This window comes from Lampetra planeri, chromosome 41 (genome assembly GCF_965212315.1).
Source record: "Lampetra planeri chromosome 41, kcLamPlan1.2.h2, whole genome shotgun sequence".
Classification (NCBI taxonomy): Eukaryota; Metazoa; Chordata; class Hyperoartia; order Petromyzontiformes; family Petromyzontidae; genus Lampetra; species Lampetra planeri.
In genome coordinates, this window is record NC_136147.1 from 3,784,763 (window position 1) to 3,845,710 (window position 60,948).

The following is a 60,948-nucleotide window of genomic DNA, read 5'->3' on the forward strand; positions in this document are numbered from 1 at the left end:
CTGTGAATCAGGGCATTGAGTCTCCGGCATGTATTGTCCACGGTTCTGTTCGAAGTGATCACAGTCACCGCACACTGTCGTGGTAGCGAGATGTTAACTACCTCGCCTGGTATACAGGAGGTCGTGGGTTCGATCCCGACCTTGACACCTGTTGTATATTTGGAGTTTGCATGTGCTCCCCATGGTCGCGTGGATTTTTCTCCGGGTCCTCCGGTAATTTTTTTCCACTTCACATTTAGAAACACGCGGTTAGAGAGAATTTAGTTTCGAAACATTTCCACGCGATAAGCCACTTCGTTGGGCGATTATTTGCAGCCAGGTCGCTTCTGAAAATTCGCTATATAGCTCAGTGGGCCTTACCTGCTTAAATAAAAAAAGTTTAGTTTTAGTTTATTGGAATTTACCATGTGTGCATCATCGTAATCACAATCAAGTGTTCCGTATCGTCTGTTGCTGCCATGGTTTGCGAAGTAGATGCGATTCAGCGTTGTGGCCCAAAAGCTTCACGGAAGATCGATAATGTTAAATACTAACGAGACATCACCACACCAACGTACACCCCTCCACCCCTCTGCCATGCCAGCCTGTAACCACGCCAACCTTCGCCATACCATTCAGGCTGTTCCGGCTAGAAATATGAAATCGGCCTAAAAAAAATTCGAGGAAGACTTGCGGAAAAGCAGCCGTCCGAACAAAATGACAATCCTGGAAAAACCGGAACGGGTGGCAACCCTCCAATGACCGGGTCAGACCGTGCCTGTTAGGCTCACAATGTGTCACCCACAGAGTGTGCCACGCCAGCGCCACCTTGCCATGGGCAAATCATCGTAGGCCCTGCCAAACGAAATCTAAAAATAAAAGCTCACAGGGCAGGTGGCGTTTGAGAGTCTGACCAATGTTTAACCAGGCTGAGGGAGTGCCTGTGTGAGTGGATGAGTGTGTCCACTCACGGGGAGCGGTTGAGTAGCGGTCAGCGCACTGCGCTACGAACCCGGCGGTCCGGGTTCGATTCCCGCTCACGGGCCAACACCGGTGACGATTATCTGAACCGCTCCTGGGACTCGCCTAGGTCGACTCAGTCTCAAATGAGTACCTGGTGTGGTGTGTAAACATCACCACTGGGGAGACAAAGGCGGCCGGGCGTGTGTTTCTGGCTATCCACCACATTCGTGTACCGTGCTGGTCTTCGTTAGGTGCTTGCTAACAGCACTTGCCCCAGCAGTCTGTTAAGGCTATGCGGGGGATCTTTGTCTTTGTGAATGTGGTGAGTCTGAAAATGCCATCGCAGTTGCACCATCATTATTGTCGTGTAAGAATGAGCAGTATGTACTCTGCGTGTGTATTACATTCTTGCCATTCCATGAACACAATTCAATGTCTGTGTGTGTGGAGGAATTTATGTGGGGGAGAGGTAGTGGAGTGGTCTTCTTTCGTACGGATTAATGACAGCAGATTCAAGATGTTATTTTAGATAATGGAGTTGTTCGCGCACAGCACTACCATCTCGACCGCCCAAGTTTCAGTCTTCGCCACAGCTAACGTCGATGTCAAATAGCTGAAATGGTAATGTTTCCCCAAGGCTAATGTTTACACACTGCACCAGGTCCTCGTTTGAGGCTGAGTCGACCTAGGGGAGGCCCAGGTGCAATGCAGATAATCGTCGCCGGTGTTGACCGTGAGCGGGAATCGAACTTAGGTGGCCGGGTTCGTAAGACTCATTCCATCATCCGGAAGCTCAGAACTGGATAAAATACAGGGTGCTTCAAAAAAATGTTAACACTTCCGTGAATTTGCAACAATACCACGAAAAATGTGCCTCTGAGCTCTGGAGACCACCTGGAGACGATTCCAGGCGTGTGGTGACAATGATGGCGAACACGCGGAGACTCTTTGACTTTTTGAAGTTATTAACCTACATTTGTAAGCATATTATCCGTTTTTTTTCCATTGAAAACGATAGGCCCATATATGTGTTAACATTTTTTTGAAGCAACTCGTATACGTTAGCCACGGCATGGAATCGAACTCGGGACGCCGGTGTTCGTGCTACAACCACTACGATCGACAACAGCACGCGTTGTTGATTCATCCACGCGTTGAGCGAAAAAGGACGGCCTCGTTAGGAGTCTCAGGGCTTCCGCGCAAGAGCGTCCTGCTTGCATCGTTTGGCCGGAGTTCGATGAATGTTGATTAATTATAATTAACTCATCTTCTTGGTTCTTTCGGTAAAGTCACGTAGAAGGGAAATAATAAAATAATACAAATAAAACATAATAAAATAATTCTCACGACGTTTCGGCCACAACGCAAGCAGCCGTCCGCAGGTGAAGACCAGGTCTGTCGGAAAGACAGCGTCTAATTAACTTGTCTTTTGCCCGTCCAAGGACGGGTGTGATACAGTAAATCTGAAACTTGCAAGCGAAAAGCCGACCGCGACGTGATATATTCATTGCATCCATTCGCGTGCAATTTGTAAGGGCGCGGTGACACGCACTTATTTCATTTAAAGGTAATGATCCCTTGTTCATCACGACGTCCTTTTTACTTCGATGTCTCAACAGCGTCACGGAGATCACGTGACGTGAGGGTTCTGCCTTTGTAGTGAGGGTTGTAAGTTGACGCCGAGGAGGGGGGAGGAGGCGCCTCGCCCCCCCATCTAGAGTGACGTCACCCGCTAATTATCATTAATGAGGGGGGGTGTCAATTTGGAGGACGTCACCTTATAATGATTATTAATGAGGGGCGCTGTTCGATGTTGAGTGACGTCACTCGCTCATGATTATTAATGAGGGGGGCGGGTGCTACATGTGGAGTGACGTCACCCGCTCATGATTATTATTAATGAGGGGGGCTGGTCGACGTGGATTGACGTCACGCGCGGGACACACAGACATTATCGGCTCATTATAGTCGTAAATTATAATTAATAATTAATTCACGATTACAATTATCGTTGGAGATTGCCCCCTGGTGGTTATGAGGGAGGTAGGAATAAGTCGATACTGGTACGCGTGCATGTCTATCTGTGTGATATCGTGTGTTGTGTGTCTATGTGTATGTCTATGTGTATGTGTCTGTCTATGTGTTTGTCTATGTGTCTATCTCTGTGACACCCTGCGTGTTTGTATGTGTGTGTCCATTTGTTTGTCTATCCAACACCACTGACGATTATCTGAACTGGTCATGAGCGTCCCCTAGGTCGACTCAGCAGCAGATGAGAACCTGATGCGATACGTAAACATCGACACACGGGAGACAAAGGCGTCCGGGCGTGATGCTGGCCACCTACCACCTTGTGTGTCGTTCCAGCCTCGGTAGGTGCTACTCGCTAACAGCCCTTGACCCAACAGTTTATTAAAGGCTAATCGGGGCATCATGTGAAAGCATAGAAGCACAGAAGAACAATGTAATTGTTGTTGCACTGCCCAATCACGTAGCCATGTGGCACCCTACGTGACTTTACCCAAAGAACCAAAGAGTATGGATTCCTGCCGTCACGACAGCTTCAAAACAAGAATGTGGCACCCTGTTTGAACGTGGTGGTCATCCGTCCATCCAGGCAATATCTCAACTCAACACCTGCTCAGCTTCCGAGACCTGGCGGGTTGGGGCGCATCCCGGATGAGTCGGTCATACTTTGGCTTTCCTGGATACATTAAATGCATTGTTGTAATGGTATGATTACATATATATAGATTATTGTTATTATTGTGATCTTAGTCAACGTGAAAATCCCTCTCGTGTCCCATTAAATCCGGCGTGAGTCACGGCTGGACACGCGACATCGCAGCCTGCCACCATTCACCGATTGTGTCGTAGGCGACGATTCTCGACCGTCGTCGAGTTGAGCACGCGGTCATTAAGCCGCACCGTTCTTACCGGGGCCCACTTCAAAGCCTCTGTGACTCGTCGCATCCACTCGGTCTCGCCGTCGCTTATTCACGCTTCAGGAATCCGATTGTTGGAGCCTCGCGTTCGGTCTCACGCTCAGAGCCGTTTCACGGTCCGGGTTTCTTTGAACGATGCCGCAGTAAAGGGGAGCGGTGCGAGAGAGAGAGTCAGAGGCGGTCGTCATCCAGCGACAACGGAAAGCCAAAGGAGCGACGCTCACAACAATCAGCGGAGCGCCGGGCGGATAAAACGCAGCGAGGTGGCTCAGTGGGGAGCCAGTCATCTCAGTCAGTCAACCCATGGTACCGGGGTCTGCTCCGTCACTTCCTGCCAGCAGCGAGCCTTCGACACTTCACGTGGTCTCAAGGATCACCTAGCCTGCCACAAGCGTCTAGCATGGCACAACATTTAAACAGGCGACGTTTCAGCCAACGGCCCTTATTCAAAATCGCTGGTTCTCTTTGAAGCGAGACGACGCGATGACGAAGCTAAACATCGAGCGGTGTAACATTTCGGACATCGAACACGCAACCTGGAGCAGGCACGCAGGCACGGGCGCTTGGTGCACAAACCATGGACAGTCCCCGACAGAACCGCGTGGCGAGTTGGCTCACGCGACCAATGCTATCCGTAAGAGAGGATGTTTTGGGGTTAGATGACGCAAAATATAAATGTGTCGTTAAAATCCGCCACCACGCGACACAGACAATTAGTAAGGTTTGTCGCGTAAACAAAACGTGGCAATTCGTTGCTAGTATCTGTGAATCTAAAATAATCGAATCTCACACGCACGATTCAATGCACGTGTATTCGGGTGAAATTATCGATTTTTAATTGATCAATCGATTGTTCTTGCGATTATGAGACGCACTGTTTCACCTGCCCACTGAAATATTGGGGGGTGCGTCTTACACTCCGGTGTATGCGGATCTTTGTGTCCGTGACAAAATGTTTGGTGGGAGCGGTGATAATGGTGGCGAGCTCGCTGCGTGCCGACCCCGTCCACTTGCGTTCGATTCCCACCCACGGTCAACACCAGCGACTTTTTATCGGAATCAGCCCTGGCCCTCCCCTAGGTCGACTCGGCCTTAAGATAATCCCCGGGGAGACAAAGGCGGCCTAACTGTAACATGTTCTAGATTTGAAGTTTTCGTGACTGCAAGGATCCATACTCTTTGGTTCTTTCGGTAAAGTCACGTAGGTGATTTTTTTTTTAATAACTAAATTAAATCACGACGTTTCGGAGGCAACACAAGCTTCCGTCATCAGGTGGAACAGCCACTACAGTAATTTTGCTATAATTTTGCCGTGGCTGTTCCACCTGATGACGGAAGCTTGTGTTGCCTCCGAAACGTCGTGATTTAATTGAGTTATTTAAAAAAAAATTCATCGACGTGACTTTACCGAAAGAACCAAAGAGTATGGAACATGTTCGTACATCGCTTCATTTGCATGTAAGGCATTCAACAGATGTGTATGTAAATGTTTTCACCGGGTGTCTGCCGTTCCCTCCCGCATATGAAGCTTAAAACGTGCTTTTATTGTGCCAGTTAAGGGCCGCTGAGTTATACAGTTTCCCTTTCCAGAAGCGAGCTGGCTATCACAGATGACAGCACGGCGGAAGTGGCTTCTCATCGCGTGAACGATTTACAACAGCCACATGCTCGAAAAGCGTCACGTTGATTCTAAGGGGGCCGTCCATAAATGACGTCACGCACCTATGGTGGGGGGGGGGGGTCGTTGTGTGCACAAACCTTACTAATTGGCTGTGTCGGGTGGTGACGGTTTAACGACACATTTATATATTTACGCGATCTTACCCAAAAAAAAACCCCAGTATTATGGATTATATTATTCGCGAAAGCCGACGTGTTCAACAAACTCTGATAATATACGCATGGTATTTTGAAACTGATTGGCCTACATCAGAGACAGAAGTCTTCCTTATCGCGTCGTCTCACCAGTCTCAGACCAGAGAACGGCGACCAGTGCAAAGACAATGCACGGATCGGAGCATGTTTTGCTCGGCGTGAGCAGCTATAGGGCCGTCCATAAATGACGTCACGCCCCTAGTGTGGAGGGGGTCAGACATTTGTGACGATGTGTGACGAGGGGGGGGGTGAGAAATGTGACGTCACATCAAAATGCGCAACTTTAAATAAATATAGACAACACGTTCTACTTAATTAAATAGACTTTTTAATAAACATCAGAGTGCAGCGCCACCTTAAATACGCACTACAATGACAATAGTTTAAAGCGATTTGAAGTATGTTTTATTTTGGGGGGAAGGGGGGGGGGTCAAAAATCGTTCAAAATCGCGTGACGTCATTTATGGACGGCCCCTAAACGTGCAGGGGGAAACAACACCCGGAGGACACTGAGAAAATTCCGCGCGACCACGGCAAGAGAGACACCGCAGCCGGTAACACCTGAATATACAGAGGATCGCAGAGCTTGCGGGCAGGGGAATTTGACACCGCGTGGCTCCTGCTGCTGCCTCCTCCTCGCCCCCTTCTGAGTCGCCCTCTCGCTCCGTCTCTACCCTCGAGAGGAGTTCGCTTTCCGCCGGCAGTGTCGCCAGCAAAAGCAATTGCAGTGCTGCGCCTGTACCGCATTGGGCGTTCCCACAGTAGGAGGAGGATGAGGAGCGAGGGGGGGGGGGTACGGACTGAATGGCCACGCTGTTTAGCTGCCCCCGCGCGGTTTCGCAACGCACCGCGCGTCTTCTTTCCGTGCCACTGGCGGAAGCTCCACTTATGGGCACACCTGGGCGAGTGACGAGGGGGTGGGGGGGGGAAGGTGAACGGGTAAATAATGAATGGAATCGCATCCCGGCGGGGGAGGTCGTTGTTATTGTTGTTGTTATTGTTGTTGTTGTTATTGTTGTGCTGACTGGACGTGTGCAGGAGAACGTTGTGTGGTTTGCAGGGAGCGGGAGTGTGGTCGCCGGTTAGCGCGCTGCCCGAGTTCGACTCCCGGTTCACAGCCGCCAACGACAAGTGCCGTCAAGCTTAATCGGTTTCCTGCTCCTCCCCCTCGACGTGTGCAAACATCGCAAACGCGGGAGACAAAGGCGGTTGGGAGTGGTGCCGGCAAACACACCCACTCGTGTTGCCGTTGCGGCCTTAGTGGGTCACTAACAGCAATCGCCCCAAAACTATGTAAAGGCTATGCGCGCAGGTGTGGTTGGATGAGTGGGTGGGTTTGGGGATGGTGAGTGGCGCTGTCTCCTTATCGTTTACGAGTGGCAGTCTCTGAAGGGCGAGCCACCCACATGACGAGTTGAGTGGCTCACGCGGCCTCTGCGGGTGAAGCCAGTTCACAGGACGAAGTGTCCGCAATCGTGAAAGCGAGCGAGTCGCGCGGTGTTGATCCGTGCGCGCGTTGTGAATACGCGACGCGTACCTTGTGAAGGTATTGCGATCGTGTCCGTGCGGTGTCGTGTGTGTGCCTACGGGAGTAGGTACGGGATGTGAGAGTACTCGATGCGATGCGGGTGAGTATGGTGAGGGTGTGTCATGCGGGGAGGGGGGGGACGGTGGCGATCCGAGGTCCATTCCCGCTCACTGACAATGAGTGGCGGAAATTTGAACCGGTCCAGGGCCTCCCCTAGGTCGACTCGGCCTCAAATGAGTACCCATCCAGAGTTCTATTCCCGATCATTGCCAATAACAGTGACGAATATTTGAACTTGTCCTGGGCCTCCCCTAGGTCGACTCAGCCACAAATGAGTACCCATCTCGAGTTCGATTCCCGCTCATTGCCAATAACAGTAACGAATATTTCAACTTGTCCAGGGCCTCCCCTAGGTCGACTCGGCCTCAAATGAGTACCCATCCCGAGTTCGATTCCCGCTCATTTCCAATAACAGTGACAAATATTTGAACTTGTCCTGGGCCTCCCCTAGGTCGACTCGGCCTCAAATGAGTACCCATCCCGAGTTCGATTCCCGCTCATTGCCAATAACAGTGATGCATATTTGAACATGTCCTGGGCCTCCACTAGGTCGACTCCGCCTCAAATTAGTACCTGGTGCTGGCTACCGACCACCTCGTGCTCCGTGCTGCACTTCGTAGACGCTCGCTTACAGCACTTGCCCAACAGCCTGTTAAAGGCTATCCTGGGTATTCTTTGAATTATTTTGAGTGTGTCGTCTGCGTGTTGTTCAAATGCGACGCGTGTTATGACAGTGGTGTCTTCTCCGTACGTCCGGTGTGTTATCGGAGTGCGGTGTGTAAGAGTGCAGCATCTGACGTGCATGACGAGAGTGTGCCGCGTTTGTTACGAGCGTCGTGCGTTCTGAGAGCACGGTGGAAGTTCGTGATGAGGAGTTCAGCGTTGATTTGGAATAATTCACACCCGATGAGCGTGGTCACCTGAGTTCGATTCCCGGCCAACGTCTATGAGTAACAAAGGCGTGGGGGTGGCCTTCATCCAGCAGTGGATATTCCTTCACTCCTGGTTTGTTGATATCGTTACCCCTGGTGTAGCATTTGACACTGCCTCGCTACCACAGCCGCGCCTTCGGTTGTTGTCCCGTTAAAATCCAGGGGTGGGGAACCTTTTTCTGCCAAGGGCCATTTGGATATTTAAAACATCATTCGCGGGCCATACAAAATTATCAACTTCAAAATGTGCCCGTTATATTTGGTCGAACATTTTATTAACTCACCCCTAACGCGATGGCTGGAACTGCTTCTCTTTGGCGAGGCGTGTGATGTTAGCTGGTTTTGATGATGTTGCTACTCGCAACTGCTTTTCCAGGTTTGCTCCTAGATTTATTGAATTTCGAGTCCCGCCTGCGGTTGCCTTGGCAGGGCCAGACCAAATTATTTCGCGGGCCTTATACGGCCCGCGGGCCGGGCGTTCCCCACCCCTGCGTTAAACACATGCACGAATTGAATGGCGTGCAATTCCCACCCGCTCTACCGTCGCCTCGTCCAAAAGCGCACGCTCGCTCTGCCTGTGCCCCAGTCGCTCAATAGCAATCACGTTACGACTCGCAGATGACAGTGAGGCGGCGCTTGCTGCTAAGCACGGGTGTGCCCAAGCGGTCAGCAACGACCAGCATAATCGAAGTGGCAATCGATAGGGGCGTGACACGTTTCTTGCATTTAGATGATGAAAAAAGAGACGATGATGATGATGATGGCGGCAGGAGAGGGAATTCCAAAGAGAAGGTTAATGTCCCCGATCTCCAGGTTAGATGGTGCCGAGATGCTAACTCCCTCGCTTGGTATTCAGGAAGTCGTGGGTTCGATCCCGACCCTGACGCCTGCTGTACATTTGGAGTGTGCGGTGTCTCTCTCTCCCCGTGGTCGCGGTTGATTTTTCTCCGGGTCCTCCGGTCTTTCCCTCCACATTTAGAAACACGCGTTTAGAGTTATTTGGCTGCGATGAAATTCCACACGCTGATCAGCCACTTCGTTGAGCTATCATTTGTGGCCAGGTCGCTTCTAAAAAGAAAGCGCTAATGTAGGTCAGTGGGCCTTACCTGGTAAAAAAAATAATAATATGATAATTGGTTTTTTACCCTTTAATTTGGCAACAAAACTGACACATTTTTTACGAGGAGTCATGTTTGCATAGACCACAATACCTGCAGTCATAATGCAAACAAAAAACATAACTCTGATAATGTATGCACTGTCCTTGAAGTTGATTAGTCCACACCCGAGACAGCTTTCCTTAGAGCCTAGTCTCACATGGTGTTGGACCAGATGACGCCAAAAGGCGCACAACTCAAAGACAATGTACTACCAGAGTATGAGAGCTCGGGGTAAGCATTTACACCATTGGTACCTCATTTGCCAATTACTAAAAAGGGTAAAAAAGCAATTATCATGTTTTTTTACTGGCAAATGAGGTACCAATGGTGTAAAATAATAATAGTTGACAGTTGTATAGATTACTCCCTGCCAGAAACAAAAACGAGAATGTCCGTGCTGATGTGCTACACCTCATTCCCGCAAATCGCTGGTCCTAATGTTCACTCCGACAGGCACCTCGATGTCTGCAGACGCGGCAAGGCGCCGCGCGCACGCAACCCCAGTGAATCAGTGGTGGCGATGACCGTGCAATGAGTAACGGGAAGCAAAGACGGACACACGCGTTGAAGATACATCGATATTGGCGAGAGTGTGATGTTGATGTTGATGATGGCGATGGTGACAAGGAGATTGAGCGCCCGGTCACCCCACATTCCACAGCAGGTCCAGTCTCGCCCGCTAAGCCGTCGCGCTCCCTTTGGCGAACTTCAATCCGCAGTAGTGCGAGGAGAGAGAGAGAGAGGCGCGCGGGGGGGGGGGGAGCACGCGATTGAGGCATTTGCATCCATCGCTTGCGCAATGTGACGTGAAGAACGATGCTCACTCATTTCGACAGGAAAGCCACGCTTAGAGTCCCCATGACCCAATTCTCTCCAGGAGGTCCCAGGCTACATTGAGCTCTTATTTTTAGGTTTTTTTTACGGTTAAGTCACGTAGATAAAAAAATTTAATTAATACAAGTAAAATAAAAAAAATCACGACGTTTCGGAGGCAACACAAGCTTCCGTCTTCAGGTGGAACCGTCACAGCACGATAGCTGTATCAAGTGATGTCACGAAAGCTTCAAATCTACATTGAGCTCTGTCTATTCGAATGTTGTTCAGCCAATTCGTGAGTGGCTTATGCTCGTAGGATGATACCTCACGCGTGCGACGGCGCAACAACGCCTCGTCGCCTACACATGGAACAGATGGAGATTAGGCTGCGCTTTGCTGTATCGCGTTCTACCCTGCAAGCCCGGGTGTGGCACCACCTCAACGCCCAACGGGAAGGGAGTTTCTCAACGCGTTTCGGTGATCTACCAACCCTCGCCGCTTCCACATTGCTGGATTACAGGCCACGTGCGTGTCCTTGTTAGGAATAATGTATTGCAAGTCACAACGCTACGGGAAGTCTGGCAACAAAAAAAAAACATTACAAAGCCGCAGCGTTTACAACATTCTCTGGCACGTGTCGGAACGGGTACCGCAACATTCGACCGTGTCCGTCCAGTGCTCGCCGGGCTGCGTTGGCTTCCGTTTGGCGAACGAATGAATCGCCGTCAAGTCGCGCTCATTGCCACAAATGAACCACAAAACCTCGCTGAGCTCGTCAAGGAGCATGAACCATCGCGTGAACTCCGGCGGTCATCCTGGCAGCGGCTTTCGGCTGCTGGCCATCGAACAAAGACGGCGGTCAGCGCATCGCGCGGCGCTTTCAGACACGTTTTTGCGGCCGTCTGGAACGCTCTTTTTTCGGAAAATTAGGAAGCCATTGGAGCTACGCACTTTTAAATATAGATTTGAAACTAATTTCTTGACAACTGCTTTTTGTGTGTGGTTTGTTGTCCTTCCTGCGCACCTCCGATGAGCACGCCTGGCTACGTGCGGTGGGAAAGAAATTCAACATGCATACATCAGGAAAACACATCGCCACCATTGTTTGTTTGTTGCTGGTGCCGCGTGCCTCGATGGACATTGCGGATCAGTGTTAGGACAACTTGGCACTGCCTCACGGTGACAAAGGCATTCTGACACTTCTTGTAAATGGTGATGCACCTACGAATCATCCATGGAACAAAAAAAATGCATCATTATCATCAGCGAAGCGAAGTTATTCATGAACGTGTGTTTACAATACTCGTGGGCATGCAAAGCACATGAAACGCGCACAAGTGGGCAATAATCTTGGACGGATTTAGGCTGAAGCGAAGTAAGCTCCAGCCTAGCGTCTCAAATCACATGGGGCCTCTGAATACGAACAAACAATAACACGGTGTATCAAGTTGAACGTAATCGGTTGAAAAATTAAAGGAGATTGGGGGTAAAACATTCTACAAAGAAACTGTCATTTTCAGCCGATAACACGATAACATATGCACAGGCATTCCTCGATGGGGCCTCTTTCGCTTGACGTAGCTTACGTTGCCCCGAGCTTTGCCATAACGTGACCCTGACTGCACAAGTGGGGAACAAAGTGGCCAGAAGCCCCAAAGGTCTGGAGTCGCTGCCTTAGCTGCAGATGTCTCTCGTGGGAGGCTCCTTCTCGTAGCGGTGACGCGAGCGAGTAATTACAAGGGCTCACACCTGTGCCCAACCCCCCAACCCCACCCCCCCCCCTTTTAAATTCATTATTTTGCCACCTTTAAAATAATTTTCGGGAAGCTGAGCAAAGGTCCCGTAGATCATTGTGAAAGTTGCTGCCCGTCTGGCAAATGCAGGAAGGGGGGCGGGGGGGGCGGTGGCTCTTGTCGCAACTTGCACGGGGGCTTTGTGGTCGACCTAATGCGCGATGCGGTCAGGGGGGAAAAAAAAAGCGCTTTGGGAAACTCACGCGGATTACAAAATAAAATTTGCATGCCTCTGCTCCTGTGTCGCCACATCCCCGTGTCCCAAATTCAACTAAACTCATCGTTTGGTTGAATCACTGGGCTATGCGGCTGTGTTTTATTTCATAAGCAACATGGCTTTTTAGAAATTATAGCTCAAAGAAGTGGCTTATCGCGTGGACATTTATAGCAGCCACGTTCTCTAAACGGGCGTCGTTTCTAAATGTGGAAAGAAAAACCGGAGGACCCGGAGAAAAATCCACGCGACCACGGAGAAACAGAGAGGCAACCCCCGAATATACAGACATCGGTTAATGCATCGCGTGCTTTCAGATACGCTTCTGCGGCCGTGTGGAACGCTCTTCCTTCCGATATTAGGAAGGCACTGGGAGCTATGCACCTTAATATCATCTAGATTGATTTTTTTTTAGAACTGATTTTGGCGTTTAGTTTGTTGTCCTACACGCGCACCACCGATTGGCACGGATGGCTACGTAGGATGCGAAAGAAGTTAAACATACATACATACATGCGTCAGGGTCGGGATCGAACCCACGACCTCCTGTATACCAGACGAGGTAGTTAACATCTCATAGCCACAGCTTTGCCCCAAACATCTGCCCATCTCATCCCTCGATGTCGCGCTCTGTCTCGAATCTCGTCCACGCTGCACCAACGCGTGGGTCCACCTCGCCACCATTCTGCCCAGCCTGAGTGGCGATTGCAAGCTGACGTTAAGGGGGGCACGAAGTCTTCGTGGTGGTCTGGGTTGTGCCATTGTCAAGCGTGGTGGTGTTTCATTCAGACGCTGTCTCCCCGACAGACCTGGTCTTCACCTGAGGATGGCTGCTTGCGTTGTGGCCGAAACGTCGTGAGAATTATTTTATTATGTTTTTTTAAATTATTTTATTACTTCCCTTCTACGTGACTTTACCGAAAGAACCAAGAAGATGAATCCCTGCAGTCACGAAAGCTTTAAATCGAAATTGTCATCGTTGTTCTTGTTGTTTAGCAGAAGTCGTAGAAGCTTTATTAGCGTCTATTCATACGCATCCCAATAATCACCCTTCTATTAATTTGCGAGATTAATAGACGATCAATCTGTGTGTGTGTGTGTGGAGCGGTAGTGTGGCGGTTAGCACGCTGCGATATGAACCTGGTGACCCGAGTTCATCCCCACTCACGGTCAACACCAGTGGCGTTTATCTGAACCGGTCCTAGGCCTCCCCTACGCCGACTCAGCCTCAAATGCGTACCTGGTGCGGTGTGTAGTAGACATCATCACTTGGGAGACAAAGGCGGCCGGGAGTGGTGCTGACCACCCTCCCCCCTTGCGCGTGTGGGCCTTCATAGGCGCTGCTCGCTAACAGCACTTGCCCCAACAGTTTGTTAAGGCTATATGGGAATCTTTGTCTTCGATGCGTCCAAATTCGAAAACGACAACTCACCGGCAAGTGCAATGGACACGGCAGTTTGTGTGACGCAACATCACCATGACCTATGCCCGATCTATTAACTCCAAAGCACGTTGGGGCGGGAGGGGGGGAATGTGTTTTGCACTGTTGATCATTCAATGACAGTGATGGCGTCAGAGCGTACAATTTGGATTTTCCCCACATCCGAAATAAATTTCGACATCTGGCAAGTTGCCAACCAGGGCCATGGAGCTCGTGCAAAAATAATTCGGATTCATCGTTGATCCTATCAAATTTACTCGGAATGTACACCGCAATCATCGGCCCCACGGTGGCGAAATGTCAACAGCCTCGCCCTCGTATGCAGGATGTCGTCGGTTCGATCCCGTGTCTCTCTCTCTCCTCGTGGTCGCGTGGATTTTTCTCCGGGTCCTCCGGTCTTTCCCTCCACATGTTGAAACACGCGCTCAGACTTATTTGACTGCTCTCAATTTCTACGTGGTAAGCCACTTGGTTGAGCTCTCATTTGTGGCCGGGTCGCTTCTGAACCACATTCCTGCGGAGGGAGCTGGTAGGAACGTTGGGTTGCTCGGTCAATGGCCAGGATCAACGGCGGCGTGGTGTATTCCGCAAATATGGCCGACTGTGAGTGCGGGCACAAGCCGGCGTGAGTAGGTTAAACGTTGAGTTTTATAAGGGCACCACGGGGTGACCAGCCCCTCCCCACCCAGCCCCACCCCCCACCCAGCCCCACCCAGCCCCACCCTCCCCACCCTCCCCACCCAGCCCCTCCCCACCCTCCCCTACCCACCCAGCCCCTCCCCACTCTCCCCACCCAGCCTCCCCCCACCCTCCCCTCTCCACCCAGCCCCACCCCTCCCATTTTGGATGCACAACGGCTGGTAGAACCAGGTGGTTCCTAACAGTAAACGAGTTATGTAACTCAGTGGGGCCTTGCCAGGTAAAATAAAAGAAGACCAATGACCCAGCTCCATCTTGTAAATGACAATCATCCTGGTCCCTTGAGTTGTAATTTCGTTAAATTAATAACATATATTTAACTATTATCGCGCGCAATATTTAACATCCATTACGCATCACTCATTCATCATGCACCAATAGTAGCAGCTTCATGAAAATGATAATCATAATACTCTTAGGTTTTTTTCGGTAAAGTCACGTATAAATAATAATAGAAATAAAATATTATTTTATAAAATATTATTTTATTTCTATTATTATTTCTATAATTTTTATTATTTATTTTCATTATTTTTTTTTACCTACGTGACTTTACCGAAAATACCTATGAGTATGAATCCTTGCAGTCACGAAAGCTTCAAATCTAGAAAGATAATCATAATTATTCATTATAAGCATTATCTCCAATTTCTTGATCTCTACACACGCGTTAGCTGCACTGCCATGAACATGAAACATATCAGAATCTTTCTTCACACTGGAGGAACCCGATGAGATATGAAGCCCTTATTCACAGATGTTGAGTAGGGACGGGTCAGCATATATTATAGGCGACGTTTCGGTCAATGGCCCTTCACAGCTCATACAGAGAGGCCATAAATGTAGAGTGGATAAGAGACGAAGGCTCTTAGAACGTATATCACTGATAAAGGGATATTGCTTGAAACGTCGTCTGCTATTATAATACATATTATACGTGTTTTTTTTTTTTACGAATGTGTGAGATTTTTGTGTGATGTGGGCTCGTGAGTCCGATAACACCTATCCCGACAGTCTGTTGGGATAAGTGTGGCCATGCTGTGGCACGCTGAAGTTCTATTAGTGAGTACCACCTATGATTTATTTTGTCCAGCCCCTTTTGTCAACCCACTGCTGAATGCACTCCTCCCGTCGCCGCGCGGGTCATAGCTGGTGGAGTTGACCATACTTCACCACGCAGGGGAGCATGGACGTTGGAGTGTAGTACAGTACAACGGTGGACTTTGCTTTACAGCCCCTCTGATGAATGCTTAGTCCGGACATAAACCTACGCCTACAGCACTTGCTAGTACAGTACTATATACACTTCCCATATACATTTCCCATACACACTACGCACATTCACTTCCCATATACACTTCCCATACACACTTCACATACACACTACCCATACACACTACCCATACACACTTCCCATACACACTACCCACATTAATTCCCCATACACACTACCCACATTCACTTCCCATATACACTTCCCATACACACTTCCCATATACACTTCCCATACACACTTTCCATACACACTTCCCATATACACTTCCCATACACACTTCCCATATACACTTCCCATACACACTTCCCATATACACTTCCCATACACACTTCCCATACACACTTCCCATATACACTTCCCATACAAACTTCCCATATACACTTCCCCAGGGTGATAGCCCGCCAAAGGTTATTTTAGGGGGATCTTTAATTTTTTTTTTATCGCAAGGCGAACGAGCGTGCGTGTGTGTCTGTCTGTCTTTGTTTATGCGTCACTGCGTGCGCAAACTCGAGATCGTATATCCTATCGCTTCTTTCAAATTTATTCATCTGCCTCCTCTCTGCAGTCTTGTTTCTAGTAACAAAAAAAAACTTCCACCGTCCGCGTGAGTCATTTGTTTTTGGCGATCGGCGTGCCTCCTCGTCTGGCTCCCGCTTGTAATGAACGCGTCCTTTGGGACCTTCTTCACGCAATGTTGGGGCAGTTCTCCCGTCATCTCTATTGTAAACGGAAATTCCCGAAAAAACATATTGACTTTGGTATTCATGTCGTGGTTTGGGGATTCATTCAGATGACCGATGCATTTACACATCGATTTTTAAAAAATGCTCCTCTAAACGCATTTTTTTTTTTGCTGGTGATCTATTAATTATAGCGAAGAATAAATAAATGAATCAATTGGTGAATTATTTCCCGTGACTGCGAATGAGTTACTGGAAGGCTGCAAGATAAACATGAGCAAGTGATGAATGCGTGTCATGCACGCGTGTGAATATGCCGTGTGAACGCGTGTGAATATGCCGTGTGAACGCGTGTGAATATTCCTTGTGTACGCGTGTGCACGAGTGAGTGTACATGTGACTCCGCGCGTGTGCGGGGAGTGGTGGAACAGCGGTTAGCGCGCTGCACTAAGGAACCCAGCCCTCCCGAGTTCGACTCCCGCTCACAGCCAACATCGGTGGCGAATATGTGGGAAACTTTCCCATTGTCCGTGTGCAACAATTCCAGCCGCCCACCACTCCAACAGAAGTTGAAATATCAGAAAAGGCTTCATCCTTTCTAGCTATAAAACAGCAGTGTTAAGATATTAAAACACTAAACTGATAACTTTTGCAAGGAATCCTGTCAGCTGTTCGCCTTTTGGCGTTCTCTGGTCTAACGCTGTTTGAGACTAGGCTCTAAAGAAAGCTGTCTGGTGTGGACCAATCAGTTTCAAACAATGCATATACTACCAGAGCATATATTTTTATTGCCAGACAGGGTTACACCTATTCTTAATATTTCATACTGGCAAGGGAGGTCTCATGAAGAAGTTCAATTCCTGACCGCAACCACCATCGGATTTATCTTACAGCGCAGCCTGGCATGAACACCCCCCTAGGTAGACTCAGCCTTAAACGAGTCACACCCCCCCACACCCCCCGGTACATTGCTGTAATGCTCACTCGTCGACGTGCCTCTCGGCTGTCTATCGACAACGAGGATGACGCTGCTTGTCTTTTGGATGGCGGGGTGGGGGGGGGTTCGCGTTTTTGGCGTTCGTGCCCCGTCCCGTGGTTTGTAGAGGCCGATTCGAGAGGCGCTGCTGCTGCTGGGACACGCGGGGGGGGGGGGGTGGCGTGGTGGGTGTCCCGTGGCGCGTTGCCGTCTCTGGGGCGAACCTCCCGCAACTCCCTCGCGGAGGACAAAGAGCGTCCCGTTTGGTTCTCACGGCGCCGCTCGGACCAGGCCAAGTCGCTCGCTCGCCCGCCCGCCCGCAGGCGACGAACGGCGCACGCGAGAGAGAGAGAGGAGGAGCGGCCCTCCGCACCGAGCACGCGTTGCGGTGACTCAAGCAATACATCTTGCTCTCGACAATTCCACGACGAAAGTCGGAGCGCGTTCGTGAAAGTGCGTGACGCACTCGCCGCTAGTTGTGAGTCGAGGCAAAACAAAAAAAATAGAAAACCCATCGGCCTCGACGTGGCACCCTCCGCGTGTTTATCTTCGTGTTGCACACGAGCCCACGCGCGCGCGTGTTGCGTGCGTGTGTGCGTGTGCGCACACAATCACGCACATGCACGTTGACATTTGCACACGCACATGCACCGTCATACACACACACACACAAAGGATCCCGCGTAGACTTTAGCAAACTGTTGGGGCAAGCATTGTTTGCACGGCACGGGACACGAGGGGGGTGGGGTGGCCAGAACCACGCCCGGCCGCCTTTGTCTCCCTAGTGGCGATGTTTGCACACCGCACTAGGTACTCATTTGAGGCTGAGTCGACCTAGGGGAGGCCCGGGACCGGTTCAGATGATCATCACTGGTGTTGTCGGTGAGCGGGAATCTAACTCGGGTGGACGCCTTCGTAGCGCACATCTAATCATTATACAGACACACAATATGTATGTATGTATGGCATGCATGTTTGAACTTCGTTCGCACCGTACGTAGCCAACCGTGATAATCGCACACCTATACAGCTCTGGCCACACAACCCCCTCACGTGCCGTGCCGGCCTTCATAGGTGCTCGCTGTCAACACTTGCCCCAGCAGCCCATTAGGAGGATGTTTGTCTTTGTGTGAATGATTGAGTGCCTGAGTCTGTGAGCGCGTGTGTGCATTTGTCCGCGTCTACATCTGTAACCGTGCGTGTGTTGTTATTCTTTCGTACGAGCGCGTCTTTAATCGTTTCTTCTTCGACTTCTTCTCGTCGTATGCTTAGCCGACGTTGGGAAGTCCGAACTATTTTTTGACTCGAATGACTGAACTGGAATTCTAACAAATATAACCCCTCCTCATTCGCCTCCCCACGTCATCAGCCACCAACACCACCAGCAGCAGCTGCTGCACCACGGTGACCCATCGACCACATTGAGAGAATCTCCAATAAATCAAGGAGTTACCGACGCATTGGTCCGAGCCGGGTCTCGTTACTCCTGACTGCTCAACCGTGACGGTGAAGTCATCAGTTATCCGCTCCAGCATCATCATCATCATCGCCGTCGTGAGCAGCAGCATCAGGAGTAGATTCGTCATCGTGACCAGCGGCATCCAGTTGCAGCAGCTACAGCCTCGCAAACAGTAGCATCAGCATAATAATCAACATCCATTAACATAAGCATCAGCAGCATCACCAAAGCAGCATCCGCAGTAGCAGTACCTACATTAGCAGCAGTATCATCATCATCATCAGCTTCACCATAATAATTAGTAGTAGCTTATCACATTTGCGCACGCGCGCACTCCTTGAAGACGCGCTGCTGCGGCCGTCTGGAACGCTCTTCCTTCCGATATCAGGAAGCCATTGAAGCTCGTGCACTTTTAAATCGACATTTAAAACGAATTTCTTTAAAACTGCTTGATGTATTTAGGTTGTCATCCTTTCACCGCACCTCCTATTAGCGCGTTCGGTCACGTACGGTGCGAAAGAAGTTCAACGTACACATGTGTGAATAACGTTTCGGGGTGGCATCGTCGTGTGTTTTGTTGACGTGGTAAAGCTTACTAATTGGCTGTGTCGGGTGGTGGCGGGTTTAACGACACGTTTATACTCTTTGGTTCTTTCGGTAAAAGCCACGTAGAAAATAAAATCAAATAATAATACGTGACTTTACCGAAAGAACCAAAGAGTCATTCATGCAGTCACGAAAGCTTCGAATCTAGTTTGACACATTTATATATTTACGCGATCTAACACAGATCTAACCGCACGTGGACCCCTTTGAACATTGCGGGCCTCCTGGCGCAGTTGCACCGCCTGCACACTCGATCGCTACGCCCAATGATTGATGGCTAGCTTCGGTCATCGGCATCATCGTCGTCATCAGCCGCGGCACCGGCAATGACGCAGGCAGCACGCGTGGGAAACGCGCGTGGCACCGTGGCGATATCTGGTTTGATGAAGTGCGATGGTGAAGTGCCTCCATGCGTAATGTCTCCCTCGCACGGCACGAGTCCTCCCCCATCGTCGCCGTCCCCATAACCGCGTCCCCATCGCATCCCTGCCGTCTCTTTATTACCCCCCCCCGGCCCCCTCCAAAGACAAAGATTCCCCCTACCCCCGTATAGCCTTAATAGACTTTTGGGGCAAGTGCTGTTAGCAAGCGACTGCTAAAGCCGACAGGGCACACGAGGAGGTGGGTGGCCAGCACCACGCCTGGCCGACCTTTGTCTATCCCAGTGGCGAAGTTTACAAACCGCAACAGGTACTCATTGTGAGGCTGAGTCGACCTAGGTGGAGGCCCAGAGATTGAAGGGATGGGATAGAGGAAGGCAAGTGAGGGATAGGAGATATGGAATAGAGGATAGATGGAAAGGATGGGAGGGATAATAAGTTATATTATTATGATTATCTGTAAACATCGCCACATGGGAGGCAAAGGCGGCCGGGCGTAGTGCTGGCCACCCACCCCCTCGTGTGCCGTGCCGTCCTTAGCAGTTGCTTGCCAACAACACTTGCCCCAAAAGTCTATTAAGGCCACACGGGGGGGTGGGGGGGGGTTTGTCTTTGTTATGGTGTAGATACAACAGTCGAGATGAGTGTGTGGGTTTTCATGCTCATTCCCAGTGACTCTAAACAGCTTTCACGCTCGTCCAAACAACCCTGAGTAAGGGTTTGCATGCAGAGTACACACATCGCGTTCCAAATGGTTAACAGTCGTTTGTTAGAGTGCCTTTGATTTAAACCGGCGTCTATGTTCTGGTTCGAGTCCAAAACTGAACCAACCATTACGGACGGGTCTCGCAAGGGCTCCGACACGTCTCTCCTCATTTCACGGACGATTTTCCTTCGCGGCGAAATGGGATGGACAGAGTTCATGAAATGTCTGAAGGGGTTACCTCGCAATTACCAGATCACAAGCTGGTCTCTCCGTGGATGCGCGATCAGCTTGCTGTGCTCGGCACAGTCCCCGCGTGGCAAACGAGACAGTGGAAGGGCAATGTTATGGTGTGGCTTGTTTACGATGATGACATGCTCACAAGCCCACCCGCCCGTACCTCCGATTAGCACGTTTGGCCGCGCACGGTGCGAAAGAAGTTCAACATACATCGCGACCCGCTCCTGTGAGTTTAGAACCGTGAATCCTTTCAGCTGCGGTGGCCTTTTTTTAATTACCCAGCTGCAACTGTTTATAGCTCAACATCAATCGCATAGATTTCCCCCCGCACCCCCGCCGTTCAATCAGAATGCGCCCTGCCTCGACTGGGCGATAACAGGGATAAGTGATGTGGGTGACGGGCCGACTCAGGGAACGGACACTTGTTTGTGCACGCAATGCCTTGAAATCGAGTGGGTGGTTGGAATGACAGAGAGTGGCAATTTGCAGCCTTTTTGGATGAAAACCTCCCTACGCTGTGTCCGTCATCTGTTAACATCTCGTCTCCGTGGGTCCCCATGGTGTCGAGATGTTAACTACCTCGCCTGGTATACAGGAGGTCGTGGGTTCTATCCCGACCCTGACGCCTGCTGCTGTATATTTTGAGTTTGCGTGTCTCTCCCCGTGGTCGCGGGGATGTTTCTCCTGATTCTCCGGGGTTTCCCCCGCCACATTCAGAATCGACATCACGCGTAGCAGAGTATTTGGGCTGCTGTAAATTCACACGCGATAAGACGCTTCGTTGGGCTATTAATTGTGGCCAGGTCGCTTTTAATAAAGAGCTATTTATCTCAGTGGGCCTTACCTGGTGAAATAAAAAGTTTACTTGTATATTCTTGATTCTTTCGGTAAAGTCATGTAGAAGGGAAAAAAAAATATCACGACGTTTCGATTGCAACACAAGCAATCATCATTAGGTGTGAAAACCACAGCAATTTTTATTATTATTATTTTATTATTTCCCTTCTACGTGGACTTTACCAAAAGAACTAAGAATATGAATCCCTGCAGTCACGAAAGATTTAAATCGAAATTTACTTGTGTAGTTTAATGTAATATTCAGAGTTATTTGACGATGCTTTATATATAGTAATGGTCACATGACCGGTTTCGTGACCAAACGCACATAATTGATCCTGATTCATCATCATCAGCAGCATTATCAGCCATGATCAATCCACTGCTGGATGAAGGCCTCCCCAAAGCCGCCGCCTCTCGCGATTCTGCGAGGCAACGATTCCACGCAGCGCCCTGCGCACCGACTGAATGAATCGTCCCCTCTCGAACGCGTTCCTGTTCCTCGATTGCCACGCGGTGATTTTTTTTTTTGCCCTTCTTGGCCACATTGCCCCATGGAGCGTACGCGCGTCCAGCGGTGGCAAAAAAAAAAACTAAGCAGCAGCCTCAGCAGCGGGCGGATGCTGTTGTTGGAACTCAAAAAGGAAATAAAAAAAACTCGCAGATGTGTATATCGCACGGTGATGTGATTAGTGTTTGGCAGTCGGCGGCGCAGACCAGCTGTGGATACGCAAACCGCACGCTCGTGCGCGCGCGCGTTCCGTAGGAAGCGCCAAATTTAAGTTTACGCGGTGGCATTGAACCTCGTGGTCAGAATGTGGAGCCGAGGAAATTTCCCCGCGTCGTAAGGTTCAGAACGGAGGAGACAGAAAGAGAGAGAGAGCAGCTGTTAATATCGTCATAGCACAAAGAGTCATTTCAAAACGCGATGAAAGCGTCATCGTATTTTGCACAAAAATACAACTGTTTATTTTTGGATTGGGGGTTGGTTAAGGTGGGGGGGGAGGTGGGGGAGTGGTGGTGGTGGGTGGGGGGGGAGAGTCATTCGCACACAAGAAAGGGCAGCAGAGTGGAAGATATTGCCGGGAATGGGAAAGCAAGTCCGAACGGAATTCCCCTAGATGGGCAAAGAGCAGGGGGCACTGCTCAAGATTGAGCAGCCGGAAGATAGAAGGAGGAGGGTGAGGGTCGGTGGTGCAGGAAGCGGAGAAGGGATGACCACCGCGCCAAAACGTCGGGGATGCGAGGGTGATGATGAGAGGGGACGATGGGGACCTTGACGATCCCTGTATTTGTTTCCACGTGGCAGGAAACCGGAGAATTTGGGAATAATCCCACCACGCACACAGAGGCGGGTAACTCTAAACATACACACAACACCCGCAGCTCCACACGGATGGATTCAATAATCACGTCAGCTGCATGAAGTGGTCGGCATGTTGCCTGGTGCATGGAATTTACCCCCCCCCCCCATATAAAATGGGCCCCCTCTGTTCCATGTTACCTTGCGCGCAGTTGCACCGCCTGCACACACAGAATAGTCGCTACGCCGCTCAACCAACAGCGCGCGCGCGCGCCACGTGACGCAGCCGATCGCCCGAGCGCAAGACGCCGCGCCGACCATACTACCTCCGATTTCCTGCCAACTTTGCAAGGAACACTCACCACTAATGGTCTGAAAACATCTTACAATTCTGAACAAAAAAATACATATGCACGACCCTCCTAAAGAAAGAGTAATACGACTCAGTGCGTCTATCCTTGATAATTAAGTACATTATGTAAGTACACAAAAAATGTGCACACGAACGACGCATTCACGCAAGCACCCGATGCTCCGTTTTGAAGATTTAAAATGAAACATCTTTGAATTGTATTATGTTTTGAATTAGATAATTGTATTTCTTCATTATAAGCTTACATCATTTTACATCTGCAAGACTTCATTGAAAAGGACATTTCGTGTGAATTTTCTCTCGTCGTTAAGTAGATATGGCCTTGCTGGGGGTTCGGTTCGATGCGGACTTTCACCCGGTTGGGATTGCGGGATCGAGATAAGGCGACACAGAGCTGCTGGCTGTGCGAGAAGACCGCCGTCTGCAGATCGATTCCAACGTAATCGAACGTCTGTCCCTGCGCCTCCGTCGTTCATGCAGGGGGGGGGGGCGTAGGTTTGCAGTGCCCCCTGCAGGACAACGACGGAAAGTGCAGCGTTCATCACAGATAGATAAAGTTGTACGCTTATATAAAAGTATAATCGACAAAGTGAATTTGCAACGTGCCAAGACATTTCTGCCTGAAAAGCCTCCGGCCAGAGTGTTTCCGCTCTGCGTATGCAGCTCCGATGTGTTTTCAGGTTGCGCTTCTCGGTATAATGTCTACCTACGTGACTTTACCGAAAGAACCAAAGAGTAAGAGATATCCCATTTGTATCTCTGTGATATCTGTCTGCTTATATGTCTGTCTATGTTTCTGGTTCTGTGTTTAATCTCTCTCTCTCAAATTTCGCATTCTCAGGAAGAACGTATCTTCTTGGTTCTTTCGGTAAAGTCACGTAGAAGGGAAGTAATAAAATAATAAAAATAAAACATAATAAAATGAAATAATTCTCACAAAAATATGGAACGCTTCACGAATTTGCGTGTCCATATTTTTGTGAGAATTATTTCATTTTATTATGTTTTATTTTTATTATTTTATTACTTCCCTTCTACGTGACTTTACCGAAAGAACCAAGAAGATGAATCCCTGCAGTCACGAAAGCTTTAAAGAGGAAGAACGTAATCAACCAGATAGGGTGTTGACTGTTATGTCATCCGACTCTCTGTTGTATTACATTACATTTCTAAGTATACTAGATTTGTGTTCCTATTTAATTTATACCTGATGATGATTGCTTGTGTTGCAATCGAAACGTCGTATGCTAGTATTTAATTTAATTTATTATTTTATCTTTATACGTGACTTTACCGAAAGAACCAAAGAATAATTCCTGCAGTCACGAAAGCTCCAAATTAAGTTTCATTCATTAGTCCCCAACCACTTCGCACGTGAAGGGCTCCCAAGTGACGTCATCACAGATACCCGTTATATTTAAGGGAACGAATCAGGAGGATTTATCCACAAATCTGGCTGTCCGCCTGATGAAGCTAGTTGCAATAACTGGCGAAACGTCGTACTCGGATTGTAAATGTTGTGGATTTTCTCTCCAACACAGCGGTGTGTTGCTGTACGAGTAACGAATTGGCCACGTTCTGTTTGCGTGACGAACCTTACTAATTGGCTGTGTTGGCTGGTCGTGGGTTTAATGACACATTTATATTTACACGATCTAACCCAAATTATGAATATTCGGAGTTTGTTTGCATGTTCACCACAGGTATGCGTGGTTAATGCAGACTTGATTCCTTGCCAGAAAGGGTAAACACCTATTATTATATTATTTTTAGTACTTTGATATTTTGCATAAAGGTCCCATGATATGATCGGCGGTGTAAGACCACCCTCCGGTGTACGCAATGGGTATAACAGCTAAATCTTCACTTAAAGCGTTCGTGGCCGCAGGAATTCACATTCTTTGGCTCTTTCGGTAAAGTCACGTAGAGAGCATGTACATCATGAGGCCTCCTTTGCCGGTATCAAAATATAACAATAATAAGGTTTTCCCCTTTTTCTGGCGACAAAACTGGAATCATCAGAGTGTTGTGGTTAATGTAAACATGATTCCTGCCAAAAGGTTTCAATTTTTTGGCCAGAAAAAAGGGGACAATCCCTATTATCACGTAGATAGGTTAAAATGAATAAAAATAATAAACATGAAATAAACAAAAAACATTACAAGGTTTCGATCACAACACAAGCGATCGTCATCAGGATGAAAGAGGGGGGGAGGTGGAGCTGCTGATTGACAGCTGTGCCGCACACGAACGGAACCGTGGGTCCCTCCTGAACAACCGACACGGGTCGTTGGGGTCAGTGTCGTTAGCGAGCACCCATCAGGGCGGGCAGCCGCGGTTAGACGTGGAGCGTGGGGTGTGGACGTCACCACGACCGCCCGTTCCGGACCCGACGTGGACATCTGTGAAAAAGAGCTCATCGGATTCCTCCTGCATTCTGATTCTGACGATTCTCCGGTGCTGATGTTTGCACAACTGCGTGAGCAGAACCAATAGGCGTCCGAGGAACCCTTTTGTCAGAATCAGAATCTTTATTTAGACTGCAGGAGGAATCCGATGAGATATTAAGCTATTTTTCACAATTGTACAGTGGGGACGGCACGGCTAGTTACAACCCGAAGCGCTGGCCTCTCTATGTTACTGCTGACTTTGACCAGGCCAATAAAGCACGTATGTAGGTTCTGTTGAAATGTCCTACACCTCTGCTATCACAGGCAGACGCGATAAAATTGAGCATCTATGCAGGACCGCCCCTGCCTGAAATCACAATGGGGCTCCGCAAGCCTCTCCTCGGCGTGCCTGGAAAGGCAATGTTGACAAATCCTTGTCAGGACCATTCCCATCACACTGACGAGGGAGATACCCTGATGACAGTGCGGGTTCCCCCTTCTTAAAGAGGGGGACAGACAGCTAACAGCCACATGTGCTCATACACGCACACAATACACGAACACAGACAGGTACACATGCACAAAGCCACACGGACACACACACAAAGACAAAGATCCCGCCATATCTCCTTAACAGACTAACACGTAGGCTTTCGCGACCAAACATTATTCATAATAAAGGTCTTTGGGTTAGATCGCGTAAGTATGCATATGTCGTAACCCTCCACTACCCGGCATAGTCAGTAAGGTTTCTCACGTAGACACCGTGGATTGCTTCACTATTCTGGCAAACGATGCTGGATGCAAATACCAGCGGAATGTCGTACGACTCAAGTTGTAAATGTTGTGGATTTACTCTGCAACACACCGGCGGGCTGAAGCAGTAAACTGATTGGCGCGTTGTTTACGTGACAAACCTCACTGGCCGTGTCGGGTGGTGGAGGTTTACGACGCATTTAACACCTTTATTATGAATCCTTAACAGACTGTTGGGGCAAGTGCTGTTAGCATCTGCCAGTCATCATCGTCAACCGCATGGCACCTGTGCCCGACAAGTAATCGCATGCCGAGCGATTAATCGACACTTCACACGGCCTTCCATTGCACCTCGGCTGGCGCAAGACCAGGCGGTGACGTCCCTTCCGTGTGGTGGCGAGTTGGCTGTTTGTATTCATAATCAACGTTTTTGGGTTTAGATCGCGTTATTTATAAATGTGTCGTAACCCTCCACCACCCGACACGGCCAATCAGTAAAAAAGTGTCACGTTGACAAAAGACAAATTAGTTGACTGCTTTAGCCCACCGGTGTGTGGAAGCGCGAAACCACAACATTTACAATTTGAGTAGCACGACGTTTCGCTGGTAATTGCATTTTGGCCGTGTCGGGTGGTGGAGGGTTACGACACATTTATAAATAACGCGATCTAAACCCAAAAACGTTGATTATGAATAATATTGGTCGCGAAAGCCTACGGGCTGTTTGTAGTTTGGAGTGCTGTGTTTAAGTATGTGGGTGTAGGGGTGTTTAAATAGTGACACTAAGATGAACCTCAGATTGGATAATTGCTTAGAGCTGCACTTGCCAATGGCCCAGGAAGGGAGATAAAGCGTGCTGCTTGCGTAGGCATGTACCAAATAGACTGATAATGTCTGTCATAGCCTTTGGACTGAGTGAGACCATTGGCTAGATTTTTGTTGTCAAAGTCACTTTATACAATCTTGATTTGAAGTTTTCGTGACTGCAGGGATCCATACTCTTTGGTTCTTTGGGTAAAGTCACGTAGATAGAAAATTAATAGATCACGACGTTTCGATCGCAACCCATGCAATCATCCTGCTGTGTTTGCTTCACCTGATGACGGTTGCTTGTGTTGCGGTCGAAACGTCGTGATCTATTAATTTTCTATTCAATTTATACAATGTTCCAATTTCGATTTGAAGCTTTCGTGACCGCAGGGATCCATTCTCTTTAGATCTTTCGGTAAAGTCACGTAGGTAGAAAATAAAATAAATGGAATTACGACAGTTTCGATTGCAACACAAGCAATCATCATCAGGTGGGAAAACCACAGCAATAATGTTTGTTGTTGCTGAAGTGGGAGAGAGATGACGTGGTAACAAAACATGTTCTTGCTGTGGTTTTCCCACCTGATGATGATTGCCTGTGTTGCAATCGGAACTGTCGTGATTTAATTCATTGTATTTTATACCTACGTGACTTTACCGAAAGAACCAAAGAATGTTCCAATTGTGTTGTCACGAGGCCAAGAATGTCTTTTTTTCCGTTTTTGAATATTGGCAGCGAATGACCTCGGGAACCGGTGGCACAGCTGCCTTTATGAGACTTTGAACGTACGTTTTCGTAACCACTGCGACGCGTCCGTAGTAATTTTTTTGGGTTGAGCTACGTGGCGGTGATACTTTTATGCCAAACATTATTGTCAATAACCCTCCACCGCCCGACAATAAAGTCACGTCTACACAGATAGTATTATTATTATGTATACGTCGTCTTCTGTTTCTCTCGTACGGCTGGTGTAGATGCAGAGCAACAACCACAATTTCATATTAAAGTGGTCAATCCCATACTCTTAGGTTTTTTCGGTAAAGTCATGTAGGTAAAAAATTTAAATTTATAAAAGTAAAATAAAACAAATTAAAAAATTAAAATAAAATACAAAATTCACGACGTTTCGGAGGCAACACAAGCTTCCGTCTTCAGGTGGAACCATCACAGCCACGACAGCTGTATCAAGTACTTGATACAAATTTTAAAAATTCACGACGTTTCGGAGGCAACACAAGCTTCCGTCTTCAGGTGGAACCGTCACAGCCACGACAGCTGTATCAAGTACCGTCACAGCCACGACAGCTGTATCAAGTACTTGATACAGCTGTCGTGGCTGTGACGGTTCCACCTGAAGACGGAAGCTTGTGTTGCCTCCGAAACGTCGTGAATTTTTAAAAATTTAAAAAAAAAATATTTTTTTTATTTGTTTTGTTTTACTTTTATTAATTTACATTTTTTACCTACGTGACTTTACCGAAAAAACCTAAGAGTATGAATCCTTGCAGTCACGAAAGCTTCAAATCTAGAATGGTCAAACCCAGACAACCGTGCCAGGAGTTCGCGGAAGGTATCATCGCTACGATGTCTCCTTCGTTTTTGCGGATCAGGCATTGCGTCGTCTAACGTTGTACGGTCTGCTCTGGATGACCACAGTCGCACACGACTACTGGAGAGTTTAAAAACGTTCCATTCGTGCATCGGGTATCCGCATCTGCCATGCTTTGTGCGGATGCGATAAATACGCGCCGATGTATTCATCAAATTCTGACCGATCGGGACGGCCAAATTCACACCTTTCAACCGTTTGAGTCGAAAACAAATCGGCCGCACACTCAGTTATCTCGAGCAGGCGGCGTTTGCGAGCCATTGCCCGCGGCGATGTCCAACATTTGTGCATTGCTCGACGGAGATTCTGGACGCGACTCAACGAGCAATCCACTTTACGTCGACCGAAAACAAACATTGCCTGAACAGTTTTATCCGGAGGTAGTCAACGCGAGGTGTTGTCCCGTTTTGATTCCGCCGAAGGCAACGGATGCATCTGACCTTTGATTTGCCGTTAGCATTCGCGTTTATGACGAGAGCAAACATAAAATAAAATAAAAAGCCACAGCGCATCCAAAGGTCACTGCCGAGGTGCGACCGCTCCCTGTCAAGCGCCAGACCCCGAGTCCCTGCTCCGAACGGGCGGCAAAGCGAGTCGCCTGCAACCCCAAGGCAACGATGCGACTCAACTCGCCGAACGGGCGACTGCTGCTGTGGGTCACGTGTGTGTGCCTCGCCGTGGGTGAGTGCCGTTCCATTTACACCCATGCAGTCGCGCGGAACCCGATTCCTTACCGAGGGCCGAACAGGATTTTGAAATTACGGCAACGAGCGGTGTTCCCGCCACAACGCGGTACTTTCCATTCGGGAATAGTTTTAGAACGACGCAAAAAAACGCGCGCCCGTTATAATGCTTAATGCACTCAGGATTCCTTGAAAAAGGATTATGTTTGGTGTTGTAACACCTTGACACAAATGTTTTATTGCCAGAAAGTGTAAACCCTATTGTAATATTTTGATACTGGCAAGAGAGGTTCCACAATTTACATCTACTTGGACGGTGCCTTGGGCTGGTGTCTCAAGGCGCCTTGCAAGATTAAGAATGAGCAAAGACCAAGGGAGAAGGAGACGCTAAGAGGGATAAACCGACGTAAGAAAGTGCGTCACCCTGAAACTGGGATGTTTATCGATTGATGACGATGCTTTTATACGTAAAGACTTATCACCGTTATCTGTAGTATCATTTTTGGTAAACTCGTGTAAAGCTAGCAACTGAATATGTCTGCATCTTTCTCTTTTCCAGTATCGCAAACGACGAGCACCAGCACATCGACATCTGCACCAACCACGGAAGCCACAACCAATACCTTTGTTACAAGCTCACAGATCACCACACCCACACCACGTTCACCTGGCAGCTCCACCAACAACCCCACATCAAGCATCACCACCACCACCACCACTTTGACCACCACAGTGGTTAAGCCCACATCCGCTAGCTCTCCCCCTACCACCACCACCACCACTACGGGCACAACCAAAACCACCACTGGCCCATCTAAGACCACCACTGGCACAACCTCTACGAGCAGCACCGTGACCTCGACGACGCAGAACTCCAGCCAGGAGAACAACATGCCCGTGCCACTCAACGGAGGTAACGTCTCGACCGCGGACTCGAGTGTGGCGTAGAGCTGGGGAGGCAGATTCATACACAACGTGATTATTCACTCTCTCATGTCACTACGTCATATCACACATACACACACACACACGTGCATAGATCACCTTCATACGCACGTGCCATCACCGCACACACCCCCTGGGACATGGTCACTGGGAGATGTGAACTACCTCGCATGGTATACAGAAGTTCGTGGGTTAGATTCCAACCCTGACGCCTGCTGTGTAATTGGAGTTTGCATGCCTACCTCGATCTCTCTCATCATTATCATCACGGTGGCTTGGAGATGTTAACTACCTCGCTTAATATACACGAGGTCGTGGGTTTGATCCCGATCCTAGCGCCTGCTGTATATTTGGAGTTTGCATGTATCTCTCTGACTCTCTCTCTCTCATCATCATGATGATGGCTAGGAGATGTTAACTACGTCGCCTGGTATACAGGAGGTCGTGGGTTCGATCCCGACCCTGACGACTGTTGTATATTTGGAGTGTGCCTGTCTCTCTCTCTTTATCTCCCCCCGTGGTCACGTGGATTTTTCTCCGGGTCCTCTGATTTTCCCCCCTCCACATTTATAATGAACGTCCGTTCAGAGTATTCGGCGACTGATATACATTTCAACACGAAACGCCACTTTGCTGAGCGATCATTTGTGGCGAGGTCGCTTCCGAAAATGAGCTACGTAGCTCAATGGGCTTTACCTGCTAAAATAAACCTAAAAATAGGAGTGTGGGGTAGTGTTTATTAGTGAGTCAGTTGACTAGTTGATTGTGGTTATGGGTGGTGTTTAGAATCGGTGATGGGTTGTCGAGCTTATTAGAGATTAAGGATAGTGGCTTGATTTACAGCGAATGTTTAGTGAGAGGACTAATGGCTGGGTGGCTAGTTGGTCAGGGTAGGGTCAGTGAGATGACTAGGACTAGTGGCTGGTTAGGAAGAGGACCATCATTTGATTATAATGATCTAAAGGGGGCGTGTATACGTGTGTGGGGAGCAGTAACACAGCGGTGAGTTAGCTGTGCTCTGAACCTGGCAACCCGAGTTCGATTCCTACCCACGGCAAACACCAGCAAGTGACGATTATCCGAACCGATCCTGGGCCTCCCCCTAGGTTAACAAAACCTCAAATGAGTACCTGGTGCGGTGTGTACAGCATTAGTAAACATCGCCACTCAGGAGAGAAAGGGACCGTCCATAAATGACGTCAAGCACCTGGGGGGGGGGGGGGGGCGGTGGGGTCAGACATGTGTGACGAAGGGGGGGGGGAGGGGTCAAAAATCGTCTAAAATCGCGTGACGTCATTTATGGACGGCCCCAAAGGTGGTCGGGCGTGGTGTTGGCCACCCACACCCCTCGTTTACCGTGCCGGCCCTTCGCGGGTGCGACTCACTCAAGTTCAAGTTCATTTATTAGGTACAGCCCTGTGAGCCATTCGGCTCTTGAATCGGGTGCAACCGCAACAAACAAAAAACAAAAACATGAACAAGAAAACATCTTAAAGTGACTATGTGACTGAGTGCAAACAGAAAATCCAAGAAAAACAGCAAAATATTGCAGAAAAACACCGTACACCAACGCTGTGTGCAAAAATCCCAGTGGGATGCAAGTCAAACAACAACAACCACAAGACAACTTAGATTAAGGCCATCAGTCTAACTCCGTACTACAACAAACAAACATGGCCAAACCAAAAAACTTTTCGAAATCACCAAAATAAAGCCATGAAAGCAATGAAACAGTGATCATAGGAACTGACGGAATTTTCACAATAAATGACATAAACAAGTTGCCCCAAAAGTCTGTTAAGCAGAGGTCGCAAACGGGTTTTGATTCCTTACCCGTACCCGTACCCGGCCGCACCAGGGTCGCAAACGGGTACCCGTGACCGGCCGGGTACGGGTACCCGCTACCCGTACCCTACCCGAAATGAGTGACAAACGGTTACTCACCGGTGACTCACGGCCTACCCGTACCCGTACCCGGCCGCACCAGGGTCGCCGGGTATCGGGTAGGGTACGGGTATCGGGTACCCGGCTGCGACCTCTGCTGTTAAGCCTCCACGGGGGATCTTCGTCTTTGCGTGGTGACGCACGCGCACTCGTGTTTCCCTCCTCCTCCAGGTCAGGTGGCCTCCATCGTGACCGTGTGTCTCCTGGTGGTGGCGCTCCTCGTCACCCTGGGGCTCATGTACCACGAACACTGCCGGTGAGAGCCCATAGGACACCCCACAGGAAAACTCTCTAGGAAACTCCTACAGAATGCACTATAGGAGACCCCATAGGAAAACTCTCTAGGAAACTCCTACAGAAAGCACTATAGGAGACCCCATAGGAAACTCTCTAGGAAACTCCTACAGAATGCATTATAGGAGACCCCATAGGATAACTCTCTAGGAAACTCCTACAGAAAGCACTATAGGAGACCCCATAGGAAACTCTCTAGGAAACTCCTACAGAAAGCACTATAGGACACCCCACAGGAAAACTCTCTAGGAAACTCCTACAGAAAGCATTATAGGACACCCCATAGGAAAACTCTCTAGGAAACTCCTACAGAAAGCACTATAGGAGACCCCGTAGGAACACTCTCTAGGAAACTCTATTATATTTATCAGAGTAAACCCTACAGAAAGCACGATAGTAGACCCTATACGAACACTCCCGAGGAAACCCCATTATGGAAACACCTTTGTGGAAAATCCCAATAGATAACCTTCACAAAACCCTATGAGAACCTACAAGAGACCCTACAGAAAACAAGCCCATGAAGGAGAGACAGACCCACACACAAACCTGCCTACAGGAACTCAAATTCGAGACGACCACGGACCGCGCCCGCCCCCTAGCGCTTTCGTGAGTGCCTTGCTTCTGTAAACACGATGCGAATTCCAAATGTATCAATGATGCGATTCGATCCTTGCGTGTCTGTGTGCGTGGGCTTGTGCGTGGGTCTGTCTGTATGTCCGGGTTTGTGTGTGGGTCTGTCTGTGTGTGCGGTGTTTGTGTGTGGGTCTGTCTGCGTGTGCGGTGTTTGTGTGTGGGTCTGTCTGTGTGTGCGGTGTTTGTGTGTGGGTCTGTCTGTGTGTGCGGGTTTGTGTGTGGGTCTGTCTGCTTGTTCGCGTGCGTGTTTCTGGGTCTGTCTGTGTGTTTGTGGGTCTGTTTGTGTGTTCACGTGTGTGTTGGCACGTCTGTTTGTGTGCGCGCGTGTGTTTCTGGGTCTGTCTGTGTATTTGTGGGTATGTTTGTGTGTTCACGTGTGTTGGCGGGTCTGTCTGTGTGTTTGTGGGTATGTTTGTGTGTTCACGTGTGTTGGCGGGTCTGTCTGTGTGTTTGTGGGTATGTTTGTGTGTTCACGTGTGTGTTCGTGGGTCTGTCTGTGTGTTTGTGGGTATGTTTGTGTGTTCACGTGTGTGTTGGCGGGTCTGTCTGTGTGTTTGTGGGTATGTTTGTGTGTTCACGTGTGTTGGCGGGTCTGTCTGTGTGTTTGTGGGTATGTTTGTGTGTTCACGTGTGTGTTTGTGGATCTGTCTGTGTGTCTGTGGGTCTGTTTGTGTGCGCATGTGTGTTTGTGGGTATGTTTGTGTGTTCACGTGTGTGTTTGTGCATCTGCCTGTGTGTGTGCGCGCGCGTGCGTTTAGACGAAGGGTATACGCCCAGCCAAACCAGGCGTTTGACAGCTCTGTCCTGGACATCGGAAGCTATGAAAATCCGCTGTACGAGAACGACTTAAGATGAAGCCTCCTCCGACACCCCGCGCTCGTCCACTCATCAGGGGGTCCAACTCATCACGCGTCACGGTTTGGGGTCATCAGCCCCTGTAGCAGAAGCTATGGTCCCAGGCTGTAACGCATTTCCCGGCTGTACAAGTTGCTGCTATGTTGCCCGAATAAGCGACATTTATTTGGAGATAACAAAAAAGATATCTTATTGGACCCGTGTGCGATGTGTCTTCTGGTTGTGTCGCGTTTTTTTTAACGATGTCCGACGTTTTGCTCCGTGTGCTGGGAAGCTTCTTCACGGCCAGTTCTTCTTCATCGTCCGCTTCTTCTCTCGGGCACGTGCAGCGAAACGTCGGACGTCGAGCAACATCAACGGGCGACGGCGAGCTGCAGTTGCACTTGCACTGATAAAATCAAACGAGGCGCTCGCTACACCTCCTCATCAACCGACACAGGAATCCCATTGAGCTGGCTGTGTGTGGTGGGGGGGAGCACGTGGCAGTGAATCAGCACCCACGAGAGGCTTGGGTTTGAATCGGCGAAGAGGACAAATCGCGTTCTCTCAGTTGGGAGAGCGAGTGTCGTGGTCTCGGCCCGCGGGGGGTTGCCAATGACTGCACGTCAGACGGCGATTCGTGTTCTTTAATCGCTGCGTTGTCGATGAGAAGCAGGAATTGGTTTGATTGCCTCGCAATGAGCACATCGGTGGCAGGGCACGCGTGTGGTTTAGCGCCGCCTGGGTGTGTGGATGAGAAGCGAAATGGAGCTCAGAATTAGTTCCGTGATGTCGTCGTCCGCAGGTCATTCGCAACAGAAGATTCGTGACATTGCCACGAGTACAACGCAGTCGGTGGGCAGGTCACGTTTGATGGGGTACTTCGACCTCTGCCAAGATGTGTGGCCTCGTGTGGAAGAGTAGGCCAAATTCCTTCTCGAGCCGAAGCCCTTCAGCCAGCAGTGGGGTGAACAAGCAATTGCAGGGCTGCGCATTTAGCCGTTGTTTGTTAAATGTCAACATCATCACCACCAACAACAACCACCACCATCAACTACCACCACCACCCACTAACCACCGCGAACCACCACCACCACCACAACCATCAACCACCACCATCAACCACCACCATCAATTACCACCAACCACGACCATCAACCACCAACCACCACCACCAACCACCACCATCAACCACCATCAACCACAACCATCAACCACCACCATCAACAACCACCATCAACTACCACCAACCACAACCATCAACCACAACCACCACCAAGCACCACCGCATGGGACAGATTGCCAATGCGGTGGCGTGGTGTGATTGTATCCGTGTCGTCAACATGCGAACTTTGGATCCCGGTGTGGCCCCGGGGACAATTCAATAGAGAGTGTTAGTGTGTGCTTCTGTTGGGGGGGGGGGAGAGAAAGCCACAAACATTACAGAACAAAAAAAACGTGCGCGGGTAACGGATGGGTGAGCGTGGTTTAAGGAGATCAGAAGGTTCAACCTCAACAGCGTCTCGCGTCAATGGGACACGAATTGCAACGACTGACCAACCTCCCTCCCTGTGGCACGGCACGGTGGTGGGTCCATGTAACGCGGGTGAATTGTACGAGTCGCTGTTGCTGTTGTTGTAAATGAGTTCAGGACGGCTTTGTTTGGCTGTCGTTTATGTGTGCAATGTTTGGAAGCATGTGACAAGGTCGTCATCATCGTCGTCATCGATAAGCCATCGATCGTCCATCGATTCCAGTGATTCATCAATACCGATTATTTGTCGTAACCAATGCATCGGTTCAAATCGATTTATCGTGCTCACGGTACAATCTGCGCATTGTTGTGTGCGCGAGGGGGGTCGATTATTGAACATTTACGCGACTTGTAATGACCCCGGGCGATGATTGACAGATATCTCAGAACAGCAGCAGCTACCTATACAAAATAACGATTCCGGGAAATCCGGGACAGGTGGCAACCCTGCACCAAAGTATATCTGTGACTTAAATAAAACACATTATCTAAGGATGTGTAACCACGGAATCACAATGTTGAGATTTTTTTTTGGATAGTTGTTTTTATTACAACGCAAGTGACATTCAGGCGTGGTGAAAGACGACTTGCGTGATGGCCACACAAACAGATACACCGGCGTTCTGAAATGTACGGGTGTCCTCGCATTGCTTGGTGCCTCTGATGATGATGATGTTCCAATTAACTTGTGATCGAATCCTTCCGGTGAACCCAGCCATCGTGGGTCAGGAGTCCAAGGAGTAAGCATGGGATTGGCCATCGCGGCGTATAAATTGAGGCTTGCGAAACTGTTAAGTGATCGTGGAGACGATTGGGACGATGGGATTCGAGGACTTGCTGATGAGCCAGATCCCGAATCATTCCTACAAACTGCATTTGGGAAGTGTTCCATCGCATCTGCCTACAAAGTTCTCGAGAGCAATTCGAGTCACATACTCTGCGCAAAATATGTGTTCTTTAGACTTGAACAGCATCTTTGAGTGAAATACATTGATTTTGTGAAGGCGATTGTGTCCAGGCTGCTCGCGGCAAAGTGACACGATGCAATTGAACTGTCGAAAATTGAACGCGAGGTGGATTTTAAACTAATAATAATCATATTAATATTTTGTTGATCCTGAATGTAATTATTGTGGTCATGTAAATAAAATGTCTTCGGACCAAATATATATATATTCCTATATGTAAGCATGCTCAATATTTATAAATATTAATCTGGAAATATATGCTGCTGATGTCTCCGAAATACATTTGATGACATCAGACAAGGAAAACGTTTGTCAACTTTAAAGCGCCCAGACTCACACATTTCTGTAACTAAATATCGCGGATTGCAGCAGTGACGTGGGTGGCCATCTGACCGCACTATGAACCCGGCTCGATCCGAGTTCAACTCCTAGGCCGTGGGCAACATCAGTGGCGAGCGATACCAGGAATGGTTTGCGGCTCACCCCTGCTCCCTTTCACCTTCTCCCGAATTGACCAGCACGGTGAAGTATCCACAATAGAGGTTTTTGGGTTAGTTAAAATTATGAAGTATGCTCTAACAACACACCCATGACGGATGCGGAGTGGGAAGGCCTTTATCCAGCATGGAAAATCATTCTACTACTGTAAATACATATATATGTATTAGTTAGACGAGGTGTACTGTATAAATGTAAAAAAAGTAAATGCACGCCGGTGATCTAATTCTAAAGAACTAAGCGAACTTGGACAATTGGTGTTCTCAACGGACTCGGGCTGACGATCAGTGAGGATTCAAATCATGCCTGGAGGTGACTTTCCTCACTGAGAGCCAAAGAGACAACGTTTCAATTCGCTGGACTTTGATTTTGCTTTTCGTCAAATTGGTGACCCCCCTCGGGTCGCTCTTGCGCATGAAACCCAGCGTGGATCTTTCGGGGTCTCACCCTGCTTCAACTAAAACTACGTTCATAAAAGAAATTTTAACCAGGCAAGGCAATACAGCTCTGTTTTTCAGAAGCGACCTGGCAATCACCAATGACAGCTCAACGGAGTGGCTTATCGTCACGTGGAAATGTATAGCAGCAATATTATCTCTCTAAACGCGCGATGTTGATTCTAAATGTGGTAGAGAAAAATCGGTAGGGCCCGGAGAAAAATCCACGTGGCCAAGGGGAGAGCATGCGAACTCTAAATATACAGCAGGCGTCAGCGTCAGATCGAACCCACGGACCTCCTGTATACCGGGCGAGGTAGTTAACATCTCGCCACGTCTCGAGCGGGCTATCAGAGCGTGCGTCTTTGCCTCCACCGGGGAAGAGTGTGTGCCAATGGTTCGCTGCCGATATCCGGAGTGTGCGTTGGTGAGCGGCTGTGCCTACACCGAGCTCGCCACCGGCACTTGCTCCCCTCCCCCCACCAAAAAAATTCTCTGTTGAGGCTATCCGGGGGATCTTTGTCTTTGTCTACATCCCAGCTTCGAACGCAACGGCGGTTGAATAGATTACACAGAGGCCGAGCAGATCTCCCTCGAGTTGGCGAAGGCCGGTTTGCGTCTTGACACCTCCACAAATCTCGCGGCGCCCCAGTTTAGAAGTCGACTGACCAAAGCAAGTCCCCAGCTGCCCTGCTCTCTGCCGGGGTTCCTGCTGGTGCATGAAGATTGATTTAAAACCAGGGGTCGACTCTTCGGGGAGACTACACGCCGATGGTTCATCCCGGGAGGAGGGGGGGGGGGCGGTCGATAAAGCCACGAACACCACCGTTTGCGTGGGGAAGTCAACAGTGAGTGGATGTAATGAGCTCTCAGTCATAGGCACGGGGAATTTACAACCAGTGGCTCAGGGCCGCCGATGAAGATGGGCCTCACTGAACGTTCGAAGTTGCAGTTGAAGGCGCAGCCCCTGCAAATGCCCGCTCACGCCACTGCCGGCAGAAGGACCTCCACCACAGGGAGCTCTACACAGCTCCTCCCGAGGCTGCTTTGGCCTACTCTTCCATGCCGTCCAAAGGCGGCTTGGAAAAATGTGGGAGTACCCACACTTTACCCCACCGCACGCGACCTGCCGATCGACCATCTGCGGCGCAAACCACTCCGACTCTGCTGGGTGGACAGGGGCGGTGGGGACTGGGGATTTAAGAAGTTTGCCCAACTTGCCTGTTGTTCAAACCCGAGGGGTTATAGGAGCAGCGTTCTTTGCTAATTTTCAGAGGGGGCCCCACTTTCGCCGATAAGACATCACCAGTGTTAGGGCTGCCACACGTTTGAAACCATTGGGGGTTTGACAGCAGCACGGCGATGATGATGGTGGTGGTGGTCTCAACATTCGTGAATTGTCGAGGGCCGCAAGTCAGGGGCCCGCACTAAAGGCCACCAGGGGCTCGCCAGTGGCCTGCGGAAGCTGGCAATGAAGACCATTGGGCTAGCGTCTCTCTAGCAGAGTGGGCGGTGTGTAGGAAAACGGTGGAGGAGGTGAATGGGGGGGGGGGGGGGGTCACACACAGGGGCTGGACGAGGGGGCGAGCGGCACGCTGCAGAGGATCCCTCGCTCAGCTCGGCTTCAGCTCGCTCACGACTCGATCCACTCCCCGCCTGGACCCATCTTCTTTGCTGCAGCAGAGTGACACGCAACGCCCGCAGTGACACTCTAAGCACGACTCGTTACTGCACACGCAGTAAACGTATTCAATGAACAATAACGACCTCGCGTTTCAAGACACAGTGTTTTTTAACGTACTTTTCGCACTGCTTTTTGTCCAGATTTGAAGTTTTCGTGACTGCAGGGATCCATACTCTTTGGTTCCGAAAAAAACAAAAAGTATGCTTTTTGTCTGCGAGATTTTTCTGTGCGAGGCTTTGATCAACGTTGCTGGTTTTCTCGAGGGAACTTCACTAACAGCAACGCAACCTATTTTTTACCCGAGTTTCGCTCGCATTGAATCATCATTACGAGAGTTATCGTGAACCTCCCCCCCCCACCCCTTCCACGTTATTGACAGAGGGCCAGACAGACGCACGGACAGATGGACAGAGGCAGTGGCGAGATGCTATCTCTCTCGCCTGGTATACAGGAGGTCGTGGGTTCCATCCCGACCCTGACTCAAGTATATTTGTAATTTGCGTGTCTCTCTCCCACGTGGTCGCGTGGATGTTTCTTTCTCCGGGTCCTCCGATTTTTCCCTCCACGTGTATAGACCATGCCTTCAGAAGACGTGGCCGCTATTCATTTCCACACGACAAGCAACTTCGTCTCGCGATCACAAGCGGCCAGGTCGCTTTTGAAAAAGGAGCCGTACAGCTCAGTGGGCCTTGCCTGGTGAAATTAAGATTAAGTCGAGATGAGCCGTCGAGCCGGAGTACTTACACATGAAGGTCTCGTACCAACTCTCAGATCGCTCCACCAGGCAGCTCGTCCACTCCTCCTCCGAGATCATCTTATTGTCGTCCTTGTCACATGACCTGCCCATGCACACAACAAAGATGAAGACCTTTCGGGGAAAGTGCCGTCAGCGAGCGTCTATGAGGGCCGGCACGGCACTGCGAGGAGGTGGGTGGCCAGCACCACTCCCGGCCGCCTTTGTCTCCCTAGTGGCGATGTTTACACACCGCACCAGGTACACATTTGATGTCGGTGGTGAGGGGGAGGGGGGGGAGCAGAGATTGAAGGGATGTGATACAGGAACGCAGGTGATGCATAGGTGATATGGGATGCAGCATCGATGGAAAAGATGGGAGGAATGAGAATTTGGAAGGAATTGAATGGGTGTAAGGGGTTGGAATGCTTGGAGGCGGTAGGGATTGAAGCAATTGGAGGGATGGGGTGGATTGGCGATGGGATAGGAAGGAAGAATGGGATGGGATACAAGAGGGTCGTGAGAAAGGATGGGAGGCAGGAGTGAAGGAGGGACGCGAGGGAGTGAAGGAGGGATGCGAGCGAGTGAAGGAGGGATGCGAGGGAGTGAAGGAGGGATGCGAGCGAGTGAAGGAGGGATGCAAGCGAGTGAAGGAGGGACGCGAGGGAGTGAAGGAGGGATGCGAGCGAGTGAAAGAGGGACGCGAGGGAGTGAAGGAGGGATGCGAGCGAGTGAAGGAGGGATGCGAGGGAGTGAAGGAGGGAATGAAGGAGGGATGCAAGCGAGTGAAGGAGGGGCGTGAGCGAGTGAAGGAAGGATGAGAGTGAGTGAAGGAGGGATGCGAGGAAGTGAAGGAGGGGCGCGAGCAAGTGAAGGAGGGACGCGAGCGAGTGAAGGAGTGAAGGAGGGAGTGAAGGAGGGACGCGTGTCACCGGAAGAACTGCTCGGCGCAGTGCTCGAGGGGCATGAGGCGGAAGCGGAGGTCCTTGATGTCGCGGCGGCTCAGCTCGCCGTCTCCCTCGCGATCCAGCGCCGCAAACTTCCACTGCGACCACGCGGCCCGCAAACACGGGGGGGAGGGGGGGTGGTGGTGGGGGGAAGTTGGGAGCAGGTGGGGGGAGGAGGTGGTGGGAGGTGCGGTTCTGAAATCCCAATCTTTTTCATATCGGGCCCTTACCTTCATGTCAAACAAAAAATAATTCAACGCCATTCAACTAAACAGCAGCTCGTTTTTTTGTGTTTGCAGGTCTCGAGATATGGGAGCCCCCCCCCGCCCCGCCTCCCCCCCGCCCCCCCCGCTCACCGCGGCGAGCAGCGTGCGCTGCTGCCTGTCGAGCGTCGCCTGCGAGGAGCTGGGGTCGACGGTGCCGAACGCGTCGATCTCCTTGAGGTGCAGGAACCACTCGAGCAGGCGGAAGGGGAACTGGCCGCCCTCGGCGTCCGAGCACGCGCCCTGCCTGGCTGCAAGGGGGGGGGGGGCAGGGGGGGGCACGGGGGGGGGGGCACGGGGGGACCACGGGGGGACAACGGGGGGACAACGGGGGGACAACGGGGGGGGGCACGGGGGGACCACAGGGGGGGCACGGGCTGACCACGGTGGGACCACGGGGGGGGGCACGGGGGGGGGCACGGGGGGGGGCACGGGGGGGGCACGGGGGGGGGCACGGGAGGACCACGGGGGGACCACGGCGACCACCGCGTGCGGCGGACCGCTGTAGTACGGCCTCAGCAGTGGAGATCTGTAGTGCGGACTCTAGAGAGCTATAGGACCGCCTCGATGGTAGATATCTATTATAGAGCACAAGTACAAAGATCCCCCCGTATAGCCTGTAACTGACTGTAGGGGCAAGTGCTGTTAGCGAGCACCTATGAAGGCCGGAACGGCACACGAGGGGGTGGGTGGCCAGCACCACGCCCGACCGCCTTTGTCTCCCCAGTGGCGATGTATACACACCGCACCAGGTACTCATTTCAGGCTGAGTCGACCTAGGGGAGGCCCAGGACCGGTTCAGATAATCGTCACTGGTGTTGGCCGTGAGCGGGAATCGAACCCGGGTCGCCAAGTTCGTAGCGCGGCGCGCTAACCGCTGCACTACCGCTCCCCACGTGCACACACACACACGCAGACACGCAGACACACACACACACAGACACACACACAGACACACAGACACACACACACAGACACACACACACAGACACACACACACAGACACGCACACCCCACCTATGCACTCGCCGTAGTAGGAGATGCCGATTCGCCTGCGCCTCCTGCACGCCTCCTTGTACAGCAGGCACGCGTTGTCGTACTGCCGCCCGTACGCGCTGCAAACGGGCTTCTGCTCGCTGTACCACGCACATCACGGCACGGCACATCAACGTACCGTGTTGAACTTATTTCAGCATCGTACGTAGCCAACCGTGCTAATCGGTTGTCTGTGTACGAGAGGGAGCGCAGCAGGCGTTAGCGTTAGCCTGCTGCGCTCCACGTTTCTTTTTGTTTGCATTTTGACTGCTTGTGTTGTGGTTATTGCAAACATGATCCCTTGTATAAAGGTGTCAGTTTGTGTACCAGTTTAAAGGGTAAAAACCTATTACTATATTTTGCCACTGGTAAAGGAGGTCTCATAGTGTTAATGCTTAACCCGAGCTCTCAATACTCTGATAGTGCGCTGTCTTTGAGTTGTACGCCTTTGGGCGTCATCTGGTCCAACACCAATGGAGACTAGGCTCTAAGAAAAGCTGTCTCGGGTGTGGACCAATCAACTTCAAGGACATTGCATATCATTATCAGAGTTGTTTCTTTTTGTTTGCATTTTGACTACTACTAGGCGTCAGCCTCCCATGCCCATGAGCCAACTGGGTCCCGTACGGCAGCAGCGTCACGTGGGCCACCTGGGCAAGCCTCCAAAGGGCCCGACCTGGGCCGTACGCATCTATGTTGAACTTCTTACGCAGCATGTGTAGCCGACCGTGCGAATGGGAGGTGCGTGGGGGGGGGGATGACAATATAAACACATTTCGATTTAAAGCTTTCGTGACTGCAGGGATTCATCTTCTTGGTTCTTTCGGTAAAGTCACGTAGAAGGGGAATAATAAAATGATAAAATAAAACATAATAAAATAAAATACAATTCTCACGACGTTTCGGCCACAACGAGGATGGCTGCTTGCGTTGTGGCCGAAACGTCGTGATAATTATATTTTATTATGTTTTATTTTTATAATTTTATTATTTCCCTGAAGAAGTTAGATGCCCACATTCTGCTATTGGGCAGCTGGCCCTGTGCATTGTGAATCGGTCAGGAATTCTGCACCCACCCCCCCACAACCAACCCCCAACGATCTTCTTGGTTCTTTCGGTAAAGTCACGTAGAATGGAAATAATAAAATAATAAAAATAAACATAATAAAATAATTCTCACGACGTTTCGGCCACAACGCAAGCAGCCGTCCTCAGGTGTTTTATTTGTATTATTTTATTATTTCCATTCTACGTGACTTTACCGAAATAACCAAGAAGATGAATCCCTGCAGTCACGAAAGCTTTAAATCGAAATTTAACCCCCAACGAGTGATCACATACAGGAGTCTAACTTACCCGGGGCAAGTCTTAGGACACATGCACTTGGGGATGCGTGTGCCGTTCTCTGTGGTCACCACGTGGCACACGGATCCTGCGGGTTTCCGGCACTTCGTCAGCCGGCACAGCTGCTCTGCACACACCGACAAGACAAAGATCCCCCGTATAGCCTTTACCAGGCTGTTGGGGCAAGTGCTGTGAGCGAGCACCTACGAAGGCTGGCTCAGCACGTGTGGGGGTGGGTGGCCAACACCACGCCCGGTCGCCTTTGTCTTCCCAGCGCTGACATTTACATACCGCATCAGGTAGACATTTTTAAGGCTACGTCGACCTAGAGGAGGCCCATGACCGGTTCAAATATTCTCCGCTATCATTGGTCGAGAGCGGGAATCAAACTCGGGCAGCTGAGTTCATAGGGCAGTGTGCTACCCACTACACTACCGCTATTTATAAATAGACACACACGTGTTCCTGCAAGCTTACATAAATGGAAATACTAAGAATAATTATTAATTACAACTCTTTTTTCTTATTTGCTCCTGGATGACAGCCTCCCCACGCTGTGGGATTGTTTGATCATACTTCACTGGGCTGGTCAGTGCCGATCGGTGAAGGTGGGAAGCATAGACCGAGCAGTGGTACCATCCAACAATTAAATTCGCTGCACTGCCCTGTGCTGCCAACGTGTAGCCTCGCAGCAGCCGTTTCATACTCGGTGGTCTGGCGAGATCGTATGCATTGAAAAGGATATGGCCGTAGGCATAGATGTGTATAAACACATTCCCTGCGGAGGGAGCTGGTAGGAACGTTGGGTTGCTCGGTCAATGGCCAGGGTCAACGGCGGCGTGGTGTATTCCGCAAATATGCCCGACTGTGAGGGCGGGCACAAGTCGGCATGAGTAGGTTAAACGTTGAGTTTTATAAGGGCACCACGCGGTGACCAGCCCCTCCCCACCCAGCCCCACCCCTCCCACCCCCCACCCAGCCCCACCCTCCCCACCCAGCCCCTCCCCACCCTCCTCTCCCCACCCAGCCCCTCCCCACCCTCTCCTCTCCACCGAGCCCCACCTCTCCCATTTTTGGATGCACGACGGACGGACGGACGGACACAATAATCCCCTGTGAGCTGGTGTAACCAGGAGGTTCCTACCAGTACAAGAATCATAATGCATAGCCCTTTGCCTCTCCACTGCTGGACGAAGGCCTCTTCACACCATGTCGATCATGACCATACTTCACCACGCTGGTCAATACGCATTGGTAAAGGTGGCGGTATTGCTCGGGGTCGCGGGATCCCGGGACCGGGCCAGACGTCACTTTTGACACTGATGTTAGCCGTGGCCGGGAGCGCAGGGCGCTAACCACTGCGCCCACTTTCGTTTTCTCTGAGATCAGGAGACCCACGCGATCCGTGGCCACGGCGTCATGGAGATAATTCCTCTCTGGCTAACCTGCTGGGAGCGTTTGGATTCGTGAGCCGATGGGTCACCTGCGAGGTTATCCAAAATGAACGTGAGAAATCGTGCCGAGTTTGAGCGGTTGCCAAGTCAACATTGTCACTAAGCACGGGGGTGTTTACATGTTTTCAGTTTGATCGTTTTGCGCAATACGCCGAGGTGAGTAAATGTGTGTTGGGGGGGGGGGGCGGTGGTGTAGCCGTTAGCACGAACCTGGCAACACGAGTTCGATTCCCGTTCACGGCCAAAAACAACAACAACAGTGGTGATTATCCGAAGCGGTCCTGGGGGCCTCCTCTAGGTCGACTCAGCTTGAAATGCGTCACCCGCTGCATCAGCACTGGGGAGACAAAGGCGGCCGGGCACGGCGTCTGCGTCTTTGCGCAGCGCCGTGAGATTGGCGGTCCCTCCCCAGGAGCCGCCCCAGGTTACCTGGCTCGGTGCGGCCGTAGTACGGCACGAGACGGCCGCCTGCATTGGCGAGGGCACGCTCCCCGTTCGTCTCCCTCCCTGCGGAGCCCTGGCACACAAGGGGGCATGGGGGTGGGTGGTGGTGTCATGGGGATACGGAGCAGTAAGCGGTGATGAGGAGGCGTTGCGACGCGGGGACAACGGGCATCGCGGTGGCATGAGAACGTGGAGACAAGCGGAGAAGGGGAGGCCGTGGCAGCGCGGGTTTGTCTACGCGCGGTGCAAAACGAAGTTCAACGCACGTGGAGGCATTGTGACAAGGGGACACGGGGACGTGGGAACACGGGTGGCAAAGGGGACGCAGGGTATGAGCCTATGAGGACATGGAGGGGCATGGGAACAGGGGGGCATGTGGGTATGGCGAGATGGGAACAGGGGGGCAAGGGGTTGCGTGCACAGAGGGACATGGGGATATGCTCACGTGATAGTGGGGTCGCACAAGGGGTTAAACTCAGTTGCGTCTCTCTGGCTCAGCAACATCACGGGGGGGAAAAAACGACGCTGATGAATCCATTCGCCCTGACGGATCACTGGCCCTGGTTTCCACGTTGGCAACGGGCGGACGGAAAATAATAGAGGCTATGCTGAGGACCGGCCAAATGTTTGTGTCATTTCCATGAATCAATGTTTAATATTGTCATCATCACTACAAAATAACCTAGCACGCGTCGTCATTGCCCACACTCATCCCCGTCTCGACTCACTAGCCTGTCTCCGTGCTCTCAACTGGCTACCCATCGCCAGTAGGGTCACATACAAGACCGCCTGCCTCTGCCACAACGCCTTCATATCCGCCTGCCCGCCGTACCTTTCTTCATTATTGACAACTTGCAGCTCAGCACACGGCAGATGCCTGCGCAGCGCGACTCACGACCTCCTCTTGATACCAAGATCCAGGATGATCACGTCTATGCGCCGCTTCTCGGTGGCAGCCCCAACAGTCTGGAACGCAATCCCTCTGCACATTCGCAGCATCCCCTCAATCGCCTCCTTCAAGAGAGACTAAAAACTCACCTCTACAATCATGCTTTTGAGCGACTCTGAGCTTGGCTCCGCGACTCTGAGTTGCGGCCACTACGTCTGCAAATTTGCGCGCGTTACAAATTGAACTATTGTCATCATCATCATCATTTCGGCCATGGTCAATCCACTGCTAGATGAAAACCTCCCCCATGCTATCGTCATCCGATGCCACAACCCATCTCACTCCGGCTCACAAAACTGATTTCATTGCTCCATCTCGGCGGTGGTTGCGCTCGTGGGTGTATTCCCCACTCCGGCTGCAATTCCATCACCGGTTCCGTCCGTCGGTAATCATCCCTAATAAGTGCCACGGTGGCTAGGAGATGTTAACTTCCTCGCCTGGTATACAGCAGAAATGGGTTCGATCCCGACGCTGACGCCTGCTGTATATTTGGAGATTGCACGTTCTCCCCATGGTGGTGTGGATTTTTCTCCGGGTTCTCCGTTTTTTTCTCTCCATATAAAAAACATGCGTTCAGAGTATGTGGCTGTGGTACATTTCCACGCGATAAGCCACTTCGTTGAGCTATCATTTGTTATAGCTAGGCCGCTTCTGAAACAGATCTGTGTAGCCCAGTGGGCCTTACCTGGTAAAATAAAAAATTATATTAGTAGTTTTGACAGTATGTGGAACTGATTGGTCCACACCAGAGACAGCTTTCTTTAGAGCCTAGTCTCAAATAGTTAACACTGTTTGACAGTTAACACTGTTTGACAGTGAACAATGTTTGAGACTAGGCTCTAAAGAAAGCTGTCTCTGGTGTGGACCATCAGTTTCAAAGGCAATGCACATACTGTCAGAGCATGATTTTTTGTTTGCATGTTCACCACAAGTATATGTGGGTAATGCAGTGAAATTAGTATTGCTTGCAAAGGTTTCAGTTTGGTGTTTTAACATCTCAACACACTGTTTTATTGCCAGAAAGAGGCAAATCCTAGTATCATAACATCACGTCGGTTAGAGGCAGTGGGAGGAGATTTAAGAAATCTGCACCGTTGTTACAACTTCCGCGCCGGGAGATTGAATCACTGTCAGTGACCTCCTCTTGACTGCAAGTCCACGCCGTGCAAACCATCACATCACGGACGCACGCAATAGCCCCACAGCAGGTCACGCGGAGTAGCAAAAACTATTTTTTAAAAACCCTGCAATGGGCACAAGAAGTCGGTCCCGCTAATTTTACCCACACCGTCCACAAAAGGCAAAGGGGCTTACAAGGGATCGAGGGATTCGAAAGCCAGCTGGGCACAGCGTCAACTAAGCGGTTGCGTGGCTGCAACGAGATATCACGTGGCATCACAAGGCAGCTTTCTTTCCCACACCCTCCCAGCTTCCCCGCTTCGCCTCCCCTCCGCTCGTTTAATTCCTGTTATGCTATCGGCTGAATGTCATGAAATACATAATCCATTGGGAATGATCGCAGGGATGTGCTTCGCCCACCACCCCCCAGCATCCCCCCAGCTAACCCCCTCCCTCCCAGCACCCCCCCCCTCAGCTTGTCCCCCCCCCCCTACCACCCCCACCCCCCCCGCGTGCAGACAGCGGTTGACGCTTCACACGATTTACCCAGTCAACATCTTTCAAGTGGCCTTGTTATTCTCCACGCAGCAGAATGCAGCCACACGCTTCCCGCACACTCCGCTCTGGGATGGCTCGTTTGTTGCGCGCCGGTCAGAACTCACGGCGGTAACATCTCAGAGCCGCAATTTGGCCACGTTAAGTGAAAAAAACGAAACGTGGCGTCATGCATGGGCTTATGGTTTTTGTTTTGTTTTGGTGCAGTCATCGATGTCTCCAGGCTGAGACCATCAACTTTCTAACACGTGGTTGAAAATTTGTGTTTTTACTATTTAATGTGAATAAACAAATCCTTGTATTTAAAAAAAAATCATTAATGCTATTATCATCATCATCATTATCTAAAACCCACCAAGATCGCACTGAATTTACTTTGTACAAAATAACATTCCGCCCTTTTAGTACCTATCAGTGCTAGGAATTTTGGAGGTTGTGGCTGGAATGTGGCAGGGAAATGTTGTTAGATGTCATTGTGAAGAAGAGGTTCTGAAGTACGTACAGTATGTACCGATGTCGAACTTCTTTCCCACCGTACGTAGCCGACCGTGCTCATCAGAGGCGTGGGGGAAGGACAGCAAACTGAACAGACAAAGCAGTTCTAAACAAAATGGGTTTTCAACCTCGATTTAAAAGTGCACAGATCCAGTGGCTTCCTACTATCTGAAGAAAGAACGTTCCAGACGGCCGCTGAAGCGCATCAAAGAGCTCGCGATGCGGTGACCGCCGCCTTTGTTTGATGGACAGTCAAAAGCCGCTGTGAGGATGACCGGATTTCGCGTGATGGATTATGGTCCTTGACGAGATGAGCGAGGTACTGTGGTTTATTTGTAGTGGGTGGTGGGGGGGGGGGGTGCACTATAGCGGAGGATTGGGTAAACAGCTTGCAAGTTGGGTATAGAATGTGACAGTAAAGCTAAAGGTACACTCATGTAGAGGAGGTTCCGCTGGGTGGGACACGTGGTGCGGGGAGGATGGAGGAAGGAGGAGGGAGGAGGGATGAGGATGAGGAGGAGGTCACCAAATTGGGCATTGGAGTAGCATCCAGAGTCCGGTGACCAAGGGGGAGACCTAAACCGAGACGGTGCTGATGGATGAATGAACCTCAGAGGTCAGCTTTGCAACAGCTGTGGGCTCGAGCGCGATGGACGGAATCGATGGGCAGGTTACGGTGGCGTCAACAGCATTCAGGGCGTGAGTCACAACGACCTCCTGACCTTTGGCCACGCGAAAGATGCGACCGCAAAAAGTCGTTGAAACCAACGCTGGGCACTCCGTCACTTTTTAGCAACGGCAAAAACCCCTCCACGATCGGAGTTGGCACTCAAGGGATCGATGTGTGGACAGATGGGGAACGGGGAAGGGTCGTGCAGGCAGAGAGTTGCGGGGGGCGGGGATGGATGGATGGATGGAGAGGTTAGGAGAAAGTGAGGGGTAGTGAGAGAGATGGGGTTGATGGGGAGAGAGGAGTGAGAGGTGGGAGTGAAATGGAGAGGGGGTGTGTGTAGAGAGATAGAGGTGGGGGCGATGGAGTGTTTGTAGTTATGGAGGGGGCATGACGAGCTTGGGTGGTATGGGGGGGGGGCACACGTAGCCCTGGTGTGTGGAGGCAAGGGCTCTCGACAGCTGTTGGTAGTCCAGCGAATGGCCACGAGAAAATTGAAATCTCATCGAGCACAGATAATAAACAACGGAGAGAATCCCGCAGCCGCCTCGCGGATCAGAGAGAGAGATGAGAGATAGAACGACGCGAGCAACCGTCCTCCCTACGCCGTCCAGATTCAAGGCGCCGTACGCATCAACCAATTAGCCACTATATACTCTTAGTTTTTTCGGTAAAGTCACGTAGGTAAAAAATGCAATTAAAATTAATAAAAGTAATAATAGAAATAAAATAAATTTAATTTCATTTTTTACCTACGTGACTTTACCGAAAAAACTAAGAGTATGAATCCTTGCAGTCACGAAAGCTTCAAATCTAGAATCAATTAGCCACTGTGGTTCGGACTCTCTCATCCGAGCTGGGACGGCGTCACCGTGGTGGTTTCGTCCAAAGCGATACCATTTCTACAACTTTAGGAACTCGCGTTCGACATGACACCCGCCCACACACGCAGGGAGTTAAAGCAGATGCTCCAACTGCTTCGGGGAGGCCTTCATTCAGCAGTGGATCGATCATGGCTGTCGATGATAATCTTATTATGCTTCTTGTCGTACGGCTGCTGATCGCAGACGCAGAGCAACACAACTACAATTTCGCATTCAGGTGGTCAGAGCCCAGACAATCGCATCGGGAGGCAGCGGAGTTAGTGGTATCATTCTTGCTGCTGCTGATGTCTCCTTCGTATATTTGTGTCTCGGGCAGTGCGTGGTTGCGTGTCATGCGGTCTGTTCACAGTCGCACACTGGAGATGACTAAGGCCGATGCCCGAACCGTCGACCATATTCTTGGATACGCAGAATCGCGATCCGTTCCATGCAGAGGACGGTTGAACCTCAAAACGCGTCCACATTGACCTCAGCGCGCGCTGGGCTCGTACCTTGCATCCCACTTGGATTTTCGCACACAGCGATGATATACGGTGTTTTTTTCTGGAAGACTTTGCTGTTTTTTCCCTGGATTTCTCTGTTGCGTGTAGTCACTTTAAGATGTTTCTTGTTTTTGTTTGTAGCGGTTGCACCCGAGTCAAGAGCCGCATGGCTCACAGGGTTATACCTAAATCATGAAACTGAAACCTGAAACCTACAACCCGCACAACTCCAGGGAGGTCTCATGTCAGCTGGAGCTGTCCGGGGCAGCGCTACAGAATTGTTGTTCCCATTTAATCGTATCGTGTTTGCTGTATTGGTTGTTTTCGTAACGTTCTTAAACGCCCCTACTGAACATCTGTGCAAAATGAGCTTTATAGCTCATCCGATTCCTCTCGAGTATAAATACAGATTATCATTCTCCTAAAGACCCTTCCACGATACATGAAGCTCTGCACACCGTGACACCTACATCACTCTGCCGCCTCGCTTCACTCCACCCACATCACTCTGCTCCCTGGCTTCACTCCACCCACATCACTCTGTGGCTTCACTCCACCCACATCACTCTGTGGTTTCACTCCACCCACACCACTCTGTGGTTTCACTCCACCCACATCACTCTGTGGTTTCACTCCACCCACATCACTCCCTGGCTTCACTCCACCCACATCACTCTGCTCCCTGGCTGTTTCCACGCCCCTTATATCATCACTATTATTACAGGGATCATTTTAAAAAAATGTTGGCTGCGAAGTTGCGCTCTGTGTGCGTGTGGTGTTTTCCTGCTGCTTGCTACTCCTCTACGAGAGCCCTCCCCCCACCCCCCAACACATCGACCCCCTCCGCCGCTCCGACATACAAGGCAGCAGCCGTCCACGCTGCTTCTGGCAGGTTCGCCACAACGACGGCGGTCTATGAATAGCCTCGATGTTTTTTTGGTTGGCAGCTCACTTCGGGGCAGATGCGTTCACATGGGGGGGGGGGTGGCGGGGGAGGGCAAAGAGAGAAAGGGAGAGAAGCGAGAGTGAGTGGAGAACAGGGGGGCGGGGGCGGGGGTAGAGAAAGGTCCCCACCACCATCACCACGTAGCATTTCAGGCCGTCGGGGGCACCCATGAACGTCGGCACGGTGCCCAAACGCACGCACGCGAGCGCGCAACCCGTGGGTCACGCGCGTCGCTCGCGGCGTTGCGCGAATTCACAACATTTCAGAAGCGCCGCGCGGTTCACAAACCGAGCATCGCACCCCCCCCCCCCCCGCATTGGCATCAACTCGCGAGCCGCACGCACCTTAAACGCTGTCGGCGGCACGTGAAAAACCAACACAGCGAAGGAGCGGAGAGGGGGGGGGTCACCGCCACCGCTGTGTGACCGCGGCAAACGGAGCCGGCCAGCCTCGTGTGGCGGGGAATCCAATTAGCGCCGCCGAGATCCAATGTTGGCTTGGCTCTTTGCGCCGCAAACAACAAAAATAAAAAAAAAACTTGGGCGACAGCCGCGGCCCCCCGGGGGTGCCAACCGCTCGGCGTTTGTCCAGGAATCGTTTCTCTTTCGCCCCCCCGGTCGTGAATTTGGCGCGTGGCTGAGATGTTACCCCCCCCCCACCCACCCCGTTGGGCCACCGCTATGGCAAAAATACCGATTGATGTTTACCGTGTAGGTCACGGAGGGGGAGGGGGGGGTGTGGAGCGTTCTGACCGTAGGTTCACCGGGCCGGGTCATTAGATTGAGTCTTCGTGAACCACCCCCCTCCCCTCTTTTACAGAGACGAACAGACGGACGGGCAGAGCCTACCCACATGCCAACGCTGCAGAACATTACATGAAAACTATCATCATCATCATCATCAAAAACAAAGATTCCACGTATATCCTTGACAGACTGTTGGGGCAAGCACCTATGAAGGCCGGCACGGCACACGAGCAGGTGGGTGGCCAGCACCAGCCCAGCAATGTTCACACATCGCACCAGCTACTTATTTGAGGCTGAGTCGACCTAGGGAAGGATCAGGACCGGTTCCCGTAATCGTCACTAGTGTTGGCCGTGAGCGGGAATCGAACCCGGGTCGCCAGGTTCGTAGCGCGGCGTGCTAACCGCTACACTACCGCTCCCCATCATCATCATGACCATCATCACGTGACGCACACAATGCATATGGCTCACTCCTGCCAGCTCTTGGGGTCATCGTGTGGCTTAAGAAGACCTCCCGATGAGACCTCCCTCGGTGGTCATTACTGTGTTTTAACTTTTTGTGCTGCCCGATTGCATTTCATAAATAGGGAATTTTACATTACATGTTTGTTTTTGGGAACGCAGCAAAAAGGTCACTGCTTGCGAGGGCATTCTCACAGGACTCTGGGCTCTCGTAAAATAATGCATTTGCTTGGGAACTGTGTCCCACCACCACATCAGGAAAAAAAAGCAATTTCTCTGCGAAATGTCTTGGCAGCGCTGATGCCATGTAAGGAGCCAGTGGTGTTTTCTAATCAGAGCTAATGAACTCACATACCTCCCTAATGAGTGTTTACCAAAGCGAGCCACATTGTATATCAGGGTCCCTGCATTGGCAATTTTGTATAAACAAAATTTTTAACTTTAAATGTGATCTTAATGTATTATTAGAGTTGCGGTCGTGATTTAATGGGGCTTGCTCCACGGTACACCGCCTTGATTTGGTGAAGAGAATGCTTTGGTAAAACTCTAAACTTTTTATTTTATTTTACCAGATAAGGCCCAGTGAGATATACAGCTCTTTTTCAGAAGCGACCTGGCCACAAATCATAGCTCAACGAAGTGGCTTATCGCGTGGAAATGTATCGCAGCCAAATACTCGAAACGCACGTTGATGCTAAAAGTGGAGGGGAAAAAAAAACAACGGAGGACCCGGAGAAAAATCCACGCGCCAACAGGGAGAGAGAAAAACACGCAAACTCCAAATATACAGCAGGTGTCAGGGTCGGGTTTGAGCCCACGACTTCCCGCACACCAGGCGAGGCGGTTCACATCTCGCCACCGACACGCCACGGTTCCCGGGAGCCCTGTGGGTTGTTGGGCTGTCACAGCGGCACCCATACCAGGCAAGGTGCCCCCCGCGGTGGGTATTGAGACGAGTTGCAGCCCCCTTCCACAGCCCGGCCCAAACCAACCACAGCCGTGAGAGGTGGTGAGACAGGGGGGGGGGGCTTGTGGAGGAGGCCTTCATCCAGCAGTGGATTGAGCATGGTTTGGCAATGATGATGATGATGATGATGAATCTTCTTGGTTCTTTCGGTAATAAAAAAAGAAAAATAAGAACATAATTATTTTATTATGTTTTTATTTTTATTATTTTATTATTTCCATTCTACGTGACTTTACCGAAAGAACCAAGAAGATGAATCCCTGCAGTCACGAAAGCTTTAAATCGAAATTTAATGATTATGATGTCGAAGTTGATGCATGTCACTTGTATGAACGATCAAAAATCACACGACGACCTGATGAATAATATATTGTTGGCGTAATAATGCGTTTTAATAGTTTGTTACATGGCCAGTTATAATACTTTAGAAATATATAAATCATAAATAAAGCATCTCTCCACAAAAACTAATTATTTAAGCTGGGCCCGTTTTTGTCATCTCCGGATTATATGATTCCCTTCCTCTACATGTGTTTAAATGTAAGAGTTAGGGGTGCATATTATAATCTGTACATTTAACTTCTTTCGTACCGTACGTGGCCAACTGCGCGGGTAGCGTGTTACTGTGCGGTGCGCGTTATAATCAGGAGGATACGGTAGTTGCTAAAATTAAGTAACCGATCACCTTTGTTCTCACAGAATCTGTACCCTGTAAGAAGATGTATTTCACGTGTCAGACAAAAGTCTTCTTCGGAGTAGAGACGCTGGATTGTAGTTGAATAATGAAGCTTGAACTTTACACTGAAGGGCTTGGAAAATACAGTGATGGTGGGTGATGGTGGCGTTGATCATGGGAGTAATGACCATGATTACATTGCTGCTGCTGATAACGATACAGAAAACGGTTTCCTATCACCCCTGCTCTGATCTAACAACGACCGTATTCTCCAGATTATAAGATGAACTGGAAAGTATGACGCAGCCTCCGAACTTGTACCCGATGTCAACAAAGTTTCAAATCTGGTCAGACACACACAGACAAAGACCCCCCGTATAGCGTTTTAACAGACTGTTGGGCAAGTGCTGTTAGCGAGCACCTATAAAGGCAGGAACGGTACAGGGGGGGGGGGGGTGAGTGGCCAGCATAACGACAGACCGCCTTTATCTCCCCAGTGGCGATGATTGCGCACAGCACCAGGTACTCATTTGAGGCTGAGTCGTCCTACGGGAGGCCCAGGACCGCTTCAGATAATCGTCACTGGTCCGGTTTAGATCATCGTCACTGTTTTTGGCCGTGAGCGGGAATCGAAATTGGGTGGCCCGCTTCGTAGATCAGACACACGCACGCACGTAAACACTTACTGGATTTTAAAGCTCACCCACGCCGTTTCTGTTCCAATACAGACGGGGTAAAGTGCGTCTTATAATCCTGATGAAAATGGTTGGTTTCAGTTTTCAGCTTCATTTATTTGGTATAGCCCTGTGAGCCATTCGGCTCTTGAATCGGGTGCAACCGCAACAAACAAAAAACCAAAACATGAACAAGAAAACATCTTAAAGTGACTCTGTGACTATGCGCAAACAGAAAAACCCAGGAAAAAACTGCAAAGTCTTCCAGAACAGCAGTGTCACCAAGACGACTCACCGATCGCGCGTGTAGACAGAAGAGGCAGGCGAGCAGTAGACCGCGTGCAGGAGACATGATCGTCTTCGTCCAGCGGCAGAAACCTCGACCCTCACCTTCCACTCTCGTCCACCACCTCCTTCCACTCACTCCCCACGTGGCTTCGCACAGCGCCCCAGTCCTGCGCGTGACCCTTTTTTCCTTCCCTCCTCGACTCCCGTTCTCGAAATCTCCGCTGGCTCGCTCGTTCGCGTTGGCTGTCGCCTCGGCCTCTAAGAGAGGACACGCAGGGGGGTAGGAGAGCGGAGGAGGAGGGAGGCGGAGAGCGAGAGGGAGGGGGGGATTAGTGGAGGAGGGAGTGGGGGAGCGGATGGGTTGACCAGGGATGGGAAGGGGTGGGGGCGGTGTGTGGGGGGGGTCATTTCTCGTGGAATTTTGGTCCAGGGACCTCCAACCACTTCTCCGAACGGTGTAAATTGAGGAACGTGCTGAGTGAATATTTGTTGATTTGTGGTTTGTGCACCACTGCCAACGCAGCATCGGCAGCATCACCAGCATACAAGATATAGGGTGGTGTCTGTGGGACCTTTGTTTTTGCCAAGTATCAAACTGATGCAACAATATATGAATAGGTTTTAACCCTTCCTGGCAATAAAACGGGAGGTGATAAGATGTTCAAACACCAAATAGAAACCATTTGCAAGGCATTAAGTCTCCATTAATCACCACACACAGTGGTGAACATGCAAACAAACATGCTCTGATAATTTCTGCCTTGTCTTTAAAACTGATTGCCCTTCACCAGACCACAGGGTGGTCCAGGTGTCTTGTGTCCCCATTAAATTCACTGAAACTTCACATATATTTTTAAAGTAAGGTTTATTTAAAACATAAATAAATTTGCAAAGTAAAAAAAAAAATGTTCGGGGTCAATAAAATTGGCGAGGGGGTCACAATACATCTGGACCAGGCTGTACTTTGCGTTGTTTATTTAATTCGCTTCACACGTCACAATTGCGTGTTATAATTCACATGCAGATTACTTGATCGGGATGACACTGGGCAATAATCGCCCCACTCCCACCCACTCACCCCCCCCCCCCCCCCCATTAACTCACTCTCACCCCCACTAACACCTTCACCCACTCACCCCCCTCCAACCACTCACCCCCTCCATCCACCCACTAACTCACCCCCCACCCACTCACTCACCCCCCATCCACTCACCCCCCCCCATCAACTCACTTCCATCCCCACGAAACCCCCCACCCACTCACCCCCCTCCACCCACTCACCCCCCTCCACCCACTCAACCACCACTCACACCCCCACCCACTCACCCCCCCCCCCCCCCACTCACTGACCCCATTCACCCCCCCACCCACTAACCCCCCCACCCACTCACCCCCCCACCCACTCACACCCCCACCCACTGAACGCACCCCCCCACTCACCCTCCCCCACCCACTCACACCCCCACCCACTGAACGCCCCCCCCCCACTCACCCCCCCCACCCACTTACCCCCCCCCACCCACTCACACCCCCACCCACTGACCACCTACCCACTAATCCCCGCCCCACAACCCTCCTATGAAAACTTGCATCTTGGCAGGACCCTTCTGAATAAGAGCCACGAGACTCAGTGAGGCTTTCCTGGGCAATCGAGTAATGCACGATTCACCGCACGTGCAAAGGACATCAATGGACGACTCGATGCATCGTTACACGCCTAATCAGTACGGCAATGATTGGAGCGCTTGGAGAACGTTGGTCCAGCCTCGGCACGCTTACTGGGTTACTCCACGTCCGTCAGTGAACACTTTTGTCATTCAATAATAATTGTAATTTTATAAAGCGCCCTTAAACAAGAGTTCTCAGGGCCAAATAACCAAAGTCTCCAAGGTCACAAGCCACAGTAGTGCGATTGTACCCATGCGAGTCCAACTATGAACCCACAGAGACACGATACAGATGTAGTGGTGTTAACTACTCGCTGTTAACAAACTGCGAGAGAGCGGATCGTAAACAATCAAACGGTCAGGGTCAAATGTGGTGAGGTAGGATCCAAACGCCAGATTGGGAAGGACCAATCGGAGGGTCCCACAAGGTGGCCGGGGATTGGACAATCCGGCCACGAACAGGTATAAAAGCCAGAGCGCTGAGAGCTCTTGGCCAGTTCTGCTACACGAAGACCCAAGTTGGCCGAAGACATCTAGGACCCTGGACCAAGCCCTCCAGCCCTCGTCAGGGCTAGGGCTCAGTGTAACCAGTGGTCGGGGAGAGATCCCCTAGGTCCAGCCAGAGGACGCTGGGATAGCAGGGAGATTAGATAGCCTGCAAGGTCCGGAGGCTGTGTCTCCTCAGGTTAACAGGTGAGGGACCATATACCCCCTTTGTGTGATAGGGACTGTGTATTAACAGTGTGTGCCATGAAGAAGTTTAGAAGTCCGTCCTTTACAACACTACACAGAGAACCCACGGAGATCCGTCTGGCAAGCCGCAGTGGAAGAGTGAACGCTCATTGTAACCATCAACGCATGGCGCCCTCTGGCGATGAGCGAGCAGGTCGGAGATTTATTTCATTAATTCATTCATCACCGCATCATGGGGGCCGTCCATAAATGACGTCACGCGATTTTGGACGATGTTTTTACCCCCCCCCCCTCGTCACACGGCGTCACAAAAAGTCAGCCCCCCCCCCTCAAATATGACGTCACAAAGATCTGCCCCCCCCCCCCCAAAAAAAAAACATGCTTCAAATTGCTTTAAACTATTGTCATTGTAGTGCGTATTTAATGTGGCGCTGCACTCTGATGCTGTAGGAGAAAACATTTATTAAAAAGTCTATTTAATTAAGTAGAACGTGTTGTCTATATTTATTTAAAGTTGCGCATTTTGATATGACGTGACATTTCTCACCCCCCCCCCCTCGTCACACATCGTCACAAATGTCTGACCCCCCCCCCTAGGTGCGTGACGTCATTTATGGACGGCCCCATAGCCCAGCGAAGGACAGTGTGCGACCTCTTGCGACAACATTCGCATCAACTGCTCTTGGCTGCCATACAACCGGCGCGTGTCTCTAGTGATTTGTGTGATTCACGGATCACGGGGTGGGAGGGCGACCACGAGGGGGGGGGAAGGGAAGAGGAGGGGGGCAGCGCCATTCCTTCGATCGGGGGGGGGCGGGGGGGGTTCGCAGTCCTTCCAACTTGAAACGCCAAAGTGTGGCGTAATCATAATTTTTTCCCGCAGGAGTTTGTGCATGGAGACGGTTGGACGACCGTGGTGGGCCCACAGAGTGACAGCCACAGCAGCCGTCTCCAACTCAAACCGACCTGTCGGTCGTTCTCAGATGCAACGGTCACATTTCTGATGGAGTCCAACCCATCGGATTCACGTGCGCAGCTACATTAAGGCATGGTTCTGCGTTTCATTTTAAGAACGACGTCACACGAATGTTGGCTCGTTTTTTGACACTGTTATCCCTATTCTTAGGTTTTTTCGGTAAAGTCACGTAGGTAAAAATTTAAATTAATTAAAGTAAAATAAAAATAAAATAAAAATCACGACGTTTCGCTTGATACAGCTATCGTGCTGTGACAGTTCCACCTGAAGACGGAAGCTTGTGTTGCCTCCGAAACGTCGTGATTTTTATTTAATTTTTATTTTACTTTTATTATTTTTTTACCTACGTGACTTTACCAAAAAACCTAAGAATATGCATCATTGCAGTCACGAAAGCTTCAAATCTAGAACTGCTATCCCTCTCGCATCTCAATTGTGCTCTCCGAGGTCACGTGGCCGAGGAACCAAGTCCACGCGGAGCTCCCGCCAGCTGGTCGTGCACCACCGTGCCAGACGACGGGCACGCGGAAGGGGATGTCAAAGAACTACTTCTGAAGCGACTCTTCTCGTCGCGTATTGCCGCGTGTAAACATTCGCGTGGATCATCTCCGCCTCGCGCGCCCTGCCAATGACGTCCCCAGCACGTGGCGGAATCCGACAGTTTGTAACGTCTGGTACGAGGCCAGTCGACAGTTTGAAGCGACGGGGACGATTTATGGAAATCCCTCCGCAGTCGCCTCTGTCCACCCAGCAGCGTGAGTGGGTTCACCGCAGAGGTCGCAACCGGGTTGATTACGTTCTTCAAATGTAGCATTCTCAGGAATAACGTAATCAACCAGGTAGGGTGTTGACTGTTATGTTATCCGACTCTGTTGTATTACATTACATTTCTAAGTATACTAGATTTGTGTTTCTATTTCATTTATACCTGATGATGATTGCTTGTATTGCAATAGAAACGTGGTATGCTAGTATTTAATTTAATTTATTATTTTATCTTTATACGTGACTTTACCGAAAGAACCAAAGAATAATTCCTGCAGTCACGAAAGCTCGAAATTAAGTTTGCCCCCACCTCTTCTCCCTGGCCCATCCTTCCTTTCATCCCTCGGCACCCCCCATAATTGCGCACCCACGATCCGTCCTCCACATACCCCATCCCTATTCACCGTATAATTTTAGTTACCCTGATTGTACCACTCAGAACTGTTGTAAGGCGGCTTGGATAAAAGCGCTAATTGAATACAAGATAAGATATTCCTTTAACATAAGTCTCCAAGGCCAACAGGCCGATGGACTCCAAATATATTTTAATTTTTGCATTTCATCGTCTTGAAATTGGTCACGACATAGCCACAGTGGTTAATATACCGCAGTTTCACAATTCTATATTTAGCTTATTTGTAAACCTGCTGCTGGATGAAAGCCTCCCCAAACCACCGCCACCGGCCCTTCAAGGCAAACAACACACTAAATATTTAACTTTCCGATATTTTGCCATTCTCTACCTGGACTGACACGTAAACCGCACGTCAAGAGCTCACGGCTCGTACAAATACTTTGTTTAATCCGAAATGAAAGTATCTGCTATTTGTTCGGCGGCGGCGGCGGGGGGGGGGTCACGTTTGACAGCACCGGTGTACACATCGCTGTGCGAGCACATTAGCCGCCGAGCGAGGCAGAGTTTGAGTTCGACTTGAGGTCAGGGTCGGCTAGCAGCACCCGGACGAACGCAAGCAAGCAGTGCTGGCGCTAAGCGCAAGCGGATACTAAACAAAGCCCGAGGCCCCAAGTAGGCCAAAGGGCCCCAAGTTTTATGGAAAAGTAATATACGCGCACCAAATATCCACTGGCTGCATCTACATTATGTTTCCCTATCACTCTTCTATAGCTACGACTTGCCATGGTCACCGTTCCCATGAATTTAACTCATTGATTCCTCCGTCCATGTCGAAGACTTGATCTTCCAGACTGACAGTTGTATGGCACCCACAATGCGTTCAACCGACACTACTGCAGGTCTACGACAACACACTCAGCCACTCACTCACCTAGCCAGTCACTCATCTACACACTTACCCGCTCACCCACTCACTCTACCCAATCACCAACTCACTCACTCACCTACCCACTCACTCACCCGCCCACCCACTCACCCACCCACTCATTCATCTACCCATTCGCCCACTCACTCACCCGCCCACCCACTCATCTATCC

At 50.3% G+C, this 60,948-nt stretch overlaps 1 protein-coding gene and 1 long non-coding RNA gene across 2 annotated transcripts; one reads left to right on the top strand and one right to left on the bottom strand.

The window, feature by feature from the left end:
* Positions 1–29,334: 29,334 nt before the first annotated feature.
* On the top strand, positions 29,335–34,358 carry LOC144732104 (uncharacterized). Its single transcript, XR_013588148.1, has 4 exons — positions 29,335–29,485; positions 30,047–30,400; positions 32,548–32,632; positions 34,065–34,358. It is a non-coding gene; the product is annotated as an uncharacterized LOC144732104 (long non-coding RNA).
* Positions 34,359–38,844: 4,486 nt separating this feature from the next.
* On the bottom strand, positions 38,845–55,551 carry LOC144732103 (SPARC-like). Its single transcript, XM_078613375.1, has 8 exons — positions 55,402–55,551; positions 45,467–45,554; positions 43,596–43,710; positions 42,222–42,340; positions 41,298–41,455; positions 40,927–41,039; positions 40,006–40,100; positions 38,845–39,251 (listed from the first exon to the last, which is right to left on the bottom strand). The coding sequence occupies exons 1-8, from the start codon at positions 55,456–55,458 to the stop codon at positions 39,211–39,213; spliced, it is 786 nt and encodes a 261-aa protein (XP_078469501.1). The 5' UTR covers positions 55,459–55,551; the 3' UTR covers positions 38,845–39,210.
* Between the last annotated feature and the right edge of the window lie 5,397 nt (positions 55,552–60,948).

Coding starts and splice junctions, on each gene's coding strand:
- LOC144732103 (XM_078613375.1), bottom strand. CDS start 55,458: ATGTCTCCTGCACGCGGTCTACTGCTCGCCTGCCTCTTCTGTCTACAC. Junction 40,101..40,926: donor TGCGCCGAGCAGTTCTTCCG/GTGACACGCGTC, acceptor GTGCATGGGCAG/GTCATGTGACAAGGACGACA. Junction 39,252..40,005: donor TTGGTACGAGACCTTCATGT/GTAAGTACTCCG, acceptor ACTCTGCTGCAG/CAAAGAAGATGGGTCCAGGC.